Raw genomic sequence first — 72089 nt, forward strand, 5'->3', positions numbered from 1 at the left:
ACTCGGTCCCACTGCCTAGTTGCCTCCCAAAGAGATCAAGCCAATCAACTGTCTCATCTATTCAGAGGGCCTGATCCAGCTGGGGGCCCCTCAGCCTTTGATTCATAGTTCATGTGTTTCCATTCATTTGGCTATTTTTTCAATAATTGAGTAAAACCAAAATTTATTATAGGCCACAGTTGTCCTAGGGATCTCCATGCTATATATATAGCCTTCATGGTTCTATGGGTTGTGGTCTGATTGTGCTTTATTTTATATCTAGAATCCACTTATGAGTGAGTACATACCATGACTGTCTTTCTGGGTTTGGGTTACCTCACTCAGGATGATTTTTTCTAGTTCCATCCATTTGCCTGCAAATTTCATGCTTTCACTGTTTTTCTCTGCTGAGTAGTACTCCATTGTGTATATGTACCACATTTTTTTTCATCTATTCTTCTATTGATGGGCATCTAGGTTGTTTCCACGTTCTGGCTATTACAAATAGTGCTGCTATGAACATAGCTGAGCATGTATCTTTATGGTATGAATCAATATTCCTTGAGTATATGCCCAAGAGTGGCATGGCTGGTTCTTGAGGTAGTTCGACTCCTAATTTTCTGAGAAACTGCCATACTGATTTCCACAGTGTTTGTACAAGTTTACATTCCCACCAACAGTGGAGGAGTGTTCCCTTTGCTCCACATCCTCTCCAACATTGACTGTCATTGGTGTTTTTGATCGTAGCCATTCTGACAGGTGTAAGGTGGTATCTCAGAGTTGTTTTGATTTGCATTTCTCTGATGATTAAAGATGTTGAGCATTTCTTTAAATGTCTTTCATCCATTTGTGATTCTTGTTTTGTGAATTCTGTTTAGTTCTTTAGCCCATTTTTTAATTGGACTGTTCAGTATTTTGATGTCTAGTTTCTTGAGTTCTTTATATACTGTGGAGATCAATCCTCTGTCAGATGTGGGGTTGGTAAAGATCTTTTCCCATTCTGTTGGCTGTCTTTTTGTCTTATTGACTGTGTCTTTTGCCCTGCAAAAGCTTCTCAGTTTCAAGAGGTCCCATTTAGTAATTGTTGCTCAGGGTCTGTGCTGTTAGTGTTTTATTTAGGAAATGGTCTCCGGTGCCAATGCGTTCAAGAGTGCTTCCTACTTTCTTTTCTATTAAGTTTAGTGTAACTGGATTTATGTTCAGGTCTTTGATCTACTTGGACTTGAGTTTTGTGCATGGTGACAGATATGGATTTATTTGTAATCTTTTACATATTGACATCCAGTTATGCCAGCACCATTTGGTGAAGATACTTTCTTTTTTCCATTGTATAGTTTTGGTTCCTTTGTCAAAAACCAGGTGTTCATATGTGCATGGATTAATGTCAGGGTCTTCAATTCAATTCCATTGGTCCGTATGTCAGTTTTTATACCAGTACCAAGCGGTTTTTATTACTATAGCTCTATAGTAGAGTTTGAGGTCAGGGATGGTGATGCCTCCAAAGGTTGCTTTATCGTATAGGATTCTTTTAGCTATCCTGGGTCTTTTGTTTTTCCATATGAAGTTGAGTATTTTTCTTTCCATGTCTGTGAAGAATTGTGTTGGGATTTTGATGGGGATTGCATTGAATCTGTAGATTGCTTTTGGTAAGATTGCCATTTTTACTATGTTAATCCTACCTATCCTTGAGCATGGGAGATCCTTTCATTTTCTGATATCTTCTTCAATTTCTTTAGAGATTTAAAGTTATTATCAAAAAGGTATTTCACTTGTTTAGTTAGTGTTATCCCAAGGTATTTTATATTATTTGTGGCTATTGTAAAGGGTGATGTTTCTCTGACTTCTTTCTCAGCCCTTTTATCATTTGTGTATAGGAAGGCTACTGATTTTTTTTTTAGTTGATCTTGTATCCTGACACTTTACTGAAAGAGTTTATCAGCTGTAGGAGTTCCCTGGTAGAGTTTTTGGGGTCACTTATGTATACTATCATATCATCTGCAAATAGTGAAAGTTTGACTTCTTCCTTGCCAATTTGTTCCCCTTTGATCTCCTTTTGTTGTCTTATTGCTCTAGCTAGAACTTCTAGTACTATATTGAATAAATATGGGGAGAGTGGACAGCCTTGTCTTGTTCCTGAATTTAGTGGTATCACTTTGAGTTTCTCTCCATTTAATTTGATGTTTGCTGTTGGCTTGCTATAAATTGCTTTTATTATGTTTAGAAATGCTCCTTGTATTCCTGATCTTTCTAAGACCTTTATCATGAAGGGGTGTTGGATTTTGTCAAAGGCTTTTTCAGCATCTAATGAGAAGATCATGTGTTTTTTTTTTCTTTCAGTTTGTTTATATGGTGTATTACATTGACTGATTTTCGTATGTTGAACCATCCTTGTATCCCTGGGATGAAACCTACTTGGTCGTGATGGATAATTGTTTTGATGTATTCTTGGATTGGGTTCGCCAATATTTTGTTGAGTATTTTTGCATCCATGTTCATGAGGGAGATTGGTCTGTAGTTCTCTTTCTTTGTTGCATCTTTGTGTGGTTTGGGTATCAAGGTAATTGTAGCCTCATAAAAAAGAGTTCGGAAGTGTTCCTTCTGTTTCTATTGTGTGGAACACTTTGAAGAGTATTGGTATTAGTTCTTCTTTGAAAGTCTGGTAGAATTCTGCACTGAAACCATCTGATCCTACGCATTTTTCTTTTAACAAACATGTTTGGGTTTAGAGAAGGAGAGAGCCATTCTCAAACTCCAAAACCAGCTTTAATTTTAATTGAACTGGGACTACATTAAAGACCATTTGTGTTAAGTGTCTGTAGAGAAGAGAAGAAACAAACAATTAGGAAGACTTATGAAATTTTTATGTGATATACTAGTAGACCAAATTACTCTTTTTCTCGGGCCATTTTTACTGAATGATTTGTCCCTTTTATTCAGATGTCTCATTTGTCCAGAGTTCTTCAGATTCCTTAGCCTTCATTCTCCTGAAAGACAAAAACAAAAACCCTTCCCCAAGCCTAACTTTGGGAATGTTCTCTTTTGGCAAGTTACATCTGATTAAATGAAAAGCATTTGTTAGTGGTATAAGTTAATTTAAATTGGATGGTCATGTTGGTTAATGAACTATCACCTTTTCTAATTAAGAGGTCTCTGTTTTTCAAAACAAACCTTTATCAATTTTGATAGTATCCATAGGTTTTTTTTCTTCTGTAGAAACAAAAGCAAAACCTCATCCCCAACATAACACATATGCTGTTTTCCATTCTGTGGTCCGCACATCCTTGAAGTATTTAGGCTTATTTAATTCTGTAGTTTTTTTTTTTTTATTATCCAATGTCTCTCCACAGCAGTTGTTCCTTTTTCATTAGCACTGAGAAAATTCAAAGTTAACAGAGCATTATGTAATCTATCTCTGGGATTTTTTTTTTACCCCTTTCTGTTTAGTTAGCATATCCTTTAGAGTTCTGTTTGATCTTTCTATGACTTCTTGGCCTTTAGGATTATATGGTATACTTGTAATATGATTTATATTATATTGTAATAAGCAAAAAACTGTTTCATTTTACCAGAGGCATATGCTGGAACATTGTCGGTTTAATTTGTGTAGGTATACCCATCATGGCCATAACTTCTAGCAAATGTGTGATTATAGAATCAGCCTCTTCTGAACTCAAAGCAGTTACCCATCGAAAGTATCAATAGTGTGGTGTACATGTTTCAATTTTCCAAATTCTGGAACATGAAACGCATCCATCTGCCAAATTTCATTCCTCTGGGTGCCCTTTGGGTTACTTCCTCTGGGTAGTCGAGTCTGATTGTAAAAAGAACAAGTAGGACATTTCCTTATAATTTCCTTGGCTTGTTGCCAGGTTATGGAAAAATCCTGTTTTAAACCTTTACTATTGGTGAAATTATTAAGTCCACTCCATGTACTTAAAAGGGAGATTTATTTAGTGGCATAACTTACAAATGAAGGGATAAGTAGGTGGTGGGTTCTGGAAAAGATGCAGCGCAATCCGGCGATGTTCTCTGGAGAACTCCCCTTGGTCTACCAATTTTTTAATCAAATTATAAGTACTTTGAACTACTTTACTTAAATGTTCTCACTTTTAGCCTTCCTTTACTTGCTTGTTTGCATCTGTATAAAGTGTATGAGCTCCAGATATGGCTGTTTCCCATACAATTTGAGGCAGAATCCAATCAGCTCTCTTTATAAATTGAATTATATCACTTTTGGGATATTTGCTGTTAATCTCTCCAAAAAAAAATACTGCAAGCTCTTTGACAAGGTTCACTTTCTGCCCATAATTTGTCAATGTCATCCTTAGTTAAAGGTATGACAATTTCTGCTGGGTCTATTTCCACTAATTGACAAAGTCTCAATTTTCCTTTTAAAATCAAGTCAGAGAGCTTTTCCACGTAAGTTTTTAATCTTTTACTCTGTTTATTTGGTAGAAATATCCATTCTAATATAATATCTTCCCTCTGCATTAAAATTCCTGTATGAGAATACTTAGAGGGTAAAATAACCAAAATGCAATCAAGCTTGGGATTCACATGATCCACATGTCCTTCATGTACTTTCTTTTCCACCAAGGCCAATTCTCTCTCAGCTTCAGCTGATAATTCTCTTGGACTATTTAAGTCCTTGTCACCTTATAAAATTTGGATCAAATTACTTAGTTTATTTGTTTACCACAACATCATTTTTTGCCCCAACAACAGTTCATAGATGGGAAATGTCTCAGAATAATCTTTGAAAGTTATTAAGAATCCATAATTGATCTCTCATAATTTGCACCTTTTGGGGTCTAATTTTTTGTAGATATGATTTATATCCTAAATAATTAATAGACTCTCCTCTTTGTATCTTTTCAGGAGCAATTTCTAATCCCCAACAAAGCAAAATTTTCTTTACTTCTTCAAACATTCTTTCTATATTATCTGCATTTGAATCAGCTAGTAAACTACTGTCCATGTAATGATAAACTATTGATTTAGGAAATTGTTTATGTATTACTTCCAATGGCTGTTGTACAAAATATTGGCACTGGGTTGGGCTATTTAATATTCCCTGTGTGAGGAGCCACATTGATATCTCTTGACAGGCTGAGAATTATTATAAGTAGGCACTGTGAAGGCAAATCTTTGTCTGCCCTTTTCTTATAAGGGTATTGAAAAGAAACAGTCTTTTAAATTGATAAGTATAAGAGGCCATCATTTATGTAACTGAGTAGGCAAAAGAATTCCAGATTGTAGAGAGCCCATTGGCTCAATTACTTTCTTAATTGCTCTTAGGTCTGTTACCATTCTTCACTTACCAGATTTCTTTTTAATAACAAATAGAGAATTCCAAGATCTGGTTGATTCTTCAATATGCTGAGCATTTAACTGCTCTTGTACCAGCTCTTCTAAAACCTGCAGTTTCTCTGTTGTTAAAGGTCATTGATGAACCCATACAGGCTAGTCTGTTAACCATTTTAAAGGTAGAGTTGTTGGTATCTTTGAAAGATTAGCAGTTGCTGTGACTTGTTCTTGTACAATCTGGATGTCCATTGAACGCTCTTTATAAAAACAACTCCTAATATTTCTCTCAGAAACATTTGTTAGTTTATGGTTAGTTTCTGAGGTTGGAGGAATGTTAATCTGCGTATTCCATTGTTGTAATAGATCACATTCCCATAAATTCATAGCTATATTAGCCACATATGCCTTTAATTTTCCTCTATGTTCTCCAGGTCCTATACATTTGAGCCATCTTGTGTTCTGCATCACTTGAGATAATGTTGTAATCCCTAATAGCTGAACATTTACCTCCTGAAGAGGCCAATTTGGATGCCAAAATTCTGGTGCAATTATTGTAACATCTGGACTGTGTCTAATAAACCTTCCAAGAATGTCATTTATTTGTATTCTTAATTTTGGTCTTTGTTCATTTATAGAAGTTTGCCAAAAATTTTTTTATGGATTCTCCTGATTTTTCTATTCTATCTTCTATGGCTGTTCTATCACCCCAGGCAACCTCATTTATTCCAATAGGCATTTGGTTATTTAATTGCTCAAAGAAGGGGTTTCTTCTATGATGGAAGGAAAAGTCTGAACTGAATTTGCTGTGGGGGGCCTGCATGAGGCCCCTCTGGGAGTTTCCCAAGGGCAGAGGCAAAGGATTACCTTGTCTGTCCCTTGTTGATCTACATTCTTTGGTCCAATTACCCTTACCACACTTTCTGCATAATCCAGAAGGGAGGGGCATTCTGTTGCCATTGTTCCTTGAATAAACATTTTTTCTAGGAAGGCCCTGTTTATACTCCCTTTTCAGATGACCTTGTTTACTGTAATTAAAACATCTGACATTATTGTTTTTCCTCAAAGCTTTTGATATCATCTCTCCTATCCACATCTCATCATGGTCATGAGACTCAATATTAATTGTATCCCTGATCCAATCCTCCAAGGGTGCTGATCTTGCCTTTAACAGCCTGATTATTCTTTTGTATGCTATGTTCAAATTCTCAAAAGCCAAAGATTCAAATATTGTCTGTCTAGCTTCTAAATTTGGTATCATTCTATATAGTGCTGAAGATAGCCTTTGTACGAAATCTATGATAGGATTTTCTGGGGTCTGTATAACTTTCGTAAATGACTCAATTTTCTTTCCTGCTTCCTCAATTCTGTCCAAGCATTTATGGCTGCCATGCAGCATAGAATTAAAATTTGGTTATCAGATAAACATTGTCATTGTATATCAGCATATTTGCCTACTCCAAGAAACTGATCCTAGGAAATTTCTATACCTCTAGTCCTACATTGTTGCTCTATTGTTTTAGCTTCCTCTTTGAACCATGTTCTCCATTGTAATTTTGTCCTAGCTCCTAGGACAGCTGCATCTAATTCTTTCCAGTTTTGAGGGACAATTCTATTACAAGTTGACCATGAGTTTAATATCTGCTTTACAAACGGAGAATACATGCCATATGATACTATAGCTTCTTTAAATCTCCTTAAATCTAACGTTTCCATTGGTGTCCAATTAGCAGGTACACGCCCTTTTGCAGGTAGTTCCCATAAGGTTATTGGGTAGATTAAGTTTGGTTGTTTGAACACAGGCTGTTTCTCTATAACTGTATAATTCAAACCTGAAATAATTTCACCTTTAAATTCTTCTGTCTGGGTGTGAATTTCTCTATAATTCATTTTAACAGATTTTTCTAAAGTCAATCCTGAGTTAGGTTCACAGTTAAATTCTCCTGTCTTGGTCTGGATTTCTCTATGATTCATTTTAACAAGTTTTTCTAAGTCTTTTATCTTGTCAATTAAATTGACCAACCTCCTTAATACTAAAATAAAAGTGATTAAGCAAATAATATTCATAATTGATATTATGTGCATCCCATCAACATTAATTATCCTCTCATTTAATTGTTCCATTTTCAGACTGCCTAATATGTTATCAAACAGAGACCAAAATCATTCCCTTGTAACAATATTTCCCTTTTTTAATATGAGTAAAATTCTCTTTTAACTAATTTCACCTTTTAAGATATCTTAATTGACTTACCAAATCTATCAACTGCATAGAACAGTAGAAGTCTGAGGGAATTTGAAAGCAGCTACCTAGTGTGGTGGCAATCCAAAATGGGGATCCAGTGAGAGAGAGAGAGCCTACTACCCACCAGAAGAAAATAAACCTAAAGAAAGTCTGACCTCTTGCTCCTGCCTGAGCCATGTAACTGGGAGCCAGGGGCCCTGAGAACCCCCAAGGAGTCTAGCCACAAGTAGCTCAAGGTGCTTGAAGCTCTGGCAGAGCTGGGGCCTACAAGACCACAGCCAAGTGGCTTTTTTTTGTGAATTACTGCCCACATTGGTTGCCAAATGTAGACGACTTTCAAAATGGTCTTATTAAATAAGAAGCATGGAGCCAAATATAGGAGTGAAAGCCTTAGAGATCAAGGAAATAGGGAAAGCCACCAGCCAACCTTACCTCAACAACTCTGCAGCTTCCAAATGTGAGCTACTACCTTTCTTTTCATGCCTTTATATGCTTTGCTTTTCTGCCCTCTTTTTGCCTCTTAGTCCAGCTACCTCCTTTCCTTGTCACTGTCTGTCTATAGAGACCTCCAGGTCTCTATGGTTGGTACTGGGATTAAAGGTATGTGTCACCACACTTGGCTCTGTTCCCTAGTATGGCCTTGAACACACAGAGATCCTGCCTGCTAAGTGATCAGATTAAGGGTGTATGCTGCCTAACTTCTTGTTTACTTAAAAAGGCTTGCCTCCCCCTCCCATCTCCAGGCAACCTTTATTTATCAAAGCACAAATAAAATATCACATTTCAGGATAAATAAGATATCACCACATTCTCCAATTATCACATGCTGCTTTATGTTAACCTTATATTACAAACATTTTTTTATCTTACACATTCTTATGATGCTTCATATCTTTGTTTTCTCTTGATGAATAAGAGACTCCTTCAGAAACAAATCAATCATACAGTCACCATGTGTATCTTGACTATAGGTCTTCCCAGAGACACAGTGCCTGGTGAGATAAGCTTCAGATTAACAAGCAGAGAATTAGCATTGTATCTTAGGTGTTTTTGTGTTAATAACCTTGGTCAAAATTGGCCTAGTGTTTTAGGTTGCTTTGTGTTAATAATCTTTATTGGACATCTGCAACACTGACTTTGTCATATCTGCTGTGCGATGGTCTATATGTCACATTGCTCTGATTGGTCAATAAATAAAACATTGATTGGCCAGTGGCTAGGCAGGAAGTATAGGCCAGACTAACAGAGAGGAGAAAAGAAAGAACAGGAGGGCAGAGGGAGTCACTGCCAGCTGCCACCATGACAAGCAGCATGTGAAGATGCCAGTAAACCACGAGCCACATGGCAAGGTATAGATTTATGGAAATGGATTAATTTAAGCTATAAGAACAGTTAGCAAGAAGCCTGCCATGGCCATACAGTTTATATACAATAAAAGTCTCTGTGTTTACTTGGTTGGGTCTGAGCAACTGTGGGACTGGCAGGTGACAAAGATTTGTCCTGACTGTGGGCCAGGCAGGAAAACTCTAGCTACAAATGGTGCCCAATGTGTTGGCAAGAGTTTCCACCTGAAACCTGAATAAAAAGATTCTAAAATGGAGCTAAAAACAGTTCCTAGTTGTCTCTCTCAAGTTAGCAGCAGCCTGCTGGTTTGAGCTACTATGGTGGGTTCCTGGTGTGCATGCTCAACCTGCAGTATGGCGGGAATGAGGCATGTGCAAGTTATTGGAGAAATTATTTTGGCCACTCCACGTAGTTAAAAGGATATTTATTTAATGGCGTAACTCACAAATTAAGTAATGGGTAGGTCACAGGGTCTGGGGAAGGTGTAACGCAGTCCAGCGGTGTTCTCCGGAGCTCTGCACAGTCAATCTTCACCGGTCAGCGTCCCGGCACCGAGAGAGCGCCCAGCGAGAGCGCTCGCCCATCCAGCTCTCGGGTCCCCAGGCGCCTCCCCTCGCCCCGCCTCGTAGGCGTGAAAGTTGCCAGAGTCTCAATGGGGGTAGGAACTTCCAGAACCAGTCTGGAATGGCTACCCACTACATCTCCCCCTTTTTATCTAAATAAGAAGGTTCTAAACTAATACAAGACTATATACAAAGGAATGGTTATCAAATATTGTCCAGAAATAATGAGAGCTAATGACCTAGATAAGATGTAACTACAACCAATGCAAACAATATCAAGCAAGAAACACATACTAAAATCCAGAGAAGTATAGAGCATAGGTAAACAGCATGTTATAAAGATCATTCAAAGGTGTCCTATCCTAAAGAACCTGAATCTAATACTTAATATGTTCTATCTAAGATATTATATATACTAAGTTGTAACTATAACTGCTAGTCTTCAATCCCATCAAAGACCTGAGAAGGAACATAATGGTACCTGAGAAATGGTAGATGGATGCAAGCAACTTTCGGGAATCTTGCAAGAGTAGACCAAGACAGCTGGCAGCCTGGACAGTCACCTAATGTGTCTCAGCATTGTTGGTGCATTCAAATTGGCTACAGGCCTAGAGTATCTGACAGACCATTTTCAGAAGCAGGATTTCTGAAAGACCATCTTACCCTTTCCTTGTGTCCTGCTTGTCCAGAAAGGAGAGCATTACATTTGTACTGTCAGCCATCAAGGCAAGGGCAGTTCTTTGCCCAGTAGGCCATTTTGTGCCAAAAGACAAACTTCCAAATGGAAATGTCTTAGAAGCCCAACATTCTCTCGGGATCAATTGGTGCAGCCAGGAGCAATTGTGTCTCACGTCAACAGAATTCTAAGTTATTTAAATGCCATATTCTCCAGGTCTATGAAGTGTTTGAAGATTACCTGCCCATCTGACCTATGTATCTGTAAATCTGGATAACCTAACTAACGTAACTATAGAGATGACAGGCATAGGCGACTATAAATCTATAAATCTTATCTATCAAAATAACCTAAGGACTAAGGCTTCACGTAAATAAGGTAAACAGTCTATAAGCAAATGTATGGTGAAGAATGATGACTTCAAAGTTGTAACAATACACAAGATATTTATAACAGAGGTAGGAATATATAGTGTGATATGCAATATGACAATAATATTAAATATATATCAATATACCGAATATCCTAAACAGAAGTAGAACATATATAAAGTATGACAGATATAAATTTACATTTGTATCAATATAAAAATGTTTCAAATAAGAGTAGAAATATATGTATATTATAACAAATATAGTTCTGTATTTGTATCAATATACAAATTATCTTAAACAGGAGTATAAAAATAGTTTACATTTGTATCAACATATATGATTCTATAACAGTACAAATTACAGTGCAAATTATCTAAGGTTGCTATTTTACTAAGTTTGTTTACTAGTATATACAATGATTTACCATCATATCTTATACCTATCCGTTCCATTTCTTCTCCCCCCACCCCCTTTTTTTTTTACAATCCTGAGTTAATATTTTCTTCCACCCCCAACCCTATAACCATCATCCATAACCCTGAGAATTATGAAACCTAAGGGAGAAGGGGCGTCGTTTTCTTAGAATTGCTTCCTGCCATTTAGGGGGTGATGTTATCTCTGTTGGGTACTGTGAGAAAGCTCAGATAGTTAAATCTCAGTTAGACTAACTGTAGGTTCTGCAGCAAGTTTTGGAGTAATGGGTAAGATTGTCTGAAATTCTGGCAAGAAGTGTAGTATGATGATGATTACCATGGCATCATTCTGGATTGGGTAGAGTTGTTGTTGTTGGGGCCCCATCTTCCTTCTGGTGACTTCTGAGATTGCTATTGGAAAAACTTATTTGTTATCAAAAATGGGAGGTTTGGATTTAAAGAGGACATAGCATGTAAGAAAGGATTCTGAGAAATCAAGAGTAAGCATGGAGAGAATTAGAATTTAGAAGACAATGGTCCCTTTTTATTGGTTTCCTTCTGTCTCACACCAGAGGGCTCTTCTGATATGGGACTGAAGAATCTCTTAAACTTTTCTTTTAGCAATATGCTTGGGTTTAGAGAAGGAGTGAGCCAATTCCAACTCCAAAGCCAGCTTGGCTATAATTGAATTGGAACCACAACTTTTCTAGATTGATAGAGAGAAAGATGTTAGACAGTGAGATTTTACCATGTGTATATTGGTACCAATAGATACTTCCTTTCTGCTGTAAACATCCGGATATCCAAGGCCTTATGAGTTTTGGAAGATGGGTATTTCCATTATCCTGGAAAGACAAAAACAGAACCCTACCCCACCCTTTGATTGTTAAATTTTTCTTACAACTTGTAGAGATGTCACATTGGTGGATGATCTTTTACTTCTCTTCATCAAGGGTTTTTTCCTGTTCGAATCGAATTTTTATTAATTTTGTTGGTATCCATAGCTTTTCTTCTCCTGCAGAAACAAAGGCAAAACCCCTTCCCCAACGTAGAACATATCCAGGTTTCCATTCTGAGGTCAGCACATCCTTGAAATAAACTGGTTGGTTTAGCTCAGGAGTTTTGTCTGTCGTCCAATGTCTCTCCGCAGCTGTTGTTCCTTTCTAATTAGCATTGAGAAAATTCAAGGTTAATAAAGCACTATGCAGTCTATTTCTAGGAGTCATTGTTACCTGTTGCTGTTTATTTAGCATATCTTTTAAAGTTCGATTGGATCTCTCTATGACTGCTTGGCCTGTGGGATTGTGTGGTATACCTGTAACATGCTTTATATTATAATAAGCAAAGAGCTGTCTCATTTTATTGGAGACATATGCTGGGGCATTGTCTGTCTTAATTTGTACAGGTATTCCCATGATGGCCATAACTTCTAACAGGTGTGTAATCACAGAATCAGCCTTTTCAGAACTCATAGGAGTTGCCCATTGAAATCCTGAATAGGTGTCAATGGTATGATGTACATACTTTAATCTTCCAAATTCTGCAAAATGAAACACATCCATCTGCCAAATTTCATTTCTTTGTATACCTTTTGGATTACTCCCTGCAGGTAATGGAGTTTGGTTATAGATGGAACAAGTAGGACATTTTTTCACAATATCCTTAGCCTGTTGCCAAGTGATGGAGAAATCCTTCTTCAAACCTTTGCTATTTATATGGTGTTTCTTATGATATTCTGAAGCTTCTAGCACATTACCTATTAGTAACTGATCAATCTCATCATTACCTTGTGCTAAAGGTCCTGGCAGACCTGTATGGGATCTGATATGTGTTATATATATATATAGGATGTTCCCTTTTTCTGATGATTTCCTGCAATTGTATGAATAATGAAGTTAATTCTGTATTATCAGGAATAAATTCAGCAGTTTCAATATGTAAAACAACTCTCTCTGCATATTGAGAGTCAGTGACTATATTGAGGGGTTCTGTGAAGTCCATCAGTACCATAAGAATGGCATACAGTTCTGCCTTTTGTACAGAGCTATATGGACTTTGCACCACTTTACTTAAGTCTCCTGATTTATATCCTGCTTTCCCTGACTTATTTGTATCAGTATAGAATGTGAGGACTCCAGAAATTGGCTTTTTGTCGTACAATGTGAGGAAGGACCCATTCAGTCTTCTTTATGAATTCTATTCTCTTGCTTTTGGGATAGTGATTGTTAATCTCTCCCAAAAAGTTACTGCAGGCTCTCTGCCAGTATTCATTATCTTTCCATAGTGATGAAATTTCCTCATTAGTTAATGGTACTACAATTTCTGCTGGGTCCATTCCTGTCAACTGGCAAAGTCTTAATTTACCCTTTTGAATCAAATCAGAGATCTTTTCTATATAAGTCTTTAATTTCTTATTTGGTTTACATGGTAGGAATATCCATTCCAATATAATATCGTCCCTCTGCATCAAAATACCTGTTGGGGAATGTCTGGAGGGGAATATGACAAGAATGCATTTAAGTTCTGGATCCACGCGATCCACATGTGCTTCTCGAATTGTCTTTTCTACTAGAGCCAATTCCTTCTCAGCTTCGGCTAACAATTCTCTTGAACTATTTAATTCTTTGTCCCCTTCTAGAGTATTAGCCAAATTTTTTAGTCCATCTTTGGGTATTCCCATGATACCCAGTAAGTTGGAAATGCTTCCTAATAACTTTTGAAAATCATTAAGAGTCTTCAATCTATCTCTTCTTAGTTGTACCTTTTGGGGTCTAATTTTTTGTAGCTCTATCTTATATCCTAAGTAATTAATAGAATCTCCTCTTTGTATTTTTTCAGGAGCAATTTGCAGTCCCCAGCGAAGCAAAACTTTTTTTTACTTCTTCAAACATGCTTTCTAATGTATCTAACTTTGGATCAGCTAATAGGATATCATCCATACAGTGATAAATTATGGATTGTGGAAACTTTACACGAATTATCTCTAATGGTTTCTGCACAAAGTATTGACACAAAGTAGGGCTGTTTAACATTCCCTGTGGGAGGACCTTCCATTGATATCTCTTGACTGGCTGAGAATTATTATAATTAGGTACTGTGAAGGCAAATTTTTCTCTATCATTTTCCTGTAAGGGTATGGTAAAGAAACAGTCTTTTAAGTCAATAACTATTATAGGCCATTCTTTTGGTAGCATAGAGGGCAAGGGCATCCCAGTCTGTAGGGAGCCCATTGGCTGAATTACTTTATTAATAGCTCTCAGATCTGTCAGCATTCTCCAATTACCAGATTTTTTTTAATAACAAATACAGGAGAATTCCAAGGACTGGTAGATTCTTCAATGTGTTGAGCATTTAACTGCTCTTGAACCAGCTGTTCTAAAGCTTGTAGCTTCTCTTTTGTCAAAGGCCATTGTCCAACCCAGACAGGTTTATTAGTTAGCCATTTTAAAGGTAAGGCAGTTGGTACTTCTGAGAGTTCAACAACAGTCGTGCTCTGTTTGTGAACAGCCTGAATGGTTGGTGACTGATTTTTATAGCATGTTATGATATTATTCCTAGAAACATGCATTGGTCTGTATTTCTTTTCTGAAAGTGTAGGAATTTTAATCTGGGTATTCCACTATTGTAACAGATCTCGGCCCCAAAGATTTAGTGCTACATTTGCTACATAAGGCTTCAGCCTTCCTCTCTGTCCTTCTGGCCCTATGCATTCAACCCATCTCGAACTCTGTTTTATCTGAGATAAGGTGCCAATCCCTAACAGTTGGACATCTACCTCTTGAAGAGGCCAATTCGGATGCCATGATTTTGGTGTAATTATAGTCACATCTGCACCTGTGTCTACCAGGCCCTCCAGAACCAGGCCATTAATTCGAATTCTAAGCTTTGGTCTTTGTTCATTTATGGAAGTCTGCCAAAATATTTGTTTTATAGTGTTCTTTGTAAACTGTGATCCAGCCATCAAAGCTGTTTTATCATTGCAGTATTGGTTTTTACATTAGGCATTGGTTTATTCAGTTGTCCTGGAGAGGAATTTCTTCCACAGTGGCAGGGAATGTTCGTACTACGTTTGGTTTGGGGGCCTGCAAGAGGCCCCCTGAGGCGTTTCCTGCCAGTAAAGGGTCGCCTTGTATATCTATTTTTGATCTGCACTCACTGGTCCAATGTCGGCCTTTGCCACATCTTCTACATAATCCAGGAGGTGGTTGGGGTCTCCTGTTTAGGCTATTCCTAGAAGGAGTACTGCTTCTAGGAGTACCCCATGTACAGTTTTTACTTATATGACCTGGTGTACCACACTTAAAACATTTGGTAGCACGGGACCTTCTTTCACCTCTGGGATTTGTCTCTCCTATCCAAGCCTCATTACTGTAGTTAAGAGACTGAACACCATTAGTATATTGAATCCATTCTTCCAAAGGAGCTGATCTCATCTTTAATGGTGTAAGTATTCTTCGGCATTCTGCATTGGCATTGTCGAACGCCAAGGACTCAGTTAATACTTTTCTTAATTCTTTGTCTGACACAGCTCTTGTTATAGCTCTGTTCAGTCTTTGTAAAAAATCATTGAAGGGTTCGTGCGGTCCCTGAAATATCTTTGTGTATACCTCAGCTGGTTTTCCAGGTTCTGGAATTTTTTCCCAAGCATTTAGAGCTGCTGTACGGCATAGGGATATTGTATGCTCATCATAAGTGGCTTGTACATTCCTGTCAGCGAAACATCCCTCACCAAGTATTTGATCTTGGGAGATCACAAAACCTCTGATTCTACCTTGTTGTTTTAAATTTTTTGCCTCTTCTCTCAACCAGCTTTTCCACTGTAACTGCTGGCTATATTCTAGAACAGCTGAAATTAACTGATGCCAGTCATCTGGAATGATTCTATATGAGGTAGACCACGAATTTAACATCTGTTTTACATATGAGGAGTGTATCCCATATGTAACTACTGCTTCCTTTATATTTTTAAAGTCCCTTGTTGAAATTGGTTATAATGTATATGTCATATATGGCTCGGGGTGTGTGTCATCTGCTGCATTCTCATGGACAATAACAGGATAAGCCATTGTATGAGAGCCATTTGGAGATGTTACAACCTCTATGGTCTTGACCTTCTGCTTATTAGTTCCCTTGTCATGTTTACTGAGAGTTTCTTCTTCTTGCAAACAAGCACCTAGGGTCTGTTCCAGGGAGTGAACCTCCTCTCTTGCAAGGGACTCCATATTTCTCATGGAATCATAGAAGTTTTTATGTTCCTCAGAAACACATGATTCCATGGACCTTATCCTATCAATTAACGATAATCTTTCTTCCTTATATACTGTCTGAGTAGCCACAACTTCACTCTGGAGAGTTAGTGTTCTATCCATTAAATATTCATATTTATTATCAATAAAATCAATTTTGGGTACAAGCCTGTTTTGTAAATCCTGATTAGCAGATTCTAGAGAAAGAATCTTTTTCTCTAAGCCTTCATTGCTATCTTTTAAAGCAGATTCCAGAGAGAGAATCTTTTTCTGTAAGCCTTCATTGCTATCTTTTAAAGCAGATTCCAGAGAGAGAATCTTTTTCTGTAAGCCTTCATTGCTATCTTTTAAAGCCTGTATCAGTCCCAATAATGACTCATCTTTGTTCTTAAACCAGTGTTTGAACACTGTGTGAATTATTATGATGAATGCCAAAATGGTATAGCCCAGATATGCCTTAGGAATGTCGTATATTTCCAGGAAGTTGTCATTCATCATACAGGCAAAAAGGTTTTTAAATTCTTGTGAGGTAATGTTGTCGGCCATATTACACGAATTACTCAAAATTTGTTAGTCAATTTTAAGGTGTAAAATTATCAAGTACCTTTACTTGAAACAATATGCTTACCTTTCGTGGGTTTGGGGGCATGTAGTAGCACTTTTCAGCCAGCAGGTGGCGTTGGTACAGCTCCGAAACAGGGCCTGCTGGCGATCTTGGCTGGAGTTGGAGGGAGATGGCAGAAATGGCGGAGATGGCGGAAATCGGAGCTAGCACTCTCCTGCCTCTTTCGCTGGTCTGGTACTAAGCTAGGGAATTGAGATCGGACTAGCTGCTCCCTTTTTCGGAAATGGAACCATGTAGGTGTTCCCTGGTTATATGGAACTTTGCAGGCGGGTTTAGGTACCTACCAGCTAGGGAGGAGACGGCGGGAGCCGCCTAGGCCTTTGGAGTTTGCCCCATGTGAGCGCCAGATATTGGAGAAATTATTTTGGCCACTCCACGTAGTTAAAAGGATATTTATTTAATGGTGTAACTCACAAATTAAGTAATGGGTAGGTCGCAGGGTCTGGGGAAGGTGTAACGCAGTCCAGCGGTGTTCTCTGGAGCTCTGCACAGTCAATCTCCACCAGTCAGCATCCCAGCACCGAGAGAGCGCCCAGCGAGAGCGCTCGCCCATCCCCAGGCGCCTCCCCTCGCCCCGCCATGAAAGTTGCCAGAGTCTCAATGGGGGTTGGAACTTCCAGAACCAAGCTGGAATGGCTACCCACTACAGCAAGTGGCACATTAAGCTGTGTGGTGGATTTAGCCTTTCCTAGTACAAAACAAAAAAAGAGGTTTCTGGGCTACACGCTGCTTTGATAGAAGCATAGACCCACTATTTCTGAGAGTTGATGGCTCTCAGAGCTGGCAGAAAACGTGCCACTGCCATGCTGGGAAGCTGAAGTGGGTGGAGCCAGCAGCCACAGCGCCAGTGCCATTTCAGTCTTAGAATGCTGCAGTTTAAAGCAACAGGCTCAAGGTAATATAAAAAATAAGCCACGTAAAGATGGCTACCACACAGAGAATCTGGATTATGTACTTTTTGATATTCGTAACTGAAGAAAAACATTTGATTGCAAAGCTGTTGAGTTATGACAAAATGTATAGTTTTTAACTTATAATCCACTTACAGAAGCATTCAGTCTAGTTTGAAACTGTTCTGAGATTTCAAATCAGCAAAATGTATATAGCTTGCCTTAGACTGGGGAGAATTTTTTTTTCTTATGTTATTCTGAGTTAATGGAACAAAATAGGCTTCTGAGTGACTTACAGTCCACATGGAACAATAGAACTATGTAAGAAGCATATTCTAGTAGATTTCTATTTATAAAAATTATATAACTTAATGAGAAATCATCTTCCTAATCATTCACAAATATATGTGCTCATAAGGTTGAGAGGTCATCATGAGAATACATATACATGTCATATGAAATTAGTGCTGGCATTGAGGAGATACTACAGCTTTGTACATGTGAAATTATAGACAGGAGTAACCGATCATTTACAGTCAGTGAACCCATGGCCTTACCAAGTAGGGCTCCCCATCAAAGTTATTTCTCTGGTGGGTTGATCTGCTGAACACAAGGTGTTACCTGGTGCATACTCCCATGGTCTCTAGTAAAGCCATTGCTACCAGCAGTTCTCTACATAAAATCACCTGTACTCCTTGCCCCAGGAGGTCTGATAACTCTCTCTGGCACACATGTGCACATAAAACATAGAACAGAGACAACACCATTTCATGCAATTTTTTTATTTAATTTCTTGTTAGGGAATATTTTCATAAATATATTCTAATTTTATCATTTATTCAAACTGTTATCTATATTTTCACTTAAAATATCCTTATACATACATAACAGATAAGTGCATTTGACAAAAAAATTAAACATTCATATCTGATTGCACTTATGTTCTTAGAATGTAGTAAGTCTTGGGGTTAGAAGGACATTGCTTATAAAAAAAATTGCACTTGTTCCTTTTTGTATTTATTTCTTCTTCTGGGGACTAGTTTTGGAGGAGCAGACATGGGAGATTGGGAAGTGAGTGGGACTGGGATGCATGATGTGAAGTTCCAAATAATCAATAAAAATACTATGCTAAAAAATTCAAGAACTCTGGGACTCTGTGAAAAGACATAACCTCTGCAACAAAGATATGACAGAATAAATACAGATCAAAGGCATAAAATATTTTCAGCCAAAACCAGAAAAAAATTGTCCAAATATAGGGAAAGATGTTCATGTTCAGGTGGGGAGGCATAAAGAACAACAAATAGACAAGACCAGAAATGACATCCCATGTTTTTATATATGTCAAGAAAAAAATGTACAGAACAAAGAGAGAACAGTTGAAAACTGCAAGATATTTTCATTACATGGGATGTTGTAACAATATATGCAATTACTGTCCATAAGCCCAGCTCTACAGAAGCAACTAGAAGGAAAAACTCAGTCTGAGGAGGTTAACTACACCAATAAGTACAAATATGAATAATTCCAGAACAGTAAATACAAAATAGGGGGATTCTCCCACCACCACAAACAAATAACAAGAATCAATAAACACTGCTCAATAATACTCACAATACTAATGGTCTCAATTCTTCAATTAATAGATGCAGACTAATCAATGTGACAGCATAATAGGATCCACAGTCTCATCTGCAGCCCTGTAGCAGACCACTTTCATGAACCTGTCCTCCCTCTCTTGACTCCAATCCCTAGAGATTCCACTGAACCTCATGAAAGAATCATCTTTCCTCCTATAGTGGACACTTTCAGCTCTTCCCCCTACTAACATCATTATTCCTCCCTGTCAGTGCTTATTACTCAGAATCACTTTCTTCCTGGGAAACCAGTAGCCACACCTTTAAGTGAACACAAGCAAGACAAGCCACCACTTGTTATTAAGATGTAGAAAAGGTAACAGGAAGCAAGACTGTAACACCCATACAACAAGACAAGACACAATACTAGCACATAAAATAACAATCAACCCAAACAAAAAGGCTTTGACACCAGCACAAAAGACAATAATTAACACCCAAGACAGTGTCTCCATCAGAACCCAGAAACCTGACTACAAGTGGCCCTGAGAAATGCAATATAGCATTTAGCAATATAACAAAAGACAAGGACTTAAAAATAACTATTATGAATATATTCAGGGACATTAAGAGGATATGAATGAATAGTGAAATCACAAACAAACAATGAAATGAAATGATAAAAACAGTTTAAGACATGAAAGTTAAAAAAACTCTAAAGAAAGCTCAAAGCAAGATAAAACTAAAAATGAAAATTTTAGGAAATGAAACAACATGTCAGAGGTTAAGTGCCTCATCAACAGAGTACAAAGGATAAAAGAGATAATCTGAGACATTGAAAACAAGACAGAAGAAATGAATAGCCTAATCAAAGAAAATGTTAAATCTTAAAAAAAAAAGCAGAAGTCAACCATGAAATCTGGGACACTGTGAAAAGACCATGTCTACAAACATTAGAAATAGGGGGAGGGGAAAAACAGGTAAAGGCACAGGGAAGATTTTTAACTATATCATAAAGGAAAATTTCCTAACCTGAAGTAGCAGATACCTACTAAGGTACCCAAGCATACAGAGCATCAAATAGACCCCAATAGAAAGTAAATTCCCCATGACTAAAAATGATCACAAGACTAAAGGTATAGAAATCAACAAAGAATATTAAAAGTCAAAAGGGAAAAACAACAAACAACATATAAAGGCAGACCCATTGAATAACCCCTGATTTTTCAGTAGAGACTCTAAAAATCAAAAAGGCCTGGACAGACATTATACCAAAACTACAAGAGACCACAGATACCGAACTCAGACTTCTATACTCAGCAAATTTTCAATCACCATAAAAGAAGAAAGAAAATCATTTCAAGATTATCTGTCTGCAGATCCAGCTGTACCAATGGTTCTGGATGAAAACTTTATTCCTGAAGAGGCTAACTATACCCCAGAAAACACAGGGAATAAGTAATCTAAGACCAGCAAATCAAAATAGGTGGAAAACCCCACACTGTAACAACAACAACAACAACATCAAAAAGGATGGGAACCAACAAACACTGCTTTTTTTGATGACTTTCAACATCAATATAGTCTCAATTTCCCAATAAGAAGACACAAAATAACAGAATGGATATGAAAACATGGCCCATCCTTCTGCTGAATCCAAGAAACACACTTTCACATCAAGGATAGACATCATCTCCAGTAAAAGGATAGAAAAAGATTTCTCAAATAAATAGAACTAAGAAGCAAGCCAATTTAATACATGACAAAATAGACTTCAAACCAAGACTATTAAGAATAAATAGGAAAGGAAGCTACACTGTCTTCAATGGGAAAATCCAACAAGAGAATATTACAATTCTAAAGGTGAGGGTACCTTTAAAAGAAATACTATGACAGATAAAACTACAGATTGAACCTAACATAATGAGAGGTGCTGACTTCAGTATCCTACTTTCCCAATAGAAGGGTCATCCAGACAAATCAAAACAGAATAATTAGGGTTCTGTAGCATCGTGAATCAAACACATGTTATAAATATCTACAGAACATTCAACGTGAACAGTGAAGAATATACTTTCTTCTCACCAGCACATGAAATGTTATTTCAAGTAAACAGCATATTAGGATATAAAGCAAGGCTCAAAAGACATAGAAAAATTAAAATAACAAAGTGCATCTTATGTGACTACTATGGATTAAAACCTAGATATCAACAGAAAATACAGAAACTAATGGAAACTGAAAATTGAGACAAACCAGAATGTTTGACAAATCATTCACCTAATTAATCAAAAGATGGAGAGAGAAGATTCAAGGTGATAAAATTGGAGATAAAGGAGGTGATTAAAACAGATATCAAAGAAATTCACAGACTTGTAAGGACATATTTTAAAAGATTGTATTTCACAAAACTGAAAGTGTAAAAAAGAAAGAAAAAAATAAACTTAAATAAATGGATGAAATTATTGATATATCTCACCTGCCAAAGTTAAATCAATATAAATAATCTTTTTAAATATTCCATAACCCCTAACAGAACATAAATAGTAATAAAAAGTTCACCTTGCCCAAGGAAAGTCCTGGCCAAATATGATTGAGAACAGAATTGTACCAGATTTTTAAAAAAAAAAACAGATAACATCAATATTCCTCAATTATTCATCAGAATAAAAATAGAAAGAAAATTTCCAAATCCTTCTTATAAAGCCACTATTATTTTGATACCAAAACCACATAAACATTCAAACATGGGCTGAACATCAACATAATAAAGGCAATTTATAGCAAACAAGAGGAGAAACTCAGAGAATTTTCACTATAAGCAGGAACAAGACAAAGGTGTACAACTTTTGATACATACTCAATATAATAATTGAAGTATTAGCTACAGCAGTAAAAAAACTGAAGGATATAAAGTGAATACAAATAGGATAAAAAAGTCAAAATATCTTTATTTTCAGATGAAATAGTTTTATTTACATAAGACTCTAAAAACTCCCCTAGAAAAATTCTACATTTGATAAATATTACAGCAATGTAATAGGAGACAAAATTAATTCACAAAAATAAGTATCCTTCCTATATACAAATTAGAAACATACTGAGAAAGAAATCATGGAAACTTTACATTTTGCAATAACCACAAAAATGAAATGTGTTAGGATAACTCTAAACAAGCAAGTGAGACTTGAACAATAAGAACATAAAGACATTGAAGAAAGAAACTAAAGAAGACATCAGAATGTGGAAAGACATCCAGCAATCATTGATTGGTAGGATTAACATTGGTAAAATGATAAATACTGCAATACACATTCAGCAGATTTAATACAATCCCCATCAACATTCTAGCACAATTCTTCATAGAAACTGAAAAAACAGTCTTCTACTACCTGTGTAAAATCTAAAAATCTCATGATAACTAAAATAAATCCTGAATGATAAAAGAATTGCTGGAACTCTCACCATCCCAGACTTCAAGTTGTATTACAGGGTGTTAGTAATAAAAATAGCGTGATATTAGCATATTGACACAAGAATAGACACCCTGATCAATGGATTACAATTGAAAACCCAGATATAATTTCACACACCCATGGATTTCAGAACTTTTGACAAAGGAGACAAAAACACACACTGGGGGGAAAAAGACAGCATCTTCAGCAAATGATGCTGTTCAAATTGGATAGCTCTATGTAGAAGAATTCAAAAGAACTATATCTGTCATCCTTCAAAAAATGAAAGCTCCAGATGGATCAAGGGCCTCAACATTAGTCTGGATATCCTTATATAAGAAAACGTTGGTAATTCATGTGAACTTATTGACACAGTAGAGAATTCTCTAAACAAGATACCATTGCCATAGTCAATAACACCAGTTAGCAAACTGGGACCTTGTAAAGCTGAGGGTCTTTTCTATAGAAAGGATGCAATCATCTAAGCAAAGTGACAGCTGTAAGAATGGGAAAATTTTTAAATAGAATATGAAATAATGGATATATAGAGAAGAGGTCATTGATACACTCCCAACTATAATAACCTCAAAAGAATCTAGGAATAAACCTAAGCTGTGAAGTGTAGGACCTCTACTACAAAACTGTTGAAACTCTGAAAAAGGAGACAGAGAAATACACTATTAAAGTAAAAGACTTTTTAATTGTGGATTGGTAGAAGTAATACTTTGAAAGTGACAATTTTGCCAAAATCTACTTACAGATTCAAATTAAAAAAAAAAAAAATCATAGATACCCAAAAGTCTTGCAAAAAAAAAAAAAACAGTTCTGCAGGGAATAGCATTCCAGATTTTAAGATATAAAAAATCATTGTAATAAAAAAAATATGCTATAAGCACAAAAACAGACATGTAGAAAATTGAAGACCAAAACATAAGGACACTTAACACCAACCACTTGATGTTTAACAAAGATGTGAAAAGCATATCCTGGCCAAAAAATAAAAATAAAAAAGCATCTTCAACAAATGGTACTAAGAAAACTAGATGTCTACATGCAGAAGAGTGAAATTATACCTGTATCTACCACCTTGCTCAAAATCTATCATGCATAAAAGAGCAAACGTAGAATCTGAAACACTGAAAGTGCTGGGAAGAAAACATAGGGAATATCCTACATGATATAGGTATAGGGAAAGTCTTTTTGAATAGGACCCTATTGGCACAAGAATTAAGGGTAGCAATTGACATATGGAATTTGTCAATTCCCCCTCTACTTATATATGTTAATATATTTTAATTAATATACTTACATATTATATTGTTATGTATCTCTATTATATATATATTATATATTATATATATCTCTATTATATATATATATTATATATATATATATAATAGCTGTTGGGTGGTCTTTCCATTATGCTGTGAATATGTGCTGCTAACATGGGTTAATAAAGAAGATGCTATGGCCTATGGCAGGGCAGAATAGAGGCAGGCAGGAAATCCAGGCAAAGAGACAGGGAGAAGAATGTCATAGTCAGAGGAGATGCTAAGCTGCTGCCTGGGAAGCAAGTTGTAATACGACACAGGTAAAGCCACAGAACACATTAATAGAAATGGGTTGAATTAAGTTGTAACAGCTAGTTAATAATGAGCCTGAGCCGTAGACCAATTTGTAATTGGTATAAGCCTCTGAGTAATTATTTTATAAGTGGCTTTGGGACAGGAGATGGGAGAGATAAGTCTAGACCATGGGGCTAGGCAGGACAGAAAAGCTTCTGGCTTCAGTTGATGTCCACCATGGGTCATTGATCCACATAGACCTAAAAAAAACCTTGAAAAAGATTCTGAATGTACAGGAACAGATCCAAAAGCAGCTTTCTAATTTGTGTTAGTCATGAGGGCTGGGGCACAAAGATGCTGCAGCATTCAAGCTTGAATACAGGATGGCATATATCAACTGAGGTACACAGAGGTGTCTCCAAGCCTCACAGTGCACTGCTTGGCAGATTTATTTTTTGCTAATACAGACAAAAAAAGGTTCTGGGCTACATGCTGCTTAATTGAGGCATACACCCACTGCTTCCCAGAGTTGATGGTGCGCATGGGTCCCAGAGCTGGCAGTAAACATATCTCCACCATGTTGGGAAGCTGAGGGGGGGGGCATATCCAGCAGCCAAAGCTGCAAATTTGCATAGCTTAACAGTTTAAAACTCTCCTAGTGAAAAATGGATTATAGATTCACAATGAAACACATTTGGATGAATAAAACCTCTAAATGATTTACAGTGTGTTAAAAAAATTTACATAGGCATAGGGAGAGAGGAAAAGGAGTATAGGCAGTTATATAAAAAAATAAATAGTTTCAAAAAGTGAAGTCTTTAAAGAGACAGTCAGAGTAATATAAAAGGAGTAAGTCATGTAAAGATGGAAAATACACAGAGAGTCTGTATTATATATATTATTGTGTTTTCTTTGAATTTTTTAACTGTTAATGAGCTAAATGCAGAAAGACATTGGATTGTAAAGGCTGCTAAGTTAAACCAACATATATATTTTAAAGGTATCTTGACTTCATAATTTGGGTCTAAGGATATGTTGCTTTGGAAAGGAGGTTCTGCTTTTGCTTCCACAGAGGATGAGAAGCTGTGGATTCCTTTCAGGTTAATATGGTTCCATCAAGGAAACCCCCCTGAGAGGTCTCCAATAAATGTAACAGTCCAGATAATCCAACATTCAGAATAGCTTCAAATAAACTGACTGAGACGATACAGCCTCACAGACTACTACAGTTAAGATTTAGCCATAATTCTAAATTTTCTCAACTTCCCCGTAAGATTGCCAGCATCCCCAATTGGCAGGAAGTAGTATGAAAAGCTAAGCCCAAATTTCCAAAATATTGTTTATAAATGTTTGTTTTTATTTAAAGGGGGTTGATAATAAATGGTTAATGGTCATAGTCAATCTTTCTCTAAAGAAAAAAGGGGGACATTATATGGAAATGGTGAAAGAAAGGTAGATTACTAAATCTACTTTAATCCAAAAAGCAACTGTTAATCTTACATATTTTACATTGGTATGGTTTTTAGTTTACTGGTACAAATTTAAAGTTAATTTTGTTATACTGTATGTATATTTCTATTCTTATTTAAGGTATTAGATTTTTGCAACTCATTTAAAATTGTAATATATCATTAAGAAATACAGAATAGTCATCTATAATAATCAAACTTATAGTCATGTTCATTAGGTTTTCTAGGTATACAAAGACATATTTCAATTAGGTAGGAAATCTTCAAATACTTCAAAAACCAACAGAATATGGTACGTAAAATGCTTTAAGAACTTAGACTTTTCTGGACAGTAAGATACATCTGCTCCTGGCAACACCAATTACCTCAAAGAAGATGATAGGCATCGAAGAAACTCTTTTTACATTTGCTTACAATGTGGACAAGGCTAGACATTTGGGCAAAAAACTGCTCTTGCTTGGACTGCTTGACAGTATGTTATACAACATGCAGGACCCATAGGAAAGTGATCACTGAAATTGGCCAAAACAAGGTGAGATGGTCCTTCAGGTTCCTGCTTCACAGAAGAAACTGCCATACTTTCCACAGGACACAGCAGAAAGCAACTGATGAACTTTGCCATTACACAGAACAGTCCTTCAAATTTTCTGCTTCATTGAAAAGTATGTCAGATACTTTAGGTCTGTAGGTTGAATATAGGTGCTCCAGCAGCATAGAGGAACTGTGGGTGTTTTGTCCAGGCAGCCAGTTGTCTCTGTCATTTCGAGAATTTTATAAGTTGCTAACAATGCACTTCCTGTTTACTCAGGTGATATTATAAGATTCTGGGGTCTTAGATGGAGTTGAAGTTTAGATAGTAATATTTATAGTTTTCCTAAATCATGATAACAAGGTAAATTAGATATGAAACTTTAAACTCACAAAAATAGAATAGTTGATAGAGTATTTTCTTTAATTTTGCTAAATACAAATAGACTAGACATTGTAACTGCAATTCTTGCTTGATAACTTTTCTGTTATATGTAATTTCACTATGTTAAAATGAAAACCTTCCTTTTTGATTAGAGAGAAAAGGGAAGAGCTTTGGGATGGTCTTTCTGTAAGTTGTGAGTATGTGCTGCTACCATTGGCTAATAAAGAAGCTGTTATGGCCCATTGCAAGGCAGAACACAGCCAGGTAGGAAATTGAAGCACAGATAGAAGGAGAAGAAAGGCAGAGTGAGAGGAGATTCTGAGACCCTGCCTAGGAAGCAAGATGTAATGGGACACAGGTAAAGCCATGGAACATGTGGCAATACAAAGATTAAAAGAGATGGGTTAGGTTGTAAGAGCTAGTTAATATGAGCCTGAGCCATAGACCAAACAATTTGTAATTGATATAAGCCTCTGAGTAATTATTTTATAAGTGGCTGTGGTACCAAGAGTGGGAGAGATTCATCCAGACCACGGGGATAGATGAGACACACAGAAGCTTCTGGCTACATATACTAGTCAAGATCATAATGAATGATGTAACCCAGACCCAGAAAGACAAATGTCACAAATTTTCTCTCATTAGAGACTCCTATATCGAAATCTTGGAGTAACTGTAGAATCCAGGAAAGTAAATATAAACTATTGCGAGAGAAGTAAGGTAGGTGAGGAACAGAAAAATGAAAAATGGCATACAGATGATCTGATGGAGAAAATGTCAAAAAAATGGGAGGGATCCTAATTACATAGAACTAAAAGACATAATTTCAAGAGGGAGATTAAAATAACAATAAGAATGTATGAGAAAGTCATAAGGAATAATACTATGAAGTACCCAATTCCTAAAACCATAATCATGTAAGTGTTCTATAATTAATATAATTCATGTATGAATGTATATATATATATATATATATATATATATATATAATGAAATTTTCTCTAATAGGCTGGCAATGCTTCCTCTAAAAACCAAAGACCATCTAAGAAACACACTAATACTAGGCAAGAGAAACACTCTTCTGAGTTGTTGGACCCAAAACATTACAGACTATTGTTAATTAGAGTTGGTTGCCCTCAACAGGTGGAAGATAAGTCTCTACTGCTGAAGGAAGATTCCATGTACTTCACCACAGAGTTTGGAGGACCCAGAGATAGAGCTTTCCTTGAAGCTTCCTTACTGAGGACTAGCATTCATGGTACCAGAAGTTGCCAGGCAAGCTTCCATGAAAGAGAATCAATCCACAGTCCTACACAGCTATGATACCTATACAACGGGAAAAAGAAATTTCTCATCCTCCTTCCTGAATACTTTAGTTTGATTGTCTGAGAGACTAGCACAAAGAAATTGAATGATATTTTATTGTTTGATAAATGTGAAATGATTAACTTAGAGTATTAATGTGAGAACACCAATTGAACATTGTTTATTTTGTCCCTTCTTCTGTGACCTTTGATATTTACCAAACTAGCTGCCGGTAACACAATGAAAAACAAAGTCACACGCAGTACTATTAATGACAGGATTCCCAGAAGCACCACCACTGCTGGAGAGCTTTAGGTTTTAGAAGATGGGGTGGTCTAGCATTTGGTTCTTAGCCAAACTGTTTCTAACACTATGGCTTTCTACTGTCAACGGTGCAGGTAAGTGGAAACAGATTTGAAACATGCCCTTCCTACTCAAATGTATTTATCTGCTGTGTGTGTATGGGAATATTTTCATTTACTTTAAATGTTATTTAAAGACATTGAAAATAAAAAATAGACTGTAAAAAGTATTTTAAGTGAAGAAGTAGGAAACATACCGAATGGTAAAAACCAATCCATTTATGGATATAGTTCTGATAAGCAATGAAAGGGAAAAATCACATAAAAGGGGTTTTCTCTGCTTTCTAAACTTCAAAGTGTGAATAGCCTCTAAATATGATTTGGAGAGAACAAAAATTTATTTTTTAAATGCATAAATAACAAATGTAACAAGATGAACTTTCAAAATGAATTTCAACTTAAATTAAACAAAGCCACTTACCAAGACAAAGCTCCATCAGACTCTGAACATCTCTAGGTTTTTGTGAGGTTCATTTTATCTTCACAGATTAGATATTTTAACCTCATAGTCTTTAAAAATGAATGATTTTTTGCATTTCAACCAAATTATCATTCATCTAATAGAAATATCTATAATAAGACAATGAAGAACTGTTATTTTTGTTGTAAACCATCAAAATGCCAACACTTTGCTCTTTTCTGATCTGTCCAGTGAATGTCGAAAGTAGAAGGAGATTATAATGCCTCCGTATTAACACTGTGTATGAAGAGGATCCCTCAGGGTTCCACAACTCAACCACAGTCACGGAATCACAAACAATGCCTTAAAGAAGGAGTTGGATTCTAAAATTTAGTCACTGTGCTCAACTCTAGCTTCAGAAAGTTTTTTTTCCCTGTAATTTGTGTTTTCTCAATCTTTACATATGATTAAGGGTAATTTATATTTATAATTTATATTTATCTTCACATATGATGAAGTATAATTCATATAGTTCTTCATTTCTCACATAAGTGAAAACGATAGGAACAGGGTAATTATTTTTAAGATCCATTCTTACAAATTTTGTAACATTATTTCAGAGACTTAAACTCATTCTATTTGTTACCACATTTCACGTTGATTTGTAGTCATGGGAAAGCAGTTACCTAAGAGAGACACATTCCATCCAACCAAATGATATAAAATTTTTGTTTTCAGTTTTTTTAACTTTAAAAAGTTTTAGATTTATAATAGATTATATGTCTTCCTTGCCTTTCCTCCCTACAAACCATCCCATATATCCCATATGCACCTCCTTTTTTTTCAAAATCCTGGCCTCTTTTATGACTAGTTGTTATTGAATGCATATATCCCTAAATCCAGCTAGCTCAGTTCATATTATTTTATTAGTATACACTGTGGCCTGCTTTTCTGTAGAGTCTGAAGAATGACCTATAACAATCACACTTCTGATTTTGAATGATTAAGTTTACTAAAAGAATGAAGCAAGTCAGAGTAAAAGAATAATTAGCAAGTAAGATTTGACAAATAGATGAGAGGTTAGCAGACAGACGGCAAAACATTATTTCAGGCCTTCAAGATGTCCAGCATTAATTCTCTAGGTTAGCTAATTTATGGTGAACATCTGGACTTTCCCTCTGAAAGTACGCTTGGATGATGCTTCTAAGTAAGAAAAATAGCAACAGGTAGAGATCATATGATCAAATCAGGTACTCAGAACTTCCCACAGAAATTGGAAAAGTTGAAACAGTAAGCTGGAGTTTTCAACTGCCCTCCTTGTGGCTAATCTTTCAGTTTTCTCTGCTCTTCCTGGGAAGCCAGGTGGAGAAGTCCAGCAGGCTGCCTTAGCACGCTTCCTCAGTTTCTGTGGGAAATCTGCAAGACAATTTCATGATGTTACCTTTCTGTTATTTTTGTTTTTACATGGAATACTCATGGCTCTATTTTTGGAAAGACACTTGGCTTCCATGATAAAAAAAGCTTGCCTCATCTCTTTCCTCAGGTTATTCTGGAAAACCAATTTGATGTTTTTCTATCAGTTATTCTGTCTGTCTATAATATATATAGGATATATTTATCATCTACCTAACTATCTAGCTCTTACAATTTATTACTTTACATTGGCTTTTTGTATTCTGGGTCAACTATGTTAGTCAAAGCAGAAGATATGGATTTAGTATGTAATTTTCCAGACAGGACAGCACACCTGGTAAGCCTGAAGTGAAGGGCAGATGTTCAAAGATCATCACTGATTATCTACATACTTTAAACTCCATTGAGGGACAATGTTAAGAAGGAATTTATAGGAAGGGGAAAGGGAGATGAGTGAAAATGCCAATTGTGTGAATGATATAAAGACTTTGGATAATCCCAGAAAAGGAAGGTGAAGGAGAATCAAGCCTCCTGGGGAAGAGTTAGTGACTCCCCATCCCAAGCTGCCTGAAGCCAAATACCTGTGTGAACTGCATTTTGTTTTGTTACCTGTCCACATATTGGCCAAACAGCAAAGTCAACACACTAAGGTGTTTTTGTTTTTTGTTTTTACATATATGTCATACTATACCAACTACTCAGCATGCTTATTACTCCCTTGAGACAAACACCAGAGAAAATCCTGGTAGATACAACAATGACCTCAGTAAGAGGAACAGTGGAGGATGTTAAAGCAGAGTCCTCTCATCCAGCCACTACTCACTGTGCAGTCAGGGATCTGTGATAGCATCCTGTGTCAGTTTTTGAAAAGTCCTGTTGGGGTATCTTTCTGAATATTGCCAAAAACTTTATAATTCATATCAAGGCAAACTATAAACTTCATATTTATTAATAATATCATCCTCAAATATTCATATACTCAAGGAGTGCTGGCTAATTAAACACAGTAGTGGATTTCATAGAGGAATTTTTATTCTTATTTATGGGATACTTGAAGGTCAGTCTATTCTTTGATAATCAAATGATATACCAGAAAGCACTTAAACTGTATCCACTGAAGCCAGATGAAAGGAAAAATGATCATCAAATAAAAAATGTATAATTGATGATTCTCAGTGGTGATTAGTATTTACTTCTTTATCTTTGTTTTATTTTTTTCAAGTGAGATATTGTGATTTCCCAAAAATAAGCCATGGGATACTACATGATGAAAAGAAATACGAAGCATTTCCCCCTGTTCGTAGTGGGAAGGTTTTCTACTACTCATGTGAATATAATTTTGTGTCTCCTTCAAATTCCATCTGGACCCGCATAACGTGCACAGACTCAGGATGGTCACCAACACCAAAGTGTCTGAGTGAGTAAATGCCAATCCTTAGATGAGCACTGGATGAAAGAAAGGGAAGCCCCTGTGGGAGGGCCTCATGGGCTCTGGAAAATCACAGAGTTGGGCTCAGAAGGGGCAGATACAGTCTTTATTTTATGAGGTATTTTTCTTATGAAAATCCAATGAAGACTATACTGTCAACATGTGATCTACAAAAAAAAAAATCACTATTGAAGGCCAATAATGAATATATTTGACAACAGATCTTGTCAAACATCTAATTAGTAGCATTCTAGCCATGCTTTTTATATACAAAAAAATCACTTCGTATATCCACTGTATTTGAATTATCTTTTCCCTCAACTATTCATGGAAATATGTTTTACTTTTATATTTTCCAAAATTCACTACATCCTTAGACTTGTTATCTATAATACATTGACCCTTCAGTGAATGTATGCCACAAACCCCAGGATGACAGGTATATTAAAAGAAAATGATAGTAAACGGGATAGATAATCAGTGAAAGAGATAGCAAGAATCATCCCTTGTTGAAGAAACATTCAGAAATAAAAGAAACCATGTATATCAAAAATACTATTTTATATACAGAAGTTTGTAAGTGGAAAAATATTTATTTGGAAAAACTATTTCCAAAGTGTAGACATGAAATCCCTGGGGAAAACTCACATCCTAGACCGGGGGGAGAGGGTGTTGGCAATCTTCAGAAACTATTTGTATAGTTTGTTTCAGTTGTGTCGTTCTTTTAAAAATGTTTTAATATGCAATCTAACTTTCTATTGACTTCTTTCATACTGTGGATTAACCTTTTTTTCTTCCGAAGGGGTATGTTTCTTTCCTTTTGTGGAAAATGGTAATTCTACATCTTCAGGACAAACACACTTACAAGGTGATATTGTACAAGTTGTTTGCAATGAAGGCTACAACCTTCAAAATAATCAGAGCACCATCGAGTGTACTGAAGAGGGCTGGTCCATTCCTCCCAAATGTGTATCCACCAGTAAGTACAACACTGTGCTCTCAGATCCTGTCATGATCTGCAATGTTTAAAATCAACAATACTGTTACAGGTTAAATACAGATCTTTCTACTGACTTTTGCCACTTGCCGTTTATATTCAGGTTACAGCTGTGTCTAAAGTGGTATCTAAATATACTGGTTTATGTGTCTAATTCAAGTGGATGTTATAAGTAGAAATATTATGTGAGTACATTCTGAAGACAGACTGCTCATGATAAAGTCAAATCATTTTCTGTCTGCAAAACCATGATTTATAGGAAAAAAGAAATAGTTAAAGAGATTTTTTAAAAAGTCCTAAAATGAGTTATAATCATGAGCTGTAACTTGCACATTTTTAATTCCAAAAGAATTTGGGAAATGCCAATGAAAGTGTTATCTTTTAAATTGATCACTATATTGTCAAGAGTTTCCTGGCACTATTAACAGCATTATAAATCATATACTTTAGACAATGTTAGTGTCTTGCAACCGATCAAAACATATTATTTTGTATTAAAGTTTCTATGTGGACCTACAAACATTATTCTCTCTCTCTCTCAAACAGACATCTAAAAATTTGAATAAGATAAAATAAAAAACACTGTAGAATAGGACAAAACAAACAAGCAAATAGAAAAAAAAGAGGAGAGGAAAAGGTAAAAGAAACACAGCTAGACATAGAAACACACAAGTTCACATACAGAGAAATCTTATGAACACAAAATTCAAAATCATAACATACAAAGGACTTGCAACATACAAACCATAACACAATATGCAAAAGACTGTAAATTTTATTTTTTATAAAGCTGCAAGAATGCCTTGAGTTTGTTTTATGCTAGTTGTCTACTGCTAGGCATGGGACATGCCATTATGCATGATTTGTATACCCAGTGAGACTACCTTGGAGAAAATTAATTTTTTTTCTGTTGTTGTGTGCTGTAATCAATTGGAGATAGCTACTAGATTTGTGTCTACTTCCCTTTCTGGGTCAGACCACATCTAACTTAGACCTGTGCATGCTCTACACATAATGTCGCAGACCCTATGAATTCACATGTGCCTGATGCATTTAGAAGTCCTTATCCCCTGGTTTTCTTCGTCCCCTCTGGCTCTTCCAGTATTTCAGCCTGGTCTGGCTCAGGGAAGATAGTTGGGCTAGTCAACCCTTGTGATTTAGTAAATGAACTGATAACTAGTGTATATCCTACAACAGAATCACACATTTTATCTGTTGTTTTTACAGAATTATATGGCACTATGTAAAGTGAATAAAATAAGTGAAACCTATTTAAAAGTAAAATACGTTAATAAATACGCATACCTATATGAAGTTGTTTTAACCTATTCAGTTGTACCTTTCGGCTACTTCAAAGAGATCATTTCTCCTGTGATTTTATTCTCTTTCCTTAAAGAAAGGATTAGATAAAAGAAGGAAGAATATGAGGAGGAAGGGTAAATGGTGAAAAGAAGCTAGAGAGGTGTCTTCAACTCCACGCTATAAATAAGATGTTTGCACAGTTTTCTTTGCCATTTAAATTATCTGTGTTCTACATCTGGTTTATATAATCTTCATAAAACTGCATGTGGTGAACACACCCACAGTGCAGTTTTTGAGTGTGAGACCCTCACCACCCTTTCCCATATTTGTTTTTAAGGGGATTCTTTGACAGTAAAACTCAGGCCAGTTTTACATTCCCAGAGCTGATGGTGGTCCAACCCCCTTTCTGGGAAAATTCCAAAGCACAGAGTCAAAATGACTGACCATCTAGTGGTGATTGATAAACCATGAGATGTCCTGACTCAGGGGCCCCATGAACTGACTCATAGGGTGGACAGTATAACTTCAGACAAAACAAATCAAGACAAATAAGAACAAAAAAGAGAAGAGAGACCCTCCAAAAATAAAAATAAACCAATCCGAGTTGCACCTGTGCCAAATCCCCAACCACCCTGAAGGGCCTTGGGTTTTTGCCTTTAAAGAGCTAGCCTCACAAAGAAAGAGGAACTCCTCACTGCCTCACTGCTGTGAGTGCTTATGGATGAGTTCCCTCCCTGGCTTATACTGCACACCTCCAATAAACCTTGCTGTTGTATTCTGGATATCCTTGGTCTTTGGCGGTCTCTCTGGGGGCAATTTGGGAATAACAAGAGAACACCCTAAAACTAATGTTTTAGTCCACATTTTATGATATATAGAATAAACAAGTAAAGGTCATCACATTTCATACATAGGTGTGAGAAATAGCTGAGGTGGTGGGCTTTGGCTTTAGGAAACAAAAGAAGAGCAATTGCTGTCTGATTTTATAATCTCAGAAAAAAATACAGTATCTTGTATAATGTAAGAAAATTGATTTAAAGGGAATGGAAGAAAAAAAGTAACCTTGGCTTTTAGTTAAACAGGGAGACTTCTTTTCCTCCGTTAAGGATTTCCTCCAACCTGCATCACACACTTATTTCTTGCAATGGTGGATACTAGTTGTCAGCAGGAATCATCCAATAGACAGGCTTCTGGGTATGTCCGTGAGCATCTACTAGACTGAGTTAACTAGACTGGGTTAACTGCAGTGGGAAGATACACTCTACACTGGGCAACATCATTCCATGGGCTGGGAACTCTGACTCACAGGAAGGGAGTGAGCTGATCATCAACAGTATTCTCTCTCTGCTCCTGACTGCAAACACAGCTGACCAGTTGCTTCACGCTCTCACCACCATGACTTCCAGAGCATAATGACTGTGCCCCCAGATTGTGAGCCAAAATCAAAGAGTCGAAAAACATTTCTTTTATGAGTTTCTTTTGCCAGGTGTTTTGTCATAGTCACAATATCAGTCATTAATACAGTCTGTGCTCCTCACCTAAGGTAAGATTCCACTTAACTAATTTTATCTTTTCTCTTAGTTCTTCTCAGATGTTCTTCATAAATAAGTATAGCATATTTTCTCAGTTTACATGATTGAACTTTATTCAAGCAATCATTTCTGTAGCCAGAAGTCACTAAAGTCTTGATATTGTGTTTTGCACTGTACTTTCATTGGTTTTTCTTAAGTCTGTACTTTGATTTAATCTCTCAAACATTCAAATGTTGTGTTCTTAAATTCAGCAGGGAAATGTGGGCGCCCTCCACCTATTGTCAATGGAGACATCACCTCTTTCCCATTGCCAGAATATCCACCATCATCATCAGTAGAATACCAGTGCCAGTTCTTGTACCAACTGCAGGGTAGTAAGAATATAACATGTAGAAGTGGAGAGTGGTCAGAACCACCAAAGTGTTTATTACGTAAGTAACTCATTCTTACAGATAGTGGGAAAGTCCATTTCATAATGGGATATTTTGATCTTTACAATAACACACTCACATATTATAATTACTATTTTATCGAGTGCATGATTGCCAAATATCAGCATGTGAAGAAAGCAAGATTATTAAATTTTTACATAAAATAGTTAACAAATTACACATGTTATTCATCATTTAGCTTTTATTAACATGTATTGTTGTCCATAAAACTGCACACCAGCATACTATATCCACACCTGTATACACTTTGCTGTAACTAAAGCCAGCATCTCTCATACACCCTCCCCTTCCTTTAGACATGTCACCTAATTCTACTGATCACTGTCAGGCAGTCAAGAGGAATTTTAGCTTTTCTTCCCACTGTTCGAGAAAAGACACAAAGGACTTGTCTTCCCGTGTTTGATTAACTTCACGTATGTCCTCCAAACTCTGTCACTGTGCCTTCCCACTCATGCCACTCACACTCTACTATTCACTGTCACATGATCAGGAGGACTTTTCTTTCTAATTTTCACTGTAAAAGAAAATACATGAGACTCATCTTCCTCTCTTTGGCTCATTACACTTAATGTCCTCCATGGCCATTTTCTCACTCAAATAATAAAAAATTATCTATGATGTCTGAACAATATTTTATTGTATAAACATATGACACTGTCTTTATGTATTCATTAATTGATGATGGTAATCAAACAGTTTTCCCATCTTACCTATTTTCATGACATAGCCGTTTTCAAAATATTAATTCTGAAATATCTGAAATGGACTTTTAAGAGAATGTTTGCACCTACATTTGCTTCTTCCTCACACTTACTTTATATATCTTCTACTATTAAGCAGGTACAATTTACCTGTTCTTAATGTTTGATACTGGTAGCTATTTTTTCATTGTTGAATACTACTTTAACTAGAGAACATTTTGTTTTGGAAGCTATGTTAGAGATGCATTCCTTCCGTTTTTAATTTCCTTGAGGCATTTTTGGTTGGCTGTTTATTTTCTAATTTGAGTCATATTTATTGTATTAAATTCTTCTGTTCTTTAATTATATGAACTTTATTACAAACAAATTGCATATAAAGACACCATCACGCATTAAAATAAAGAAGTCTCAAAGCTGATACATCTCAATGGACTTCTAAGTAGATGGAACTGCCATTTGGAATGGTCAGGATTTTGCTGCTATTGACATTTTCAGTCTTACTTTTATTTAACTTACCCAGCTTTTCATTTCAAATTCTTCTGTCTCATTCTGTTTCCAACTCTATCCTGTCTATAATTTTTCATTCTTTTTTTCCATTACCTTATTTCCTTTCACTATTTTTTGTGTTCTCTTGGAAATCACTAATTATAAAAAATGGTTCTTTTAAACCCTTCATCTAACATTTATCCATGTCAGTCTATTTGGAGTTTCTTACTGGAGAAATAACAGACCTTTGGAGGAGTCTTGTTATTCTTAGGAGGCTATCGAAAAATCCATGATATAATAATCACATTTTATAGTGATTATTTATATATTATTTATATATACTATATATTGTTATATGATACATATATATATTATATGTTATATTATCAGGGCAATTATGACTTGTCTTTCTAACAAGTTAGAATGTTAGGATCTTAGGATATTTTATTTGATCACCATTTCCTTTTTTTTTTTTTTGGTTCTTTCGAGACACTGGTTCTCTGTGTAGCTTTGCGCCTTTCCTGGAACTCGCTTTTGAGACCAGGCTGGCCTCGAACTCACAGAGATCCACCTGGCTCTGCCTCCCAATTGCTGGGATTAAAGGCTTGGGCCACCACTGCCGGGCAACTTTTGTATTCTTGAAACAATGTTTCCCCCTTATAATGAAAGTAGATTTTTTTTTGTAACATGATATATCCAGATTATGTTTTTCTTTATCTCTACTCCTCTCACTTCTCCACATCCTGTCCCATCTGCACATATCCCCTTACTGTCTTTCATTAGAAAAAAAAACACACAAACAGCCTTATAATGAATAATAATAAAACAAAATGAAACAGACACGTCGGAATGAGACAAAATAAAGAAACTGAGGGATAGAGCTGAAGAAAAGACACAAAAAAGAGATGTATACGCAAAGCCCCACTTATTTGTACACTCATGGATCCCATAAAAGTACTAAACTGGAAACCACAATATATATGCAAAGGACCTGGAGGGTAAAAAGAGAGAAGGAAAAAATATAAATAAAATAAAATAAAATAAAACATAAACAAAGAAAAGAAAAAGATGGAATTTGAAAAAAAAAAGAAAGAAAGGAAAAAAGAAAAGCCATGACAGGACATTATGAAACAAGGAACTTACAAATAGGCCTTTGAGTTGTTTTATGCAGCCTACACTTAAGAGTAGTTTGTTTCTCCTGTGATACTTCCTTGGAGAACTCTAAAATTTTCATCTGCAAGTGGTTATCTATTGGAGATTGCTTCTGGGTTAAGGATGTGGGTGTGTGGTAACTTTTTTCACCTCTGTGGCCCTTTCTGGTGCAGCCCAATCCAGGCCCTGTGCATGCTTCCTCAGACTCTGTGAGTTCCTGTGTGCATCAATCTTGTTGATTTAGGGGTCTTGTTTTGGTGTCCTCCATCCCCTCCTGGTTCTTACACTCTTTCAGTCCTCTCCTCTTCTGCATGATTCCTTGAGCCATGTCAGGGGGATTTGATGGAGACATTGCATTTAGGGCTAAATAATCCAAGTTCTGGACATGTTATCTGTCTTTGGTTCTCTGTACTTGTTCTCATCTGCTGCAGGACAAAGCTTCTCTAATGACAGTTGAGCAAGGCACTGATCTTTGAGTATAGAAGAATGTCATGTGGAGTCCTTTTATTACTATGTGTTTTGTTTAGTTGTTTTTTTTTTTTTTTTACAAGAGTAGTATTTAGTTTCACAGCAGCACTAGGTCCCTGGTTATCCAGTCACCCAAGCAATGTCAGATATGGGTTACATCCCATGGAGGAGCTCCTAATTTATATTAGATATTCCTTGGTCACTCCAACAAGCTTTATGTCACCATTTTCATATCATAAGTTGCAAGCAAAATATACCATTATAGATCAAGAGTTTGTGGCTGCATTGGTGTATATATTTCTACTTTGGTACCATGAAAAATATCTTCCTGTAACAAAGATGTTAGCCTATAGGGCTGAAGGCTTTATTTAGGCACCAGCTCAACTTTGCTATGATCAGTCGGTTGTGTAGGTGTTGTCTTCACAATGTGTACTTGCCTCCAGTTTGTGGAAAAGAACTGATAGTCTTGTCAGCAGCCTGAGTATGCTGGAAATTCCCATGTGACCCCTTTGGTAACCCATTCAATTAGATGTAGCCCAGTCCCAATACTAGAAACTTCATTTGGTGACAAGAGATATCCATTGGTCCTCTGTCTCCCCACATTTTTTGGTGATTTCATTTTCATTTTCTTCATATATGTATATATTTTAGGAAGGTTCTACTGTATTAAGTTTCCATAATACCAATCAAATGATGCTTAATTTTAGCTACCCTTCCCTGTATTCTGTTCCTTGTCTCCACTTCTTCATCCATAACTGTCTAAATTATTTCCCCATGCAGGAGAGACTACTCCCTGCCTTGGTCTGCACCTAACCTCTGTTGTTCTATGGATTTTCTCTTAACTACCATTGACTTAACAGCTAATATTTATACATGAAAATACAAACCATATATGTCTTTCAAGGTCTGGGTTATCTCACTCATAATGATTTTTTTCTAGTACTATCCATTTACCTATGAATTTCATTATTCCTTCCTTCCTTCCTTGCTTCCTTCCTTCCTTCCTTCCTTCCTTTCTTTTTTCTCTCTTTTTTCTTCCTTCCTTCCTTCCTTTCTTTCTTTCTTTCTTTCTTTCCTTCTTTCTTTCTTTCTTTCTTTCTTTCTTTCTTTCTTTTTTCTTGTGTGTGTGTAAATATACCACATTTTCTTTATCCATTCATGGGTTGAGAAATATACTTGTAATTTTGTGTGCTAATTAAATACTCAAAGATGAACAAATAGTGATACTTTCTTTTGCTCTTTAGATATTTCCTGTGTGAATCCACCATATGTGGAAAATGCTGTTATAGTAACAAGGCCCATGGATAAATATCCATCTGGTGAGAGAGTACGTTATGAATGTAATAAACCTTATAAACTATTTGGCGAAGTAGAAGTGATGTGTCAAAATGGGATTTGGACAGAACCACCAAAATGCAAAGGTAAGCCCTCATATTTACCAATGTTTCTTTGACAATATATTTTGGTTTCTGTACATTAGAGAAAATAAAGTGCAGTGATTCTTATGAGAAGCACTATTTTTCAGTTTTCTTTCTATTTAACTGAAAACTCATCTCTCATACAATACACCCAGACAACAGTTTCTCCTCGTTTACACCCCCACTTCCCCACTCTCCTCTCTATCCTAGATGCATCCCCATACCTTTTCTCTTCAGAAAGAAACAGACCTCTAAGAGACAACAGTTTAGCAGATAAAACAAGGTACGATAGGATAATCTTTTAACAGCCTTCACATCTATGCTGCACAAGGCAACCTGACTGGAGGGAGAGAGTCCCAAGAGAAGGCAAAAGAGTCAGAGACACACTCACTCCCACAAAAAAAAATCAAGCTAAAAGCCATAACACATACATAGAGAACCTGGTGAAGAACCATGTAGGCCTCGTGTTTGCTGCTTCAGTCTCTGTGAGCAGGCCCATGTGAGCCCTGCTTAGTTGACTAGGAAGGCCATGTCCTCCTGGTGTCCTTCATTTACTCTGACTCCTACAATTTTCCTCCTTGTCTCTGTGGGGTTCCCCAGTCACCAAGGGTGGGACCCCATGGAGACCTCCAATTTAGATTCTCTCCTCATAATGTCTGACTGTGGGTCTGTGTACCAATCCCATCTGTTCCTGGAGGAAGCCTCTCTGATGACATCTGAACAAGGCACTGATTCTACTTCTCTGGGCTGTCCAGTCTTCAGTTCCTAGCAGTTCAGGCAATATAGGGCATAGGCTCCCTAGATATAGCTCAACCGTTAAAAGATAGGCTCACAACCAAAATAATAAGAAATTAAAAATAAAATAATGTCAAGAAAGTTTTAATTCTTTTGGAAAATTAATGAAGAAATATGGTGGGAATTTTTCAACCAATATTCTATTAGATTAGAGGAACAATTGCCACAAAGGAAAAATGTATCACTTTACATTTTAAGTCACACATTTATTTATTGAATATTAAATGCATAAGATATAATATTTATATGAGGCTTGAGAAAAGATTTTTAAAATATTCACTTTGAAATGTGAGTGGTGTTATAGAATATCTACTTATAATAAAATGTAATATCTTCATTGTTATATTCCCTTACTTCTTTTTTTTCAAACATTTTATTGATTCCTTGTGAATTTCACATCATACATCTAGATTCCACCCATGTTCCTGTCCCTTCTTATATGGCCCTTGTTTTTACAAACCCCCCAAAACAAAATAAAATAAAATTTAAAAGAAAAAAGAATGAAAAAGAAAGAAATAAAAATCTCATCATGAAAGACCTGGACAAAGCTGTGCTGTCCTTTGGGGCCTGGCAGGCCAAGAAATGTGGAGGAGTTCCATTTTCTTTCTTTCTTTCTTTCTTTCTTTCTTTCTTTCTTTCTTTCTTTCTTTCTTTCTTTCTTTCTTTCTTTCTTTCTTTTGTAAAAGACTTTACTGCTTCTTTGTGGATTTCAAATCATGCACCCCAATCCCACCCATCTCCCTGTCCCTTATCTGTCCCCTGCCCTTGTAAACACCCACCAAATTTAAAAGAAAGAAAAAAAAATCTCATCATGGAAGCCGTAGAATGACCTAGCGAGACACACAGTATATGCCTTTTAATTTGTATACCTTCACTTGCAAGTGCTCAGTGCAATGAGTCATTGGTCTAGTCTTCATTGGGACTCCTCTTAGATATTCTGTTTTTGCCCTGTGTCATGGAGGTACTACAGCTTTGGATACACAGGACTGGTGCTTTCATGTGCTCCAGCAGTTCATAGATGAGGTAGAGATTTTGTTGGGCCAACACATAGTCCTTGTTCTAGGCCTGAGTGGTAGCTAGGTTGGTCAACCAGCCTGTTCTTCTTCATCCTCACCACCATAGAGATCTCTCCAGCATGTCCACAGCTAGCTCACCCAATTCAGCAGGCAGCAAGGGATAGGGCCAGTTCTCCTCTCACTAACTTGGAGCCAGCTTATTATATTCCACACCACCATGGCCAGGTGCTACAGGATATCTTTTTGTATGCTGTGGATATGTTTTGCTCTGATTGCTTGATAAATAAAGCTGCCTTGGCCTATGGCAGGGCAGGATGGAGCCAGGCATGAATATCTAAGAGAGATAGTGGGAGGGGAAAGGGGAGAAAGGAAGGAGAGGCTGTGAGCTGCCAGCAGAAAATACCGGTAAGCCACGGCCATGTGGCAACTTATAGATTAATAGAAATGGGTTAATTTAAGATATAAGAGCTAGCTAGCAAGAAGCTTGAGCTATAGGCTATCCAGTTGATAAATGATATAAGCCCCTGTGTGTTTACTTGGGTGTGAGCAACTGAAGGACCAGGCAGGATACAGGAAAACTTCCAGCTACAGCAATGTCTCCTGTGTTGCCCAGGCAAGGTGCAGGGTCCACTCCTCCAAGAGCAATAGCCTGTGAGAAGTATGGACAGCTCTTCCACTCTCAAGACCAAAAGGCCAGTTCTCTTGCCTGTCACAGGTGGCAAGGGAAGGGAGAGTCGCTACAGGATTTCCTTATTTCTTATATGTTGAATTAAAAATGTGGGAGTTTCCTGAGTACATGCTGAGACTTAGTTTATAAGCACAGAAATTCCCGGAATTACTTCAATTGGTCATTTACTATTGAATATGAACTATATATTTTTGATGCACAAATTCACAGCGTATCTATAATGAAACATCAACTGCCAAGTCCTCTGCTCAAATCACTGTATGCAGATCATTTGCATGTGAAACAATTACTTGCATTTTCCATGTATCTGTTCTTTTGTTAATTTGTGTTTGCCTTCTCTGTTTAGCAGTCTTATTTTTTCCTTTTGCTTTGGGGAAATAGTTCTCAATACTCTTATTTTGGTATGTATCTTTTATTGGTTCTGAGTACACAATTTGAGTGTGCTATCTCCAATAGCTTCCTAGCCACCTGTTACTGAAGTCACCCTAGGTATTTGTGCTTGTGTGTCATCCTCTACAGATGCTGACATTTTATACTTCAGTGGAATCTGGAAACTATCCTTATCTTTAAAATCCATTTATAGTTCCCACTTCCCATGTTTTACTTAAAGATTCCTTCAGCAATCCCTGTTACCTATATTGAGCATGATTCTCAAATGTTAGGTTTCACCTCAAACATAAACATAATTATATGAGCAGAAAGATCATTCAATATATAACCCTCATTTTACTACTTTCCTCCTAAAGTCTTATTTTCCATTTTTATTTTTGTAATGAATACAGGTGCTTATTCTTTCTGATGAACTATCTGTTGCAGATAAATCCTCTTTATCTTTTATCTGAGGATGTCTTCATTACTCTCCTTATTGGAAAGGCTAGCACCACAGGACCTAAAATTCAAGGTTGAAATCCATTCCTTTCATTTCCTGTGGCCTCCATGGTGATAGGTGGGAAGTCACTTTCTTTTGGATCTTGATCCAGTGTGGCTAGTGATGACTTCATATGGATTTTTTTCAAGATGTTTTCTTTAGGCAGTTTCAATGCATATATCTAAATGAACCTCCTGGGACTTGTCCTGTTTGAGTTTACTTAGCATTTAAATATGCATATCCATGCATTATGTCCAACTTTTTCATTTTCCTTCATGCTAAAATATTTTCTGTGGATATTGGACATTTCATTTTTCCTCTCAACAGTGTTGGAGTTCAGTTCAGTTTCATGATGATTCTGCTGAGGCCTTACTCAACAGAACATTTCATCAGTATTTGATTTCTGTCTTTACTCGTGACCAGGACAATCAGCAGTCCAAAAGAGAAACAATGGCACATGGCCTTATGCAGCTAGTTGAGTCCTAAATTTCTTAACTGTAATTCTCAGTGTCTTCCCTCTTCCTGTATTGTTTACTAAATATATTATGTCCATGAATTCCATTTGTACTTAGCAAAAGTATAATCTATAGATATCTATACTTACTTTGCCCCTTTCAAAACCCAGAAAGCCTCATTTGCCTTCTGTGACTTTATAAGCTTTACTTTCTTGTCTATAAATGTGTGCTTCTGAAACATGATGATAAAGATCAGGAATACATAGAGCAATAAATACTCCAGTGTCTTGAAAACTAAGAAACTCTGTCTATATTGGAGTCTGTGTGCTTGGAAGCTGTTAAGACTTTATTAGCACTGGAAAACTTCAGAGCAGACTTGCTTGTTCCACTTCAGTAAGTTCTTTAGGTGAGAAGGAAGAAAGAACTTGTAACTTTTAGTTTAAATGATTGAAATTTCTTCTAGTATTCATTTCTGTAGCCAGAAATCACTAAAGTCTTGTTTAGCACTGTACTTTCATTGGTTCTGTTTAAGTCTGTACTTTGATTTGATCTCTCAAACATTCAAATGTTGTGTTCTTTGATTCAACAGGAAATTGTGGGCCCCCTCCAACTATTGACAATGGAGACATCACCTCCTTGCCATTGCCAGAATACCCACCATCATCATCAATTGAATATCAGTGCCAGTCCTTGTACCAATTGCAGGGCAACAAGAAAATAACATGTAGCAATGGAGAGTGGTCAGAGCCACCAACATGTTTAAGTAAGTACCTCATGCTTATAGATCATAGGAGATTCAGTTTAATGATACTTGATATTTTTCTCTTAATAATAAAACATTCATATATTAAAGCACTTTTGCTTACTACTTCACTGCCAAATATCAGTATGTGAGGAAATCAAGATTATTAGTTTCCTTTTTATATAAAAATTGTTGACAAAATTATTCATGTTATTCTTTATTATTGAATTTTTGCTAACATGTATAGATGTCCATAAAACTTGGTGTGAGCATGTTATTTCCATACCCCTTGTCTCAGTCAGTGCTTTGTTGCTTTGAAAAGACACCATACCCTGGCAATTTTTATAAAAGAAAGTACTTAATTGGGGATTGCTTACCGTTCCAGTGGTACAGTCCATTATCAGCATGGGGGGCGGGGAGTATGGTGATACACAGTAGGCTTGGTGGTGGGGAAGTAGCATAGAGTTCTAGATCTGGCCCCAAAGGCAGCAGGAAACTGTAGACCCTGGGCCTAGCTTGGGCTTTTGAAACCTTAAAGCCTATCCCCAGAGACACACTTCTAACAAGGCTACATCTACTCCAACAAGGCTACAGCTCCAATCCTTTTCAAGTAGAAACACTGCCTGATTTAAAAAAAAAAAAAAAAAAGCAAGCAATATATATGCCTGTGGAGGCTGTCTTAGTTAGTGTTTCTATTGCTGTCATGAAACACCATGACCAAAAACAGTTTGGGGAGAAAAGGGTTTATTTGGCTTTCACTTCTATATTGCTTCTCATTATCAAAGGAAGTCAGCACAGGAACTCAGGAACTGATATAGAGGCCATGTTGGGGTGCTGGTTACTGGCTTGCTTTTCATGGCTTGCTAAGACCGCTTTCTTATAGAACCCAGGACATCCATCATGGTCCCTCCCCCATTAATCACTAGTTGAGAAAGTGCCTTACAACTGGATCTCATGGAGACATCTCCTCAACTGAAGCTCTACCCTCTTTGATAACTCCAGTTACTGTCAATTGTCAAGTTAGCATAAAAAACCAGACAGTAAAGAGTACATTTTTCCAGTACAGTACTTTTTCCCCTCACATTCCTCATTGTGTTTTTTTTTTTTTACTTCTTTAATTATTTGTCTGTGTTCCCTTGGAAAAAAATTGTTTTAAAATTGATTTTTTTTTTTAAACTCCAACTGATCTTTTATTCACATCAGTACATTTGGTGTCTGCTACTGGCGGAGTAATGCAACTTTGGAAAAATCTTGTTGCGTTCCATTTTTCCATTTCTTGTGCTTTTTGCACAGCTGCTGGATCAATTTTTGATACACTATATCCATGGACACTTCCTTAATAGGAAGCTCTCTGCTAGAAATGTATCTTGAGCTACAGTGCAGCAGTGACTTCCATGTAGCACCTATGGGTTATTTGCCTGTAATTAGCAACTTTGGGCACGGTGAATCACTGTTTCTGTGAATTATACTGTATTAGGAACACTTATCAGCCCAGGTGGGGTGATAGAGACAGCTCAGGGTGTGGGGTGCTCACTGTGTCAAGACTCCTACAGTGTGGGTGCCAGTTCATAGAAGATGATGCAGGTTTTCTTAGAAACTGTGATTGGCAGATTTGCTACTTGCAAGGGTTATTCAGCAGAGAGAGGTCAGAAGGCTTCTCCTCTTACTAGACAATGGCATGAGACCAGATGCTGCAATGGGAGATGTGATTATGGGAATTTGCCACCCACTCTGTAGCACTTAGTCCCAGCCTTTACAGTATTGTATGATCAGATGTGTTGTGGAACAGGATGGCAGCACTAAATGAATTGGTTGGAGACAGCATGAACTTGGACATTATGTCCTCTTGCTTTTCTAGCAGTGTAAGGAAGGCCAGGGGCCAGGGTGGTGATTGCAGACTCTGCTTTCCAAGCAGATTAGTCACTTATCCAGTGTGGTAATTTGATAGATTTATTTTTAAAACTATGAAAATCAAATTCATAATACAATAATCACTATTTATATTTAGAAATTTGTAAGTGAATGATGAACATTATGAAGGTAGTTAAAATTTAGCTAAGAGCGGTATTTTTCAATATACTCACCTCACTGAACATTAGATCTGAATATCATATTCATGTCAAGGTTCAAATTTTTACCTTTGTCCAATACCTAAATTAATTCAAACAACCATAAATGTCCTGAAGACCAAGTGTCTTATTTCATTGACATTAGGAATCCTGGTTGTTGAAATCTATTTTATCACATTAAAACCATTTTTTGACAGCATTTGCTATTCAATATAAATTAATTCTATGTGCTGGTTTAATATATGTTTTTTAAAATTTTGAGAAATAATACTTGAAAGCTGAGTCTCTGTAGAATTATGTATTAATAAACGTTTGGTAATTTTTCTTTCAGGTGCATGTGTAATATTAGAAGAAATCATGGAAAGACATAACATAACTTTAAGATGGAAAGAAAGGCAAAAGCTATATATTCCATCAGGGGATGATGTTGAATTCCAGTGTAAATATGGATATAAACAGATAAAAACATCAACTCCATTCCGTACAAAGTGCGTTGATGGTCACATCAATTATCCCAGTTGCTCAAAATCACGTTCTTGGTTCAGCGGATGAATGAACCTTTGTTTGGAAATATGCATGCATGTTACTACGGTAGTTTCAGTTTCAGTTTGAATTATTGTTTAACTCATTTCTTCTCATAAGTATAAACTTGTGGTGGTATATGATGATTAATTTGGAGCCTAAGAGACCACTGCTACAAATGCAAAGCAGTGCATTCAAAACTCTTAAAGCAGAATGTGCTGTGTGCTAGCACAAAAACCAATGGTAATAAAAGAGATGTAACTTCTTAGTGTCTGTTTCTACCCATCATTTTTCAAAATCTCTCCAATCTTCTTCAGGACATTTTGATCTAAGGTTCTGATTCCTGGTGAACAGAGGTCATATTGTTTCATCTTCAAATTAGTATTATCTCACAAATATGTAATAATCAAACTGTCATGCTTAACATGACATGTTTATATATAAAATTAACATGAATATAAGTAATTGCCAAATACTACTTTTATGTCAATAAACAAAGAGAAGAACATTTTGTGATGAACTTCTGAATGTTAATTTGGCACATTGAAATATTTAAGCAATTATACAAAGCAATTAAAATTTAACTCAGTATAGGATTCTGCCACTGATATAAACCTATAAAATACTCTCTATACCTGATAAACAGGCAAAAAGCACATACATACTTTGTGCCCAAATTAATAAAGGAAAATAACAATAAATACAATCAAATTCATAAAAGAAGGATTAGTGTTAAGAGTTGCTATTTAATATCATTAAAGACAGATTCTAGTTTACAGTGGATGGGTATGACTTACTAACTTTATGATAGTGAAAAAGTGATAATTATTTAACAAATACTGCTAAGATTTTATCTTTATTCTGGGCTTTCTATATGTGATATGATACAGTTAAACAGGTAGCAGTAACTCATCATAGTTCCTATTTGGCCAAGGTAACCAGGCAACATTTCAAGCCTCATATTTGTTTACTTTGATTAATAGAAAATTGGGTGTTTAAAATGGATCTAAACTGGGTGTTTTCAGTGTACCTTGGCTACCAAGATGTAATTCAAGTATAAACTGAGGAGTATTAATCTTTAGCTTTATATTTTAGTACTTCTACCAGCAACATAATAGATTTTGAACCATAAAAGCAAGTTATTTTAGGAAAAAGATGTCTAAAGATATTTTTAACTTTTCACATGTTAGAGATCTTTAAGAAGAAAATATAGGTATAAATAACAAGGACAAAATTGAAGAAATATTTATAACCTTCTATTTTATGAAATTGGATAGATGCCAGACCAGTAATTCAAACATCAAGGAAATATTACTAATAAAAATAATACACAAGAGTAATTGTGTTTAACTGTGACACAAGTGAAGATGGTTGTCTGTCAGCACCACTAAAATAATTTACCACAAACTACATGTGTCTGCTTAAAACACACTCATGTCATGAAGCTCTAAATTTTAGAACCCAAGGGACGACATATCTAAGATGATGACGTAAGATTTGGCATCTGACATTGCCTTCTCTTTCCTGAGTACTTCTGACTGGCAGCATCTTGGCAAGGAAACACGCTTTGGTGTCTTTGAAATAGAAGTAATTCTAAGAGTCAGAAAAGAACCTCCTAATCCAATCTCCAGTACAACCATTATCTTCATCATCATGAAGGTGACGTAGAAGACACATGTAAGTGTTGTGGAGAATCCATTAAGACTACAGCAGAGGAATGAAAAATACAGTCCATGAATATGGGGAGCAAAGGAGATTGTGATTAACATCAGACAAATTAGAACTTAAAACAAGAGCTAATAAAGGAAAATGAAGGTCATTGTGTAATGATAAAAAGCAATTATATATATATATATATATATATATATATATATATATATATATATCACAACTGGTATGTGTTTAACCAACTTGATATTAAAAAAAGTATGTATAGACATGACAGAAGAAATATACATAGGTATAGTATCCACTGTGTTCTTCATACAACTATTTTAACTGTGGATTAACCAGATAGACAGAAACACAGTACAACAACACTAGACTTGAATGATATGTTAGACATATTGTTTTGATCTTCAAAATTGTATTACTTCACCAACATGTAAAACCAAACTGACACACTTCACATTCCTAACGAACTTCAGTAATAGAACCTGTTAGACACATTCATAGCACACTACCTAACAAGAATAGTCCTTTCCAAAGTCATAAAAAAACATTCTCCAGGATAGATCATATCAAAACTCATCTTTGAAAACAAGGAGATTTTTATTCCCACCTTCTCACAGTCCCAAACCCCTGTCATATGAAGATCTAAAGCCATTTCACAGCCACGGTTCCTCCATCCCTGACTGCATGAGGACTTCATCTGAGTTCTGGGCACACTATAAGCAGCGCCCCTCTCACCCTGCTCTTAACTCCTGAGACACTAGCACTGTCATCTGAAGCCTGTGCTGGCTGACAGTCTGGGTGCCCACTCACTCACACCTCCTCCTTTCTTTCACCTCCCAACCTTAGCTTCTCGGTCACTGCAGTGAGAGCCTTATTTTGTTTTAGCTGAAAAAATATTTTATAAAATCTATCCTGATCATGATTTTCTCTACCCTAACTCCTACCAGATCCTCACACAACTCTACCCACCAATCTCCATGCAACTTCTATTTCTTTGGATTTAGAAAGCAAACAAACAGCAAACAAAGAGGGAAAAATCAAACACACAAAACAGAAAAAAAGAAAACATACAAGAAACATAAGTTCATACATACATGCATACATACACACATACACAAAAATAAAACCCATAAAACCATAGCATGGGCTGCCCCAGTTGCAGACCAGCAGGAAAGACTCCTCTGAACAGGCTTCCCAACCAAAATCCCCCATTTGACCTTGCAAACAGAATCCATCTTTCTGCTGCGTACAAGAAGCACACCTCAACTTCAAAGACAAACACTACCTCATAGAAAATGTCTGGGAAAAGAGTTTCCAATCAAATGGACTTAAGAAGGAAGCTGGTGTGGGTATCCTAATATCTAACAAAATAGACTTCAAGCTAAAATCAATCAAAAGAGATTAGGAAGGACAATTCATATTCATCAAAGGAAAAATCTACAAAGATGAAGCCTCAGTTCTGAATATTTATGCCCCAAATAAAAGGGCACCCACATATATAAAGAAACATTACTAAAACTTAAATCACACATCAAATCCCACAAACTAGTAGCAGGTGACTTGAACACTCCATTCTCACCAATGGACAGGTCTGACAGACAGACACTTAATAGAGAAATTAGGGATCTAAAATATGTTATGACTCAATGAACTTAATAGACATCCACAGAACAATCCATGCTAAGACAAAGAATATACCTTCTTCTCAGCATCCCATGGAACCTTCTCTAAAATCGACCACACACTTGAACACAAAGCAAATCTCAACAGATTCAAAACAATTGGAATAACCTCTTGTGTTATCAGACCACCATGGTTTAAAGTTAGATTTCAACAACAACAAAAACTACAGAAAATCTACAATCTCATGGAAACTGAATAATGCTCAATAGAATCACTAATGGGTCAAGGAAGAAATAAAGAAAGAAATTAAAGACTTCCTAGAATTCAATGAAAATTATTATACAAAATTGTGGTGATAGTTTATTTATGATTTAATAAATAAAGCTCGCCTGGAGATCAGAGGAAAAAGGCCAGCCATTACTAAACAAAGAAGTCAGGCAGTGGTATCACAAGCTCTCAATCCTATCACTTGGCAGGCAGGATTTCTGTGTGTTCAAAGCCACCCTGGAAACAGAGCCAGGTGTGGTAGCACATGCCTTAAATTCCAAAACTAGTTAACCATGCACAGACAGACAGGAAGTGACAGAGCTGTGTAGGAAGAGGAAGTGATGCTGCTGAACATAGAGAGTAAATGAAATGGCAGAACAGCAAGACGTATAGACATGGGTAGACAGGAAGTAACTTGCATTTGGAAACTGTAGAGTTGGTAAGGTAAGGTTGGCTGGTGCCTTTCCTATTTCCCTGATCTCTCTAAGGCTTTCACCCCTATATTTGGCTCTGTGTTTTTTATTTAATAAGACCATTTAGAAATTCATCCACACAGCATACCCAAACTTATGGGACACATATGAAATCTGTGCTAAGAGAAAAATTCATAGCACTAAATGCCCACGTAAAGAAGTTGGAGAGCCGGGCGGTGGTGGCGCACGCCTTTAATCCCAGCACTCGGGAGGCAGAGGCAGGCGGATCTCTGTGAGTTCGAGGCCAGCCTGGGCTACCAAGTGAGTTCCAGGAAAGGCGCAAAGCTACACAGAGAAACCCTGTCTTGAAAAACCAAAAAAAAAAAAAAAAAAAAAAAAAAAAAAAAAAAAAAGAAGTTGGAGAAATGTCACAGTAGTGATTTAACAGCACACCTGAAAGCTCTAGAACAAGAAGAAGCCCTCTCACCCAAAAGGATAAATGCCAGGAAATAATCAATTTGAGGGCTGAAATCAGTAAAATAGATAAAAAGAAAACAATACAAAGAATTAATGAAACACCCCTTCATGATAAAAGTCTTGGAGCGATCAGGAATACAGGGAACATACCTAAACATAATAAAGGCAATTTACAGCAAGCCAACAACTAACATTAAAGTAAATGGAGAGAAACTCAAAGCAATTCCACTAAAATCAGGAACGAGGCAAGGCTGTCCACTCTCCCCATACTTATTCAATATAGTACTTGAAGTTCTAGCCAGAGCAATAAGACAACATAAGGAGATTAAGGGGATACAAATTGGAAAGGAAGAAGTCAAGCTTTCCCTATTTGCAGATGACATGATAGTATACTTGAGTGACCCCAAAGATTCCACCCAGGAACTGATAAAGCTTATAAACACCTTCAGCAAAATAGCAGGATACAAGATCAACTCAAAAAAATCAGTAGCCCTCCTATATACAATGGACAAAGAAGCTGAGAAGGCAATCAGAGATACATCACCCTTTACAATAGCCACAAATGACATAAAATACTTTGGGGTAACACTAACCAAGCAAGTGAAGGACCTATATGACAAGAACTTTAAGTCCCTGAAAAAAGAAATTGAAGAAGATGTCAGAAAATGGAAAGATCTCCCATGCTCATGGATAGGCAGGACCAACATAGTAAAAATGGCAATTTTACCAAAAGCAATCTACAGATTCAATGCAATCCCCATCAAAATACCAACACAATACTTCACAGACCTGGAAAGAATAATACTCAACTTCATATGGAAAAACAAAAAACCCAGGATAGCCAAAAGAATCCTGTACAATAAAACAACCTCTGGAGGCATCACAATCCCTGACTTCAAGCTCTACTATAGAGCTACAGTAATAAAAAGAGCTTGGTATTGGCATAAAAACTGACATGTGGACCAATGGAATCAAATTGAAGACCCTGACATTAACCCATACACCTATGAACATATAATTTTTGACAAAGAAGCCAAAAGGGTACAATGGAAAATGGAAAGCATCTTCAACAAATGGTGCTGGCATAACTGGATATCAACGTGCAGAAGGCTGCAAATAGATCCATATCTGTCACCATGCACAAAACTTAAGTCCAAGTGGATCAAGGATCTCAACATAAATCCAGCTACTCTAAACCTGCTAGAAGAGAAAGTAGGAAGGAGTCTTGAATGTATTGGCATAGGAGATCACTTCCTAAATATAACACCAGTAGCACAGACACTGAGAGAAACAAGCAATCAATGGGACCTCTGAAACTGAGAAGCTTTTGTAGAGCAAAGGATATGGTCAACAAGGCAAAGCGACAGCCTACAGAATGGGAAAGATTCTTCACCAACCCCACATCTGACAGAGGACTGATATCCAGAATATATAAGGAACTCAAGAAATTAGGCATCAAAATGACCAACAGTCCAATTGAGAAATGGGCTTTAGAACAAAACAGAGAATTCTCAACAGAGGAAACTCAAATGGCTGAAAGACATTTAAGGAATTGCTCAACATCCCTAATCATCAGGGAAATGCAAATCAAAACAACTCTGAGATACCACCTTATGCCTGTCAGAGTGGCTAAGATCAAAAAGACTGAAGACACTTTATCCTGGAGAGGATGTGGAATTAGGGGAACTCTCCTCCACTGCTGGTGGGAATGCAAGCTTGTACAACCACTTTGGAAATCAATATGGTGCTTTCTTAGAAAATTGGGAATCAATCTCCCCCAAGATCCACCTATACCATTCTTGGGCATATACCCAAGAAATGCTCAATCATACCACAAGAGCACTTGCTCAGCTATGTTTATATCAGCATTGTTTGTAGTAGCCAAAACCTGGAAACAACCTAGATGTCCTTCAACTGATGAATGGATAAATAAATTGTGGCACATATACACAATGGAATACTACTCAGCAGAGAAAATCAATGACATCATGAGGTTTGCAGGCAAATGGATGGATCTAGAAAAAATCATCCTGAGTGATGTAACCCAGACTCAGAAAGACAAATATGGTATGTACTCACTCATAGGAGGATACTAGATGTGGAACAAGGATGACTGGACTGCAACTCACATCACCAGTGAGGCTACCTGGAAAACAGGACCCCAAGAAAGACACGAAGAAATGGATGAGATCTACATGAACAGCCTGGACATGAGTGGGAGCAATGAAGGGCAAGGGTCGAGGGAAAGAGAGAGGGAGATCCTAGCTGGATCAAGAAAAGAGGGGGAGAACAAGGAATAGGAGATTATGGTAAATGAAGACCACATCAGAAAAGGAAGAAACAAAGAACTAAAGAGGCCCACAGAAATCCACAAAGATACCCCCACAAAAGACTGCTGGCAATGGTCGAGAAACAGCCGGAACTGACCTACTCTGGTGATGGGATGGCCAAACACCCTAATAGTTGGGCCAGAAACCCTATCCAAGGACTGAGGAATCTGGATGCAGACATCCACAGCTAGGCCCCGGGTGGAGGGCTGGGAGTCTAATTAGTGAGAAAGAGGAAGGTTTATATGAGCAAGAATTGTTGAAACCAAGGTTGGATAAAGCACAGGGACAAATAACCAAACGAATGGAAACACATGAACTATGAACCAAAGGCTGATGGGCCCTCAACTGGATCAGGCCCTCTGAATAGGTGAGACAGTTGATTGGCTTGATCTGTTTGGGAGGCACCTAGGCAGTGGTACCAGGTCCTGGGCTTGTTGCATGAGTTAGCTGTTTGAAACCTGGGACTTATGCAGGGACGCTTGACTCAATCTGGGAGGAGGGGACTGGACCTGCCTGGACTGAGTCTATCAGGTCAATCCCAGTCCTCGGGGGAGACCTTGATCTGGGGAAGGTGGGAATGGGGGGTATCCTGGGGGGAAGGGGAGGGGGCAGGAAGGGAGAGAACAAGGGAATCTGTGGCTATTATGTAGGACTGAATCGTATTGTAAAATAAAATTAAAAAAAAATAAAATAAATACTGGCATGTGGACCAATGAAATCAAATTGAAGATGCTGACATTAACCCACACACCTATGAACATCTGATTTTTGACAAATTAGCCAAAATTGTAAAGAAAAAAGAAAGCACCTTCAACAAACAGTGGTGGCATAACTGGATGTCAACATGTAGAAAACTGCAAAAAGATTCATATCTATCGCCATGCACAAATCTCATGTCCAAGTGGATCAAAGACCTCAACATAAATCCAGTTACACTGAACCTCATAGAAGAGAAAGTGTGAAGTAGCCTTGAATGCATTAGCACAGGAGATCACTTCCTAAATATAACACTAGTAGCACAGACACTAAGAGCAACAATTAATAAATGGGATCTCCTGCAACTGAGAAGCTTCTGTAGGGCAAAGGACATGGTAAATACAACAAAACAACAGCCTATAGAATGACAAAAAATCTTCACCTACCCCACATCTGACAAAGGGCTGATCTCCACAATATATAAAGAACCAAAGAAACTAAACATCAAAATAACAAACAATCCAGTTAAAAATGGGCTGTAGAGCTGAACAGAGAATTCTCAACAGAAAAATCTCAAATAGCCAAAAGACATTCAACATCCTTAGTCATCAGGGAAATGCAAATCAAAATGACTCTGAGATACCATCTTACACCTCTCAAAAACACTAATGACACCCTTACTTTGGAGAGGATGTAAAGCAAAGATAACCAGAGTACAACCCACAGCTCCAGAGAAGCTAGCTAGCAAAAGAGGACCCTAAGAGGGATGCATGGAATGCATTGGGAAAGGGAAATAGATGAGATCTCCATGAGTAAACTGAGCATGAGTGGGGCAATAGAGGGTGGGGGATAGAGGATGAGAACAAAAGGGAATGGGATGGTCGAGCTGGAACAGGGACTACGTGGGAGAGCAATGAAAGAGATACTATGACAGAGGGAGACATCATGGGGATAGGGAGAAACTGCATGCTAGGGAAGTTCTCAGGAATCCAGAGCATGACCCCAGTTTAGACTACTAGCAATAGTGGAGAGAGTGCGTGAACTGGTTTACCCCAGTGATCAGATTGGTGAGTACCCTAACTGTCATCATAGAGCCTTCATCCAGTAACTGATGGAAGCAGATGCAGAGATTATAGGTTATAGTTATTGTTTTACATATGTTGAACCATCTTTGTAAGCTGGAGTTTCCAATTGCCCTGACTCCCACCCCCAGATAAACTTGCTTTGGCCAATCTTTCAGCTATTTTCTCTGCTCTTCCTGGGAACCCAGATGGGGACTCCAACTGGCTTAGACATGCTTCCTCAGTTTCTACTGGATATCTGCAAGCAAATTTGATGATGTTACCCTTCTGTTAATATGTTTTTTACTTGGAAGTCTCATGCAATGGGACACTGCTCTGCCCTTTGGAATTCCAGCTGGCTGCAATAAGACAGCTTGCCTCATTTCTTTCTTCAGGTTATTCTCTGCAGCCAATTTGATGATCTTTTATCACCAGTCTTCTCATCTGTCTGTCTGCCTGCCTGCCTGTCTATCTGTCTGTCTCTTATTCTGTCTATCATCTAACTATCTAATCATGTAATTGATTCATCTTTCTTTTATGGAAAATAGCTTCTTTTCTCATGGAATATATCCTGATTACAAATTTCCCCTGCCTTTACTTCTCCCAGTTCCTCCCCGCCTCTTCTCCCCTCCAAATCCATAACCTTTCTGTTTCTTATTAGTAAAAGAACAGTATTCTAGGAGATAACAACAAAATATAACCAAATATAATATAATACACAAAAGAAAAATCATCACATTGAATTTGGACAATGCAAAGCAAAAAAAAGACTAAGAGCCCAAGTCAAGGCATAAGAATCAGAGAAATACTTGTTTACATAATCAGGAGTCCCCAAAACACCAAACTTTAAACTATAAAATACAGAGAGGACCTGGTGCAGACCCATGCAGGGCCTGTGTTTGATGTTTCAGTCTCTGTGAGTTTGTAGGAGATTTACTCAGTTGATTTAGAGATCCTTGTTCTTCTGGTGTCCCTCACCACCTCTGGCTCTTACACTCTTTCTGCTTCCTCTATTGTGAGGTATCCTGAGTTTCACGGGAAGCTATTTGATGAAGATACCCCATTAGAGATTAGTGTTCCTAACCCTCTATCCCTCCCCCCTTCTCTGTGCATAAAATGTATGGTTGTGAATATCTTAAATTGTTCACATCTGCTACAAGAGGAGGCCTCTCTAATGATTGCTGAATAAGACACCAATCTACCAATATAGCATAATATCATTAGGGATAATTTTACTACTCTTTTTATTTAAGACCAGTAGTATTTGGTTTTACCCTAGGTTTCCCCCAGTAAAATCTATTCTATATCTCCTCCCAAGGAGATCCATATATCCTTCATAATCCTTTCCTCTATGCCTAATCTCTGTGGATCTGTGGATTATAGCTTTTCATTAACTTTGTGACTATGATCCACATATAAGTGAATACATACCATATTTACCATTTTGGTCTCTGAAAAATATGTGTTGGAATTTTGATGAGGGATTTTCTGTAAATTGAGTTTGGTAGGATGCTAAACCTACTAATTCATGAACATGGGAGATCTTCCCATGTTTTGGTATCTTCTTCAATTTCTTTCCAAAAAAATGAAGATTTTATCTTACAAGTATTTCACTTGTTTAGTTAGTTACCCCAGGATATTTTATATTATTTGAAGCTATTGTGATTGGTGGTTTTTTCCATAATATCTTTCTCTGTCCATTTATTATTTGTATATAGGAAAACTCTTGCTTTTTTGAGTTAATTGGGTGTCCAGCTTCTTTACTTAAAGTGTTTAACAGCTGTAGAGTTCCCCAGTGGAATTTTTTTAGTAACTTATATAAACTATGATACCATCAGCAAAGAAATATACTTTGACTTCTCCCTTTCCAATTTGAATCCCCTTGATTTCCTTCAGTCATCTTATTGCTCTATCTTAAACTTGAATAGGTATAGGGAGAGTGCATTGCCTTGGGTTGTTCCTGACTTTAGTAGAATTCCTGATCCATTTAAGTTGATGCTGGTTAGAGGTTTGCTGTAATTGACTTTATTGTGTCAAACTATGTCTTTTTTATTCCTTATCTCTCCAGGAAAAATTCGGTGTTGATAAAGAGGTCTTGAAATTTTGTGGAAGATCTCTTTTCCATCTAAAGAGATGGTCATATGTTTTCTTTCAGTTTGTTTATATAGTGGGTTATAGTTATTGTTTTACATATGTTGAACCATCTTTGTCTCTCTAGGAAAAAGCCTACTTAATCATGCGGGATTTTTTTATGTGTTCTTGGATTCAGTTTGTTAGTATTTTACTGAGTATTTTTGCATCTGCATTAATAAGGGAAATTGGTTTGTAATTCTCTTTCTTTGTTGAGTTTTTGTATGGTTTGGGTATCAGTGTAACTGTAGCCTCATCAGATGAATTGGACAATGTTCAATGCTTCTATTTTGTATTATAATTTGAGGAGTATTGGCATTAACTCTTCTTTGAAAGTCTGGTAGAATTCTGTACTAAAACTGTCTGGCTCTGGCTTTTTTTGGTTTGGAGACTTCAATGACTACTTCTATTTCCTTTCAGATTATAATTCTATTTATATTGCTTAGTTGATCTTAACTTTGGTATCAATATCTTAGATTTTTTCCAGTTTGTTGGATTATAAGTTTTTAAAGTATGTCCTTGTGATTATCTGGATTTCCTATGTGTCTATTGTTCTGTACCCCTTTATAATTCCAATTTGTTAATTTTATATTCTCTCACTGCCTTTTAATTAATTTGGCATAGGTTTTGTCTATTTTTTGGTTTTCTCAAAGAACCAGCTTTGTTTTATTGTTCTCTTTGTTTCTATATTATTGATTTTACCCTTGATTGGATGGCAAGAAATAATACTTTATTGTGATTTTTTTCTTTTTGATCTATAGCTTTCAGTTGTATTGTTAAGTTGCTAGTATATTTTCCTGGGTTTTTTGTTTGTTTGTTTGTTTGTTTTCTTGCCTTTTAATGTAGTTACTTAGTACTATGAACTTTCCTCTTTCCTCTTAACACTGCTCTCATTGTGTCCCATAAGTTTGGATATGCTGTATATCCATTTTCTTTGTATTCTAGAAAGTAATTAAATTCTTTCTCAATTTCTGTCTTGGCCTATTTTTCATTCAGTAGGCAGTTGTTCAGTTTCCATGTGTTTAATAAGCTTTCTGTTTTTTCTGCTGTTGAAATCCAGCTTTAACCCATGGTGGTCTGATAGGATATAGGGGTGAAAATTTAAACTGTGTCTCCTTTTGGTACATTTCTTTTTAAAATGAAATCTCAGTGAGATAATTTAATTTCTTAGTGTCATAGGAAAAGTAAATTTCTCAAATTTTAAAAGGCACTCAAGATAAAAAGAATTTAAATTTATAAACCACATAACAAATGTGTGTGTGTGTGTGTATGTGTGTGCATGAATAAGGAAGCTATAGGATATTTGTGTGTTTGGGCATGTATTGGAATTCTTTTAACATACTGCATTTAGATCCCTGAAGTAGAATCATACTTCATAGAAAAATTAATACTATTCTGATGTTAAAAGTACTTATAATTTATAAATAAGAGCACAAAAAGGAAAAATTTAATGAAACATCATATATAAACTTATTAATAGAATGAACAATATAGCATTTCAATACGGAGTTACAGGAATAGTTCACTATGATGTAATCATATTAGATTTAAGTTCTGATTCAAATTATAAATAAACAGTTATCATATTGGATATTAACAAATATCCCTGACCCACTTCTTTGGTGGTCTTCAGCTATAACCTGATTTCATGAGGAAAGACCTCCTCACATACCTCATCTCTCTGACTTCTATTTGTCTCCTTCTCCAGACACTCTCTAAACATGAAGTTATTATAATTAATAGAAAGTAATTTCCTGATCAAGTGCTCTATCTCTGATATGAGAGTTTTTCTGTCTTTTTTTTATTGCAAGTAAAACCTTGTGATTTTCCACAAATCAAAAATGGACGTCTATATTATGAAGAGAGATACAGACCCTACTTCCCAGTTCCTATAGGAAAGCGGTTCCACTACCTCTGCAACAGTGGATTTGTGACCGCCTCCAGGGAACACTGGGACTTCATTCACTGCACTGCACGAGGGTGGGAGCCTGCAGTTCCATGCCACAGTAAGTCAATGTCTGCATTAGATCACGTTTAATTCTATGGAAGAGTGGAAAGAGATACATAATTACAGTTAAGTCTCTGATGACAAAAATAAGACCAACAAAATAGCTTATGAGCAAAAAGACTAGCTTCTGTCCTTTATGAGCAGCTCTTCATGAAATGAAAGTCCAAAATAAGGACTATGAGAATGCCTCTATTGCGTGTATATTTTATTTATAAAAACTAAAGATAAATGCTACATTTTAAAACATTTGGCATTGGTTTTATTATTGAATGCCCCACATGCTTATTTAATTATTGTAAAGATAAGCTTTAATTTAGTTTTTTGAATAAATGAATGTTTTTATGTTTTCAATTTATCATTTTGTGGTTCTTAGGACAATGTGTTATCCATAAAGTGGAGAATGGGGAATCTTTATCCTGGCAAAGATCATTCATACAGGACCAGTCTGTAAAAGTCAAGTGTTACCCTGGCTACCATCTTCCAAATGGTAAAGACACAGTTACATGTACAGAGAATGGCTGGTCTCCTCAATCCAAATGCATCCATGTCAGTAAGTAAACGGTTCTGAAATCACAAGATGCTCTTGATTCCCCATCCTATCTATATTAGTTACAGCAAAATGCTTCTTTTCAAATGTGTATAAGTGAATACTGAGGGTTCTTGATAAGTATATAGAAAAGTAAACACACCTAATAGACATTACAACAAAATATTGACTAAACTTTTGTTTATACTACTATAAACTTTGAAATCACATTGTTATTTGACTCAAATAATTATAATAATGTACTTTAAAATTAAACAATATAATAATAGCTACACACATCATTCATATAATCATGTAGTAATATGACATTTTAAAACTCTGCTAATTGTCTCTGAATCCTCTGTGAGGTATAACTGGAAAGGAAATTCTGAGACATTGTGTGTCTGGTTTTCATGTTTTTCTCCAATCTCTGTACTAATACATGTTTATACTGATGATTACTTCTTGTTTTTTGTTCTTGTAAATTATTGTGTGATGTCACACTTTATTTTCAAATAAATGTCTATAAAATGTTATAATAGTGCTTATTGAATTCCTTTAATTATCATTTGGCATTTAAAAATACAATTCTGCTGGGCGGTGGTGGCGCACGCCTTTAATCCCAGCACTCGGGAGGCAGAGCCAGGCGGATCGCTGTGAGTTCGAGGCCAGCCTGGGCTACCAAGTGAGCTCCAGGAAAGGCACAAAACTACACAGAGAAACCCTGTCTCAAAAAACAAAAAAATAAATAAATAAATAAATAAATAAATAAAAATACAATTCTAAGTCAATTTACAGTCAATAATTTTAATTTTTCAAATGCAGTTTTTTAAGCCATTTGTAATTAGTTTGCTGCAATATTAGGAATTCTAAAAATTAGTCTGAGGTGTATGTATTTCTTGTTTAATACAGATTCCCAACTTCTTTTAAATAACCTTAGTTAGATTTGGAAGAATTATCCAGAATATTCAGAACAATTTTGAAATATATAATTACATAATCATATTGAGTCTTCCTATTTATGAATGCAATATATATTTAAAATCTAATCTGTTTTTGAATGCTTGTCAACTGCCTACTATTGTACCATTTTGCTAACGAGAAACTTTTGGTAGTATTATTTTTTGATTCTGTTCTTTTATTTATTTAATCTCTGAGAACTTTTATCTTCAGTGATTCAAAATTTTATATGATTAATATTAGTGTCCTACTTAAAATTTATACTGAATTCTTATTTGATAGCATTTCTAGCATGCTGGGTTTGTCCACATTTTTAATTTTACCAATTCTTTCTAGCATCTTTGTTAATTGTTAATTGTGTTGATCTATTTGAACACACTGCTTTTTTATATTTCTGTGTCTTACCTTTTTAAAATCTTATCTCTGTGTCAACTGTTCCCTGCCTAGGCCCCAAGCCCAACCCACCGTAGCCACAAACCATGGAGCTACTTGGAGCCAGATTGCCAACTCATGCGGCTCAGGTTTAAAAAAAAAAAAAAAAAAAAAAAAAAAAAAAAAAAAAAAAGCCGGTTCTATGAACAACTCAGGCCCTGCCAGAGCTAGCGGTCCAGCTGCACTCAACTGTAATTGCAGCCGCTACATGCAACTGCAGATAAAGCTGCTTTCCACCAAAAAGCCAACTCACTTGGTCAGAGCTTAAGGAAGCCAGAGTCCAGGCTCGACTTAGCTACAGTTCCTTTTTCTGTCTTCCTGTCTTCCTGTCTTCCTTTCTTCCTTTCTTCCTTCCTTCCTTCCTTCCTTCCTTCCTTCCTTCCTTCCTTCCTTCCTTCCTTCCTTCCTTTCTTTCTTTCTTTCCTTCCTTCCTTTCTTCCTCCCTCCCTCCCTCTCTCCCTTCCTCTCTCTCTTTCTTTTTCTCCCTCTCCCTCTCTCTCTCTTCTCTCTTCTCTCTTCTCTCTTCTCTCTTCTCTCTTCTCTCTTCTCTCTTCTCTCTTCTCTCTTCTCTCTTCTCTCTTCTCTCTCTCTCTCTCTCTCTCTCTCTCTCTCTCTCTCTCTCTCTCTGGACACCCATCTTGGATGCTAGGTAACTATTTTGAAATTCCCTCAGATTTCTACTGTTCTATGCAGACTTGGTAAGTCAATTAAGATATCAGATATTTTAAAGAAAAAAAAACATTTAAAAGAGAGAATTTTTCCACATTAAAAAAAAATGGGTATGTGTACATTAGAAGAAAATTGGACTTTGATAAAATTTTAGGCAGTCTGAAAATGGAACAACTATATGAGAAGATTAATGTTGATGGGATGTACATTATATCAGTTATGCACATTATTACTTTTCTTATCCTTATTTTACTATTTAAAAAGATAGTCAATTTAAGTGGCAGAATAAAAGCTTTATAAAAACCTGTTAAAATGAATTATAGAGAAATTCATATTCAGACAGAAAAAAATTAACAGTGAAATTGTTTCAGAGTTGGATTATAAGGTTACAGAAAGAAAGCCTGTTTTTACCCAATCACCCTTAATTTATCTGGTACAGCAGCTACCTGGTCAAGTGAATGCACAAAATATTTGGACTCCAATTTAAATGTTGGATTTACAAAGATTTAAGGAGGCAATAGTATCTTATGGCATGCATTCCCCATTTGTAAAGCAATTGTTAAACTTCTGGTCAACTTGTAATGAGATTATACCCCAGGACTGGCGAGAGCTGGCAAATGGTCTCCTGGAACCAGGGACACAGAGGCAGTGGCGCATGTGGTTATGAAGCTAAAAGCAGAAAATCAGTGGAGGGCTAGAGGTATGGAAATCTCCCAGGATCAACTTGTTGGAGAAGACCAATATGCTGAAATACAAAGACAATGTTTATATGATAACTAAACCCTAATTCTATGTTGAATGGCAGCCTTGAATGCATTGGACAGAATTGAGGAAGCAGGAAATAAAACTGAGTCATTTACAAAGGTTATACAGGACCCAAAAGAATCCTTCACAGATTTCTTACCAAGACTGACTTCAGCAGTAAAGAGAATGGTCCCGAATTCAGAAACTAGCCAGATAATAATCAAATCTTTGGCTTTTGAGAACATGAATGTAGCATGCAAGAGAATAATCAGGCTGTTAAAGGCAAGATCTGCACCCTTGGAATATTGGATTAGAGACACATTTAATGTTGAAGCTCATGACCATGATAATATGTGGACAGGAGAAGCAATTTCAAGAGGTTTGAGGACTGTCAGATGTTTTGGATGTGGAAAGCAAGGACATTTGAAAAGAGACTGTAAACAGGGCATTCCTAGAAACAGTTTTTCTTCAAGGAGCAATGGCAACAAAATGCCCCTTCCTTCTAGAGTAGGCAGAAGGTGTGGTAGGGGAAAACATTGAACCAATGAATGTAGATCAACAAGGGACAGACAGGGTAATCTTTTGCCTCTATCTTTGGGAAACTCCCAGAGAGGCCGCAGGCAGGCCCCCACAGCAAATCCAGTTCAGACCTTTCCTGAAGTTGTAGAAGAAACCCCTACTCAGAGCAATTAAATAACCAAATGCCTATTGGAATAAACCAGTCTGCTCGGGGTGATAGAACAGCTGAGACAGAGAGATCACATAATTCAGGAGAAACCATAAAGAAAAATTTTTGGCAAACTTCTACGAATGAACAAAGACCAAAATTAACAATAAGAATAAATGATGTTTTATTGTGTGGTCTGGTAGACACAGATGTCGACATGACCATAATTGCACCAGAATTTTGGAATCCAACTTGGTCTCTTCAGGAGGTAAATGTTCAGCTGTTAGGAACTGGAACATTATCTCAAGTGAAACAGAGTTCAAGATGGCTCAAATGTATAGGTGCAGAAGGACAGAGAGGAAAATTAAAACCATATGTGGCTAGCATAGCTATGAACTTATGGGGGTCAAAATCTGTTACAACAATGCAATGCTCAGATTAACATCCCCTCCAACCTCAGAAATAAATCATAAACTAGCACATGTTTCTGAGAGAAATAATAGAAGGTATTATTCTAAGGAGTGGTCACCAGCCATCCAGATTATACAAGAACAGGGCACAACAACTGATGATCTTCCAAAGATACCAACAACTCTACCTTTAAAATGGTTAACAGACAAGTCTGTATGGGTTCATCAAAGGCCTTTAACAACAGAGAAACTCCAAGCTTTAGAAGAGCTGGTAGAAGAACAGTTATTGAAGAATGAACCAGCCCTTGGAATTCTCCTATATTTGTTATTAAAAAGAAATTTGGTAAATGGAGAATGGTAACAGACCTTAGAGCAATTAACAAAGTAATTCAGCCAATGGTTCTCTACAATCTGGGATGCATTTTCCTACTCTGTTGCCAAAAGGATGGCCCCTTATAGTTATTGATTTAAGACTGTTTCTTTTCAATACCCTTACAAGAAAAAGACAGAGAAAGATTTGCGTTCACAGTGCCTACTTATAATAATTCTCAACCGGTTAAAAGATATCAATGGAGGGTCCTCCCCCAGGGAATGTTGAATAGCCCAACCCTGTGCCAATATTTCGTACAACAGCCATTGTAAGTGATATGTAAAAAAATTCCTAAATCTATAATTTATCATTATATGGATGATCTTTTACTTGCTGATGCAAATGCAGATACTTTAGAAAGAATGTTTGAAGAAGTAAAGAAAATTTTGCCTTGTTGGGGATTAAAATTGTTCCTGAAAAGATACAAAGAGGAGGTTCTATTAATTATTTAGGATATAAAATAGGTCTACAAAAAATTAGACCCCAAAAGGTGCAAATTAGGAGAGATTGATTACAGTCTTAATTTCAAAGAATATTTGGAGACATTTCTCATCTGTGAATTATTGTTGAGGTAAAAAAAAAATGATAAACTGAATAATTTGTTCAAAACCTTAGAAGGTGACAAGGACTTAAATAGTTCAACAAAATTATCACCTGAAGATGGAAAGAATTGGCCTTGGTAGAAAAGAGGGTACATGAAGGACACGTGGATCATATGGATCCAAAGCTGGATTGCGTTTTGGTTATTTTACCTTCTAGGCATTCTCCTACAGGAATATTAATGCAGAGGGAAGATATTATATTGTAAAGGATATTTTTACCAAATACGCCGAATGAAAAATTAAAAACCTTTGTGAAAAAAATCTCTGACTTGATTTGGAAAGGAAAATTGAGACTTCATCAATTAGCAGGAATAGACCCAGCAGAAATCATCGTAACTTTACCTAAGGAGGACATTGAAAAATTATGGACAGAAAGTGAACCTTGACAAAGAGCTTGCAGTAATTTTGGGGAGAAAATAACAGCAAATATCCCAAAAGTGATAGAATTGATATTATAAAAGAGCTGATTGGATTTTGACTCAAATTGTATGGGAAAAACCCATATGTGGAGTTTGTACATTTTATACAGATGCCAACAAACAAGGAAAGGCAGGTTACAAATCAGAAAATTTAAGTAAAGTGGTTCAAAGTTCTTATAATTCAGTTCAAAAATCATAATTGTATGCTATTCTGTTGTATTAATGGATTTTTCAGAACCTCTCATAGTTGCTGACTCTCAGTGTGCTGAAAGAGTAGTATTACATATTGAGACTGCATAATTAATCCCTGATGAGTCAAAATTAACTTCACTATTTATTCAATTACAAGATATAATCAGGAAAAGAAGTCATCCTTTATATATAACTCACATCAGATCCCATATGGGTCTGCTAGGCCCTCTAGCACAAGGTAATGATGATATTGATAAATTATTGATAGGAAATGTACTGGAGGCTTCAGAATTAAATAAAAAAAAAATCCATCGTGTCAATAGTAAAGGTCTAAAAAAGGATTTTTCCATAACCTGGCAACAAGCCAAGGAAATTATAAGGAAATGTCCTACTTGTTCCTTTTACAATCAGATGCCATTACCAGCAAGATATAATCCAAAGGGTACTCAGAGGAATGAAATCTGGCAGTTTCACTTTGCAGAATTTGGAAAATTGAAATATGTACATCATACCATTGATACCCATTCAGGATTTTAATGGGCAACTACTTTGAGTTCTGAAAAAGCTGATTCTGTAACCACTCATTTGCTAGAGGTTATGGCCATCATGGGTATAAATGGGCACAAATCAAAACCAACAATGCTCCAGCATATGTCTCTGTTAACATGAAACAGTTTTTTGCTTATTACAATATAAAGCATATTACTGGTATACCACATAATCCTACAGGCCAAGCAGTTATAGAAAGGTCAAACAGAACTCTAAAGGATATGCTAAATAAACATAAAGGGGTAACAAAACCCCCCAGAAACAGACTGCATAATGCTCTTCTAACTTTGAATTTTCTCAGTGCCAATGAGAAAGGAACAACAGCTGCAGAGAGACACTGGATAATAGAAAAAACTACAGAATTAAATCAGCCTATATACTTTAAGGATGTGCTGACCACAGAATGGAAACCAGGATATGTGTTTTGTTGGGTGCTGTAGATATCGCTCTATATAAATAAAACACTGATGGCCAGTGACCCGACAGGAAGTATAGGTGGGACAAGGAGAGAGGAGAATTGGGGAAACAGGAAGAAGGAGGGGGAGACACTGCAGCCACCGCCAGGACAAACAACATGTAAAGATGCTGGTAAGCCACCAGCGACATGGCAAGGTATAGATTTATAAAAATGGGTTAATTTAAAATAAAAGAACAGTTAGCAAGAAGCCTGCCATGGCCATACAGTTTATAAGTAATATAAGAGTCTGAGTGATTATTTTATATGTGGATTGTGGGACTGCGGGACTTGGTAGAACCTGGAGAGAAGTTCCCAACCAACAGTTGGGGACAAGGTTTTGCTTTTGTTTCGACAGAAGAATATAAGCTGTGGATAGCATCAAAATTGATAAAGGTTTGATTTGAACATGAGAGACCTCTTAATTCGAAGAGGTGATCATTCATCAACCAGCATGACCATTCAATTTAAACTAACTTATACCATTAACACATGTCTTTTCATTTAATCAGATATGACTTGCCAAAAGGGAACCTCCCCAAAATTAGTCTTGGGGAAAGGTTTTTGTTTTTGTCTTTTAGGAGAATGAAGGCTAAGGAATCTGAAGAACACTAGACAAATGAGACAACTGAAGAAAAAGGACAAATCATCTAGAAAAAAATGTTCCAAGAAATTGAGTAAAATGGCCTATTGGTATATCATTTATAAAATTTCATAAATCTTCCTAAGTGTTTGTTTCTGCTCTTCTCTAAAGAAATTTAATAATATTGGTCTTCTAGTAGTCCCAGTTCAATTAAAATTAAAAGCTGACTTTGGAGTTGGAAAAGGGGTGTCTCCTTCTTTAAACTCAAGCATGTTGTTAAAAGGAAAATGCAAACTCCCTGTATCATGCTGGAAGAAAGAGCCATGTACTGATATGAGACAGGGGAAAAAAAATTAGTTAAGGGACTATTCTATTACTACTAATCTCAATTCTTTGATTCTATTCTGATTCTTTAAACTTTTCTTAAAGTATGAATTTTATATCAAAATTTACAAGATTAATATATATATATATGTACATTTTAAACTTTGTTAAGATGTTAATGGTCATATAGACTACTAACTAATTCTAGAAAAAAGACTTCAATTAGCTGCCTTTACATGTCTTTGTGTCCCAGTCTCTATAAATTTTCTGCAAAAATCACGGCCAGGCCTAACATCAAATTTGAAGTCTCCAGGAAGAAGATGGGGGCCCACAATAACAACAATTCCACGGAGACAATAATTATACCACTAAGCTGACAAACACCATCTACAGATCAGCTCTGGACTACAAACTGCTCAGAGCAATTTTGAGATGGCTAGTTGAGATGATCCAGTTTCAAAGACTACTTGAATAAGGACTTGAGATAAGCCCTGAACTTTGGCATTGTGCTCAGACTGAACGAAAAATGATGTAGCTACCTTTCCTAGAATTTGACAATTAACACAAAATTTTTCTGTCAGAATAAAGGTACCTTCGCCCATATCCATCAGGAAGCAATTTTAAGAACATGACACCCACATTCCCAAAGAGGTGATGTGGGGCAGGTGGGTTTTTTTTTTGTTTGTTTGTTTGTTTGTTTTTTGTTTTTTGTATTTGGTCTTTTAATGCGTTTTAGGTCTTGGATAATTTTCATTGTTTAAGAGCGTTGGTAACAAGTTGTTGTTAAGGGTTAGGAAAAGGGCTAACCTAAGGAGATTAGATTTAAGGTTCTTGTTTTTTTTAAAAGATATATAGAAATGATAAAATAGAGGGTAGATTATTGAATCTACTTGAAAAAATAAAGAGAAGATATAGATACAATATAGATAAAAAGATAGATTATTGAATCTACTTTTAAAAGACAATTACTAGTTTTAAATACTTTACATTGGATTAGATTTTTGCATATTGTATACAAATTATATATATTGAGATTGCTAGAAAATACTTTACATATATTTCTAATCTTGTTCAAGATATTGTACTTATACCGCTCATTTAACAATGCAATGCAATTTGCTAATCCTTGAATGTTATTATTACCAACTATTAGGATATAAAGAAATGAAAGTTAGTAGTTAGACATTACAATCAAACTTGTAGTCATATTAGATGTGTTTTCAAGATTGAGCAGATATATTTTAAATAGGTCATCTTCAAACCCTTTAGAAATCTACAGAATATGGTATTTAAAATGTTTTTTTTTTTTTTCTTTTTTGTTTTTTGGTTTTTTGAGACAGGGTTTCTCTGTGTAGCTTTGCGCCTTTCCTGGGACTCACTTGGTAGCCCAGGCTGGCCTCGAACTCACAGAGATCCGCCTGCCTCTGCCTCCCGAGTGCTGGGATTAAAGGCGTGCGCCACCACCGCCCGGCTAAAATGTTTTAATACTTAGAAATTTTTTCTTTTTTTTTTTATAACTATGAGACATGTCGGCTCCTGGCAGTACCAATCTACTTGAAATCTAGTTTTACTCTTGCATTTCTCTTTTTAAATATTATGCGTATTCTACTGAACTCACCTGCTCATGTGCATTGTAGTGTTTGACTTGCCACTGGATGTTAAACTCTTCAGTGTCTCTTCCCACAATAGGTTTCACCTGCAATCTATGGGAGGTTTCCTGAGAATATTATTTCTTGTTTTTTATTCCTTTTGCCACTCATAATTTTTCAGATATTTTGGTGTCAAGTTCGTTTTCGGTGTTTCACCAGTTTAGCAGATGCAAGATAACAGAAGGTGGTCTTAGAAAGCACTGTCCACCTCTTCTGTGATGGAACATCTTCCTTGTTAACATTTCCTTCTTGTGCTACTACACATAGAATTGACATATGCCAGTGAGTTTCTGAATTAGTGCAATATGGAATCATTCCACTCTGTTCCTCTCATTGTGTTATTTTCAGGACTTCCCTGTGGACCTCCACCTTCTATCAATCATGGTATTGTGTCTCATGAGCTAGACAGTTACCAACATGGAGAAGAGGTGGCATACAGTTGTGCTGAAGGCTTTGGAATTGATGGACCAGCATTGATTAAATGTGAAGGAGGAAAGTGGTCCCAGCCACCCACTTGCATAAGTATCTTTTTTTTTTCATTCTTTGTGTAATAGATTATATAATTCAAGCTATATCAGAAGGTTTTACTGGATGCTGGCAGACAAACACAGTACTGGTAAAACATTGTTACACTTCATTTTCATATCATGTATCCTGAGCTATCAGCATCCTCAGACTTCTAGAAAACACTGGCTCTGTTCAAGAGGCTCATCACTACACTGATGGTTTTAGTAGCAATGCCACCACAAGTACATATGCTCTAATGTTTTTAAATAATAACTATAATTAATTCACATTTAGTGAACCTAAAAGTAGAAATATGTCATTGTTTCATATGAGATAAGAAATTTGAAGCAAAATGAAAATACCTCAATAATTATAACTATCAGTATTCTATACCCCATGTCATTCCTACCTTATTTATTTTTATAAAGTTGGAACAATTCAATATAACTAAGTCAACTAAGTACCAACTGCAGGGCAACAAGAAAATAACATGTAGAAATGAGAGTGGTCAGAGCCACCAAAATGTTTACGTAAGTACCTCATTCTTATAGATCACAGGAGATTCAGTATCATGACATGGACATTTTTCTGTTAAGAAATGACATTTACAGACTAAAAGGACTGTTTTGTTTACTGCTTCACTGCCAAATATCAGCATGTGAGTAAAGCATTATTTCTTTCTTATTATATAAAAATAGTTGACGAATAAAATTATGCATGTTACTCTATTATTGAGTTTTTACTAACATGTATAGATGTCCATAAAACTTGGTGTGAGCATGTTATTTCCATACCCCTTGTCTCAGTAAGTGCTTTGTTTCTTTGAAAAGACACTATGACCCTGACAACTCTTATCAGTGAAAGTACTTAATTGGGGATTGCTTACAGTTCCAGAAGTATAGTCCATTATCAGCATGGGGGGCAGGGAGCATGATGGGACACAGTAGACATGGTGGTGGGGAAATAGCCCAGAGGTCTATATTTGACCCCAAAGGCAGTAGGAAGCTATAGACACTGGGACTGTCTTGGGCTTTTGAAACCTTAAAGCCTATCCCCAGAGACACACTTTTAACAAGGCTACAGCCCCAATCCTTTTCAAGTAGAACCACTCCCTGATAAATAAGTAATATATGAGCCTATGGAGGCTGCCTTAGTTAGTGTTTCTATTGCTGTGATGAAACTCTATGACCAAAAACAAGTTGTTGAGAAAAAGGTTTGTTTGGTTTTCACTTCCATATTGCTGCTCATTATCAAAGGAAGTCAGCACAGGAACTCAAACTGGACAGGATCCTGGAGTCAGGAGCTGATGTAGAGGCCATGGAGGGGTGTTGTTTACTGGCTTGCTTTTCATAGTTTGCTAAGCCTGCTTTCTTATAGAACCCAGGACTACCAACCCAGGATGGCACCATCCATCATGGTCCCTCTCTCATGATCACTAGTTGAAAAAATGCCTTACAACTGGATCTCATGAAGGCATTTCCTCAGCTGAAGCTCTTCCCTCTCTGATAACTCCAGATTGTGTCAAGTGTCAAGTTGACAGAAAGTACCAGATAGTACAGAGTACATTTTCCAGGACAGTACATTTCCCCCTTATATTCCCCATTGTCCTTCTTAACTTATTTAATTATTTTTCTGTGTTCACTTGGAAATATTTGTGTTTTAAAAATGATTTTTTAAAAAAATCCTCCAACTGATCTTTTGTTCATGTCAGTACTTTTGGAGTCTGTAACTGGAGCAGCAATGCAAGTTGGAAGAATCTTGTTGTCTTCCATTTTTTCATATTTCTTGTGGCTTTTTCACATCTGCTGGATCAGTTTTCTATACACTATATTTATGGTGACTTTCTTAGTAAGAAGCTCTTTACTGGAGATGTATCTTGGCCTACAGAGCAGGAGTGACTTCCATGTGGCACCTATGGGTTATTTGCCTGTAATTAACACCTTTGGGCACAAGGTGAACCACTGTTTCTGTGAGTTATACTGAAAATAGGACACTTATCAGCTCAGGTGGGTTGATAGAGAGAGCTCAGGGTGCAGGGTGCTCACTGTGTTGACTCGTACAGTGGGTGTGGTAGCTCATAGAAGATGACTCAGGTTTTCTCAGAAACTGTGATTGGTAGGTCTGATACTTGCAAGGGTTATTC

At 36.5% G+C, this 72089-nt stretch overlaps 2 protein-coding genes across 4 annotated transcripts in view; both read left to right on the plus strand.

Annotated features, from left to right (window-relative positions):
* Nucleotides 1-28174: 28174 nt before the first annotated feature.
* Nucleotides 28175-47718, plus strand: LOC114688157 (complement factor H-related protein 1-like). Of its 2 annotated transcripts, XM_028862780.2 has the most exons (7): nucleotides 28177-28341; nucleotides 31341-31535; nucleotides 32350-32526; nucleotides 35630-35809; nucleotides 39882-40058; nucleotides 44467-44640; nucleotides 47020-47718. In XM_028862780.2, the coding sequence occupies exons 1-7, from the start codon at nucleotides 28269-28271 to the stop codon at nucleotides 47238-47240; spliced, it is 1197 nt and encodes a 398-aa protein (XP_028718613.1). In that variant the 5' UTR covers nucleotides 28177-28268; the 3' UTR covers nucleotides 47241-47718. The 2 variants fall into 2 exon arrangements, with proteins under 2 accessions (XP_037067254.1, XP_028718613.1); XM_037211359.1 differs by lacking the exon at nucleotides 39882-40058 and having other exon boundaries at nucleotides 28175-28341.
* A 22521-nt stretch (nucleotides 47719-70239) lies between these two features.
* Nucleotides 70240-72089, plus strand: part of LOC114707193 (complement factor H-like) — a 148878-nt gene continuing 147028 nt past the window's right edge. For both annotated transcript variants that reach the window (XM_037211350.1, XM_037211351.1), the window contains exon 1: nucleotides 70240-70476. The gene's annotated coding sequence lies outside the window, so the exon portion shown is untranslated. The remainder of the gene's footprint in view (nucleotides 70477-72089) is intronic.

The sequence above is a fragment of the Peromyscus leucopus genome, chromosome 15, assembly GCF_004664715.2.
Source record: "Peromyscus leucopus breed LL Stock chromosome 15, UCI_PerLeu_2.1, whole genome shotgun sequence".
NCBI classification, from domain to species: domain Eukaryota; kingdom Metazoa; phylum Chordata; class Mammalia; order Rodentia; family Cricetidae; genus Peromyscus; species Peromyscus leucopus.

What these genes read in the sequence shown, in the direction of transcription:
- LOC114688157 (XM_028862780.2), top strand. Translation starts at nt 28,269, where the DNA reads ATGGGGTGGTCTAGCATTTGGTTCTTAGCCAAACTGTTTCTAACACTA. An exon ending in ACCAACACCAAAGTGTCTGA is followed by an intron (nt 31,536 to 32,349) that starts GTGAGTAAATGC and finishes TTTCTTCCGAAG; the next exon opens with GGGTATGTTTCTTTCCTTTT. An exon ending in TCCCAAATGTGTATCCACCA is followed by an intron (nt 32,527 to 35,629) that starts GTAAGTACAACA and finishes TCTTAAATTCAG; the next exon opens with CAGGGAAATGTGGGCGCCCT.